We start from the raw sequence: 70414 nt of genomic DNA, 5'->3' as shown, positions 1-70414 counted from the left end.
CTAGTACATTACACGCTCCTATTTTGTACTTGCTGTATTTTTTAAATACACATAAAATCAAGTTTAAAGCTGACTGCAACACTTGCTTAGCCTGAGAAAGGAGACAAGTGTCAGGTGACCCAGAGGAGCCTCCCCAGTAGATTTAATGGTGTTAATCTGATTGTGAAGGGATAGCAATCCAACAGTTAAATACCACTAGGTAAGATATACCTTCTCCCCTTCACACTGACCTCTTTGAGCCACCACTGGTCTTCTCCAGACGTGAAGGGCTGGCTCAGGAAGCTAAGGGAGCAGAAAATTAAAGAAACATGAAGAGCTTTGCAACTAGTTCATTCCAAGGCACACACAGTTCTGATGCAGGACTAACTTTTTGGAAAAAGAAAAACAGCGCTTTTGACTACCCACATCAAATTTTGTGAAATAGAATACAAAGCCCAGTTTCTGCTATTATATTAGTAATCAGGAATGTTAATTCAGTATCAGAATTTCCCACAGCAGGTGTTCTGGAAACAACTGACAGACCCTATTCTTGGAAAAGATACAGGTTTTGGCTTTCTTTTTCAAATCAGGTCAGTTGACAATTTGTCTTTACTACCTGATGACACAACCCATTATAACCCATTCATTGTCTCCTCTAGCCTGTTATAAATTAGATGCCTCATTCCACTTCTAATCCCACAACAAATACAAACCTGATCAGTTACTTGTAGCTGGTGCATCCTCCTAATTGTTGTCTTTTCATATATCACAGTTTTAGAGGGCAAAGCATCCTACTTGCATATGTGCTGGATCTCTACAATTGTAAAAGCTTCAAACAACTTATGTGCAAAAAAAAAAAGTTAAAGAGCTTTATAAAACTAGACTGTTACACTGCTACCAGCTGTGACCAGGCTTCTATATTCTACAAATTAAAAATCAATAGTTACATAAAAGAAGCTTTAGAGATACTAGTGCCACTGCTGTACTGTTAGAAATACACAAGAATGAAGAAAAATAAATTCTGTAATTACAGGAAGATTACCAGGTATATACTAGAAGACTACCTTGGTATATCACAACAGCCAACAGCAATAATTGGGCCTCAATACAGCAAGCACAGATCCCAATCAGCTTATGAAGATTATGTTCATCATGAGATACCATCTCCAAATTGCATTCTCCACAGGTATTTTGGAAATAATAGATCCTAACGTATCTGTGTTATTTAAATCTTTTAAAATGCAATGCATTCAATTGATTTTGAACCTCAAGGAAAACACTACACATAGTACATCTAAATGGAATTACTAGGTGTTTGCTTTCTGCCAAGAGTCACGGACATTTCAGTGTTGTGCTATTTACCTGCAGACTAAAGCTTGGAAAATTCTGCAGCAATAGCAACCAAAGAGGCTTCCCACATCTGTACCTTACTTCCTACCCATGTAATTCTTTCCAAGGAATAAACACATACACTTGTATTCTTCCAAGAGTATATATACTGGGTTTAAAGGGTAACGAATAAGCAGAAGGATTTAAAAACTCTACATGAGAGTACTGGATCTTGTATTACATCTAGTTCCCAACAGGAAGTTACCTGACACCTGCGTTTTCACTTTACCTACTGAGACTTAACAAGCCAGTTAAGACAGCAGGTCCATAGTACCTTAAACCTACCTAACCCAGCTGTTAAAGCTCTACTCTCCTCTGATATCCTTTCCTGTGTCACCCTGAAAGGCAGAGAGCTGATCAACGAGCACTATGAAATCTTGAAAGAACCTGCATTGGTACAAAGTAGCCAGGAGTAACAGGATTTCTGGGACTGCTACAAGGCTTACTTGTTTCATGAAGCTGTAGAGGGGAGGGAGCAAAAACTCCACTTACTGCACAGAACAGCATCCAGAAAGGAGTTGGCAGTAGAACATCTGCTTATTCCCTAACACTGTGCAGGTATGGAACCTCCACTGCAAAAAGCCTTTCACACTTGTCAGGAGCATGGCTTTAAGTCAACCTGTACCTTTTCCCAGGGACTGCACAGATCTGGCCTCCCCAGAATAATGTTCCTCTGCTTGCAAAAAAAAAAATCACAGCAGCATGATAGAAAAAAATGGGACTGAATTAATGCATCCTCGAAAACTAAATCCTCACTGTTAGCAACACAGGAGCAGTAAATACACAATCTACCAGAGGTGGTGATGGAGCTCTGGCCTAAGCCCACGTTCTTTCTCTGCCTCATTTGGGGTGAGGATACTGAATGCACAGAATAAAAATATATCCTTCGAAGCTCCTGATCCCAAAAGTGATATAGACTTAAACTGCCTGTAACTGGGAAAAAGACATCAGTGACAAGACTTCTGAAACTAAAAATCAAATAGAGCATGAATAGGTGAAAGACGACAGAGTGGTTGCACTTTCTTTTGATAAATGGCCCTCAACAAATTTCAGAACAATAACGCTACAGCCTAACCAACAGGAGATCAAGGACTTGTCTTCTTTTGACTTAAAATTAGGGGTATGACAAGTATACAAAAAGGAAATTTTAATCCCAGTCGCTGAAGTGTTTTTACATAAAGTTATTCAGTTTATAACACAGTAACTCCTTCCTAGGTTTTGGGTTTCTCTCTTCCTCTGGTTGGTTGATTTTCCTTTAAATGAGTGCACACAGAATTTTAATTTAGTATGTGCCTTGCTAATTACATGACCACACAGTCTTGTTACATCACACACAAAAAAACACCAGCAAGCCATGCAGACAGCCCTACAAATTATAACACCTCTGCTCATCAAGACTTTTTCCTCAGTTTTAATCAGGGATGCTGACTAAATCTGACAGAAAGAAATGGACTGATTGTTTGATCCATCACCTTAAACATCAAACTTGTGAGTCAACAGATGGGTGCCTGCTACTGTAATGAAGAATAAGCAATATTTCTAATCCATTACATTGAAGGAGTAAATAAGGCAAAGAAAAATGTTACTAAGCAAAGAATGAAGCTGAAGAACTACAAAAATTAGAAAGTTCAAATTAGGTTTTTTTAAAAGCTAGACTAGCTTAGATATCAGTATAAACAAACACAATTACAATGGGTGTCACAAATTAAATGATTCCAACTGTTTAATATTTGTCCTGTGAATTAATTGTGTCCTGTCCTCAACTGTACTGGAATCACCAGTACTGGGTATTTAGGAATAAAAAGATCACTGAGACTAAAGACTCATGTCCATAATCAACACAGGAAAGCCTTCATATTTCATCTGTAACAATTCAAAAACCTCTTCCACATCTCAGGAGAACATAGATTTCAGAAGGCTATAAGGAGAGAAATGGCAGCTGTTTCTCCAGATGAAGCCAAGATCCTTACTGATCAGTTCTGCAGGTTGAGGTTAACTTTGTCTGCTGCTAATCACAGGTCAGTACCTATAAAAACAGAAAAATCTCACTAATAAAAGAAAGAACAGAAACTTGCACTAAGTGAAGAACGCTTAATTTCTGGCATTTGATTTTGCTATTATCCTGTTAGAGGGCTAAATATTTTTTTGAATATTAATATCCCAAAATCAGAATTCCAGTTCAATATCAACAACTCTACCTCCCTAAAAGAGGAAGACAACAAAGAGGTATGGAACTTCCACCCAAACCTGAAACTAGAAAAAGAGAATGAACCTGTGCAGGTCAAAGATTCAGAACCTTTGATTTATGCTCAACAGAGGCACTCCTTTGCTCTTAGAAAAGCACAGTGAGAAGCTAAATGAGGTACATAACAAAATCCAAAAGTATTTACTCTTTTGTTTCCCTTAAATTTGCATTAAGAAAAAGCAAAGACAATTACATGGCCCAGCAAACCCAGTAATAAAATATGAGTTAACTACAAATTAAAGAAGTAAGTATTTTGGTCTACCAGAATAGTCTGTACCCAGAGGGGATCAATAGTAACTCGCAAGTATTTAACAGCAGTCAAAGGAAGATTACTAAAGAACGTGCTCAAAGGCAATGACTGTTTCCAGGCAGAAGGTGACTCAAGTGCCACTGTTTTCAAACTGAAGCTGAAACTGTACAGCTCTGAATATTTAAAATTTTCCAGAGGATATAATCTAGATAGTAGACCATAACTTATTATGCCATCATTCAAAACAGTTCATTTTGCTTTGGTGGAACTTGACAAAATGAGAAGATGGAGATCAATGCCAATGAAAGCACCAATGCCTCCTGATTTCCAAAGCTGAGTACAGAATATTGGAGGCAAGATCTCTATGTAAAACTCTTTATTGCAGAACAGGGAGCAAACCAAGTGCATTTAATTGCTGACAGTTGGGAATTAGGTATATTAGATTTAGAACACAAATACATTGTGAAAAGCCAGTAACTTTCACTACACAGAGACAATCTGTGCAATCAGCAGGTTCAGTCTATGTACCAGCTCCTCAAGAGAGACACAGGAACTAAATTGCAATTATATAGCTCTGCTGTGCTCATTCAATCTCCACTCTAAACTCAGCTTACATTGTTTTACTTTTAGAGGCTTAAGTTAGATAAAGTTTACTCCAGAAGGGTACTTCTAACATGAACTTGTAAATACCCAGATCAGAAAAGAGTCAAAATGGAGGTTTAGTAGAAAATGTCAGACATTTAATATAAATTAAATTGTTTTGAAAGACACCGAAACATTTCCAATCTTTCAAAATCCTTTAAATAAACCTGAATTTAATTTCAGCTTATCTCCATGGGTATACAACTTTAAAATATGTCGCATTTTATCTATTTGTTTGTGCAAAATAAATGTTACCTAGATTTTAACCCTTTTCAAAAGCAGATATGACAGCTTTAAACACATTACCATTACTGGAGGTCTGGACCAGTCTTAGTTCAGCCACAGAAAGGAAATCAGTCAGCATACTGGAAGACAACTCTAGGGATATGCTTCTCCCTAACAGCAAATACACTACTATAAAATAATTACTCCCCTTCAGGGGAAAATAAGAGCTAAGCTACATTAGCTGGTCTGGCAGAAGTAATCTCAGCAAAGCTTAGGCAGTCCATTCCATCCTTCCTAGCCATGGAGGCAGATATTCAATTCCCCTAGTCCTGAGCATGCTATAATATAAGCAAGTGTGGATGACAGATCAGTTCACACTAGGCACCAACATACCTAACCTTTCCCTGTTTAGAGCTCTGATGGATTCAGGCCAGTGACTGACAAAGCAGCAACAAAGCCGGTAACCAATACGGAGAAATGAGACAAGGACAAAATGAATGAGAAGGGGAAAGAGAGATGCACCACGCCCCCTCCTTACCCTGAGAAGCAACTGCTAAACAGAAGGATGGTAAATTTTTTAGTTACTTTCTACCATTTACTAATGTTAGCCAGAAGTGTTGAAGTTACCATACTCCATACACGCAACATTTTCTGTGAGAAAGATTCACTGTTGCAGACTTAAATAAAAATTAAAGATTACCTTACACTGTGAATGTCATCTTAAAGACACTGCTGCTGCTAAGCCTGACCTGCATTAAATTGTCCCCACCCAAACAATAGCAGCAGAAGTGTGAATTCTGCTAAAATACAAAATGTGCTTTCAGAGGACTACAATTCCAGTCTACTGATTTCAAAAGTTAAGTGATAAAATCAAGAGAAGCATGGAAAACACCCTCAGGTGAAGTCAAAGTAATCTGACACATATTTAGGTTTTCACTCTAGCGAATCCTAAGCCGATTTCAATCCTAGCCTGATTTCAGAGCTCCCTCCCCCTTCCTTTCCTATTAGAGAAAGTTAAACACGAGATTTGGGATTTCCTCTTTCAATTGCGAGTAGAACTGAAGATGTGTCCAATAATGACACAGATTCGAAGACCTCTGGAACATATCTAGGGAATAAGCTCCCAATAACCCTGAAACTCTCAAATTCGGGGGAGTAAACTACTACCCCATCAGCCTTACCGAGCACCGCACTCCTCCCCCATTCGGACGGAGACGCCCAGCAGACCATTACTGATGCGCCCACCAGCATTTGAAAATAAAACATAAAAATCGCAAAGAAAAAATGGGTTGATACAGGGTAGGACAGGGAACAAAACGGGCCAGCACAGCACACTGTAACAAGGCTCACCAGAGCGTGGGAGCGGTCCCCGGCACCAGCACAGGCCTCCGTGTGCGGCAGCAGCACCGCGGGGCGAGGGCAGGGCAGCCCCGAGCCCCGGCGGAAGGGCCGCCACCGCCCCGGGGGCGGCACAAAAGGCGGCCGGCACTATTGTCCGAAGCCCCATCCGAGCCCCGGGCCCGGGGAAGACGGCAGGACGGGGAGGCCGCCGGGGCGGGAGCGGGGAAGAGAAGGTGCCGCATCCCGCCGGCCGTGCGCGGGCCCCGGCGAGCCGGGCCGGCGGCGAAGGGCCCCGCGGGCGGCCCGGCCGCGCCAACCCTTCCCCCCGCCGCCGCCGCCTCCGCCCCCCGCCGGCCGCGCCCGCCCGCATGACGGCGAAGAAAAAACCCCCCTCGGGCGCTCCCCCCCACCGCCTCCTCCCGCCGCGAACGCGGCCCGGCCCGGCCCCTCCTGTGGCGGCCGCCGGCGGAGGCGGGGGCCGGGCCCGGCCGGGGCCCCGCCGGCCCCACACGCACCTCCGCGTCGCGGCCCTTGTTCTTGAAGCTCTTGATGCGGTGGCTCTCCAGGCCGGTGGCGGCGGCGTTCTCGGCCATGGCGGCTCCCGGCGGCTCCTGCGAGGCGGCTCCAGCGGCTCCCGGCGGCGGCTCGCGCGAGGGGCGGAGGGAAGCGGGACGCGCTCCGTGACGAGCGCGAGGGGGGGAGAACGGGCGGGGAGAGGGCGGGGGGGGGCCCCGCTGGCGCGCGCGCGCGCCGTTGCTGAGTGACTGGGAGAGAGGTGGGGGGCGCGAGCGCACGTGATGCGCAGGGCGGGCGGACGCCGTCCAATCGCGGCGCGGCATCCCGGCTCTGGTCCCGCCCCGCGTGGCATTCTGGGGCGTGTAGTCCCTGCGGACCGCGGCTCAGCACGTGGAGCGGCGGCCCGGCCGGCAGGTTCCAGCGCGACGCAGGGCGCTCCGGGAGAACGGAGAGCCTAACGGTGCTGTGCATACAGACCCGCAGAACACGTCTGGTTGGAAGGGATTTCAGTGGGACATCTGGTTCGATCTCCCTGCCCAAGCAGGGCGAGCCTATAGCACATGGCATGAGGATTGTGTCCAAACAGTTCTTGATGTCTCCAATAAAGGAAGCTCCACAGTCTCCTCTCTGTGCAAACTGTTCAAGTGTGTGGTTACTCACACAGTAAAAAAGTCTTTTCTCATGTTCGGGGGGAACTTCTTGTACATCAGTTTCTGCCCATTGCCTCTTGTCCTGTTGTTCAGCACCACTGAGAGGATCCTGGCTCCATCCTCTTGGCACCATCCCTTCACTTGTTCATAGGTGTTGACGAGATCTCTCAGTCATGTCTTCCCAAGGCTGAACAGGCCCAGCTCCCTCAGCCTTTCCTCATAGGAGAGATGTTCCAGTCCCTCAATCATCTCTGCAGCTCTCCACTGGAGCTCCCTGTCTCTCTCGTGCTGTGGAGCCCAGAATTGGATGCAGCACTCCAGATGTGGCCTCGGCAGGGCTGAGGAGAGGGGCAGGATCATCTTTTCTGACTTGCTGGTAATGCTGTTCCCAATGTACCCCAGGATACCATTGGTCTTGTTAGCTGTGGGTTTGTCCCTCCCTCCCCCCAGATGCACTCTGGGGTGACCCACTGGCACGGCTCATGTGCAGAGTGACCACAGGCAGCTCTGCCAGCCAAGGCTGTGTCCTGGGTCTGCTCTGTACCTCCCTCTGCTCCTCATGGCTGCACTAAGGTTGCTGTATGCTGCCTGGGAATCCCCGCACAACAAGCACCTAAGAAATACAGGTGTTTAGGGGAGCCTCAAGTCCTCTTTGGTGAGTGAGTCTGCCATGCAAGCAAGCCCTGCCTGGAAAAAGCAAATCCAGTGCTTTGCCAACGCACCCTTCATACCACACGTGCACATGGCAGCTGGAGTCCTGTACCTACTGTAACACAGAGCACAAAGGGACTCTGCCAGCCCTATAAATTGTCCCCAGACTATCAAAATTATCACATCACAACTCCCCACGTGCAGCTCTGGGAGTGTTTGGACAGACTGCAGACAGACCCGGCATCTCCAGATTGATGGTGGCCTAGGCACAGCAGTTTGGGTCAAATACAGTGCCCTGAAGTCACACCTGGAATTTTCATGGTAGAAATGAGGATGTATGTGTGTGATGTAGTTGTAGACAGTGGTAAGCAGTGATCTAACCCCTTGCATAAAGCAGAGTATTATCCAAGAAAACCAAACCCCCAAAATAATAAAAACAAGTAACATTCAAATTTAGCTCATCTTATACCACATCAGGTTCCACAACAGATCCTTATAGCTATATATAAATTTTTCACAGACCTCTTTCAGAGTCTCTCCCTCAAATTGACAGCTCAGCTTTTTATTTGCCTTCTCCCAACCTCTCTTTGGATCATTCAAGTGACTGTAACTTGTACCTCACATCTCTGGCAAAACAAGGCTTGCAGCCTGATGGAGATGAGTAAAAATCTGGAAGACTAATGTTCTTCCTCACCCTCACTGAGCTGCGTGCCAAATGTTCCTATCTGACGGATCAATATAGCATTTCCATCTCTCTCGTTTCCAAGTAGTTTCGACTCCCAATACACTTTCCTCCGTGTCTTTTCCCAACAAGCTTTATCCGGGTGTGCTGCACCATTGTTGCTAGGAGTGGAAGAGAAGAAGGAGTCAGAAGCAGGCAAAGCCAAAAAGGCACAACCAATGTGGCTAACATTTGTCAGAGGTGGATTCTAGGCTCTGTCACTTGTACGTTGGAAAAAATTGTCTCCAGCTGTCTTCAGGAGAGCTCCTAAAGCAGATTCAGCAGCTGAGAACTTTGGTTTATGCCTCCCCACACTGGACAAGGTGGCTGTAGCTGCCAGCTGTGGCTGACTCAGGTCTGGTAGGACAGTGGAACAATGCTGATATGATTCCTGCTAGGCAGGATCTGCTCTCCTCTGGAGGAATTGGTCACCTTTACCATGAACAAAAGGTTATTATTCAGCACCACTCAGCATAAACTGAGAGGTAAAAGGAAAACTTGCAACTAAAGAATCAGGTGTCTCCAGGCTGGGATAACTCAATTTGCCAACCCATAAATCTATACCATTCCACTAGATAGGATTTATAGATTCATTGTTTTTTTCTTTTCCATTTCTTCCTTGATATAAGCCCTTCAGAGTTTCTATTGTGCATTTCATTAGTCCTAGTAGACACTCAGGAACTGAACACCTCTTAGACAGAGCTACATGGAAGTTTACTTGGCTTTACTGCCTGAATAAACCTTTGTGGTGGAGCTCTTGACTTGGTAATTGAAGTTGCATATACTCAGAGAAAACATTTTCATGCAGTTAAGCAAATACTACTCTTTTGGCACTGCATTTAACAGTCATAACTAAAATATAAGGAATATGTACTTTGCTTCTTTGAAAATAGAACAAACCATGTGGATCTGGGTGGTAATTCTTCATCACCATTATTTCATATCAATGTGTTCTTGTTGCCAAGACCTGCAAGATATGATGTGTCAGAGCCATGAGCACCTTTAAAGGATTCACTGACCCTGAGCAGCCTCCCTGTTCTCCATTTCCATCATTTTCTGCAGTGATGCCAGTCTCAAGCTCCACTGCAGCCCTGGCCCAAATATGAGTGCTGGGTGTCCTGGCTGGGTGATGGGAAAGGGTGGAGGGGAGCAAAAGAGGGTGGTTAGGGCCACCAAAGGCTGTGGGTGCCATCAGCACCCTTACAACATAAACTCTGTAGCTTAAAGAGCTATGAGGAGGAAAGATCTTTCATATTTCAAAGATACGGGGCAATAAGAACTTTTCAGGTGTCCCATTACTGAACAGAGTTGAGTAGTGCTTATTTCTGGGATGACCTGTTGGCTCCAGCAAAACTGGATCAGCCCAATGAATATTGCTATATTTTGGGAAGAGCACATGGTTGGCTCAGGAGTCCACCTGCAGTGTCAGAGGCCACTCACCCTGTGGTTGCCAGTCACTTGTTCTTTTGCAGTCAGTGATTTTGTCTGTCAATAGAGCTGCAAGAAAACCAGCGTGTAAAAGAAATTTAATGAGCCTGAGTCATGTTCTTGCTGGCAAACCTTCCAAGAAGGATTGGGGAGGTTTAGGTGCACTGCTTTAAGATGCAGTCCCACCCTGCTAATGGATGCTAGAAGGTGAGGCAGGAGAGACAAATGAAACAAGTCAGCTCCTCAGTCTCTGATCACAGCCATGAGCAGCTGAAGCCAAGACCTTTGGGATGGAGGAGGTATGGATGCCTCCCCAGCAGAGGAGAGGAATGGTTGGCAAGGTGGGATCATCTTGAAACACTGCTGCTCACTTGGCTACAAACCACATGTCAAGAACAGTCTGTAAAATTGTGCAACTTGTAATCACAGGAAGGTACAGGGATTGCTACTTAAATTTAAGCTGTGACCTAAAGCACCCATGGGTCTCATGCCTTGCTTGCCCACCTCAGAATGGGATACCCCAGCACCTGTGACCTGGGATGCAGGCAGCTGTAACCACATGTTGCCACTGCAGACCCTCTGTGGCTGTCCCGCTGTTTGAGTGCTCTCCAGCAACTGGCTGAGCAGCGTCCCCTTGGGTGTTCCTCTCTTGCAAAAAGGGATGAGTTATGCGTGAAGTAAATTAAAGCAATGCCTCTGACACTCATTTTCCCTTAAGGTACATGTATTGCTTTGGTGAGACCATTAATGCATGTTTATAGTTCGCTCCATCACTGAGGTAAAAAATCTGTCTTCATAGGAAAAGAGTTATGTTCTTATTTCATTGTGCAACAATGGCTTAGTAATGACAGTGAGCTAAATCCTGGTAGACATTCCAGCTTTGTCAAAGGCTGCCAGCAAATGCTGTGTGAGCTAAGAGGCAATGCCCACATGAGATAGATCCACTGAAGAGAAGCCCATGGTAAGTTGCTGTGTAGAACAATCCACAACCTGCAGGTCAGGAGATCCCTAAGCTGAAAACAGTTGAAACACTGGGGAAGTGCTGTGGAGAGCATCACTTTTTTCTTGTTCTTATGCTTTTCTTAACACATCTGTTTACTGGTCACTGTTGGAAATCCAACAGTCTTACTGGATTCTTATTCAGACATGCTTTTGGTCTGACCCACAATAGTCCTTATATTCACAGCAGAAAATCAGTGCTCAGTGGACCATGTCAGTGTGAATTTGACACCCAAGTAGTCCCAGAGTACAGCGTGGTCCTCCAGTTTCAAAGCAGTAGATTATAGGTGTTACCTGGTTGTCCTGTTGCTGCTTTGTCCCTTCTCTGCTCACCCACCCTGGAGGCAGCTTATCTTGTGCCAGACTCCAGTCTGGGGTGAAAACAGCTGCTTTTTTGCAAGAAAACTCCAGCCATAGCTTTGGCTGATACACACAAGGAAACACTCTTTGGCTGCAGTGGGGCTGTGCATCTCATGAAATTTTCTGTCTGATGTTGTTTCCCAGTCTTTCAACAGTGTCTCAGCAGACCTAGCAGTCTGAAAGTCTCTTCTCTGCAGCAGAGCACTTATCCCACTACCCATAGGCAGCATGGTCAATGGCCCCTTGTGAAAAACAAGCAGCTCCAGTGGGCTCTGGGGAGCTGTACAGGTTGGTAAAGGGCTCAGGAAAATGAGGGCCCTCCTCAGTATCTCTGTGACAGGACCAGTCCCAGAGAGCTGCCCTTTCTGCTGGAAGAAGTCACTTCTGGGGGCAGCACAAAGAGCTGGTGAGGGAGCTGGCATGAGGCTGGCTTTGGGAGAACCAGTGAACAGCCCAGGGTCAGGACTTACAAATGCCTCATTATATGCAGACGAGGAACAGAAGCATTGAGGGAGCAGCTGGATAGTCTGCTAGCATTTTTGGAATCTGGGGGACATTGTTAGTGGAGGAGGAACCATAAAACCTCTGGTTATTCATAGGTTCTCTGTGGTCTGTCTGAGCCAAGTTGCTGTCTCAGAGTCTTTGTCCATGCTTTTTAACTGAGAGAATTAGGTTCTGCTCCTTCTGGTTGAAAGTATCATTTTCCTTCTCTGCTTTCTCGGAGGAAATCCCAGAGTATGCAGTACTTCCTCATCTTCTGTTGTTTCCTGTTTTTAGGCCACTCCACAAGAGCTGGTGAGCTGCTGTTGGGGGTGACAACAAGGTCGGCATGAAATAGGGGCTTCATGAGCAAGGATCTTCTGCTATGGTGCCCAAGCAAGAAGATCTGAGGCAGGTCCCAGGTGTCCCAGGTCATGTCCAAGTCCAGACCAGGGAGCTATATGGCCAGGTAAAGGGATAGCTGCAATGTAGCTCTGGCAGAGACCAAGGGCAAAAGCCCAACTTAAAAACAGTGCCTGAGATAAGGGGAGTGAGTCCTTGCCAAGGCTCCTCACAGCTTGTTCTCAAACAGCTCTTTGATTCAAGGCCAGGCAGCTGCACTGTCAAAGCTGGCCCTGGGCCCAGGCAGCCCAAGCCCCAGGAGGAGGGGGATGTGCTGAGGACTAGGGCACCCACCTGGAGCTGAAGACATCCCTTTCTACTAATGTCTGGGCTCCAGGCAGCCACAGAAACTTGACAGGTCATGGATATTCACACCATCTTTTCCAAATTTAAGGTAGATGATGATCAGGAGCCAGAATGTCATCCTGCCCAGAGTATCCAAGCAGGGCTTCTGAAATACTGCTTGCAGAACCATGGATCTACCACCCCCTTGGCTTTGCCTTGAGATGCAGGTGCTCAAGAGGCTGGGCTGGGCTGGGCTGGGCTGGGCTGTGCCACAAACAGCAAAACCTGATGGGCTCGCTGTTTTTTTCTATAAAAAACATTTTGTAGAAATGGCTCTGGGCAGTCATACCTATAGCCCAGAACCTTTGGCACAGGCAGCCCAGAAATGCACTAGTTGAAATCTAGTTCCAGAGCCAAAAAGAGCCAGGAAATCTCTGGCACAGGTAATGTTGTAGCTGAAGGAGATATTAAAGGAATGCAATTTACAGGAAAGGTCCCTGAGGACCAGGGAGTGACTGTCCGCAGGATGACTTTTAATTAATATTTCAAGGTGGATAATTCAGTTGGCATAATTGGGAGTTTTGTCTTATTGTCATGGCCTTGCACCTGCAAGCCCTGCTATGATGTTCTCCTGTAAGACACGATGGCCACCAGTTTGACAATTACTGTCTTTTGCCATCTCTCTTCCTATTCCCTGCCTTGCTGCATCTTCTAGACAGAAGGGCTCCTCAAAGTCTTCATGCAAGCTATGGAGACTGTGGCAAGTGGAGAATGGCACCATGGTTGAGGGAAAGCCTGACTTGGAGCCATGGGACTCACATCAGCTATCCAAAGCCCCTGTACTGCATCCTGCAAGAGTCAGGGCCCAGATGAAGGTTACTGCTCTCCATCTACGAGGAGCTGGCCACAGGGATCATGGAGACAACTGTCAGCATCACTTGCAGCAGGGTGCTGGTGTTGTACATGTCTGTGTGGTCACAGTGTGTGCACAAGATGGACAGTTCAGAGCTGGGTGTGCTGGTGTTGGTGAGGTTCAGCAGGGACAGGCAGCTCTGTTATGACAGCCCATTCCTGACAGCTGGCAGGGCACATGCCCATGGCATGTGCTTCCCAGAACTATTGAAGCTTCTGCAAACCAGCCTGTACACCCACCTCAGGGCTTCAGTTGGACCATGAAACACAGGAGAGCCCTGGTTGGCTCTGGTGGGTCTCTCAAAGAGGATCCAGACAGGACAATGTCATTTTAGTGAACACCTAAAATGTCTCTGGAGTGCTGATAGACTGCAAGGTCAGATCTCAACTTGAAAACTCCCTCTTGCTGACAACCCCAAGCTATGAGAAGTTTCATAGAGCCATAGAATATCCTGAGTTGAAACAGACCCACAAGTATCATCAAGTCCAACTCTTGGCCCTACATATCAGACAAGGTCTTGTATTTTGGCAGCACAAGAAAAAAGGATGGGTTTTCTCTTGTAGCCTCTGATTTGGTGGCACTTCGGCAATAACCTAAGTGCAGGTTTGGAGCTCTGTGGTTTGTGTGACCTTTCATCAGCTACAGAACAATGATGAGAAGCCATACTGACAGCTTCCTAAACACCAGTCTGCTGGGACACTGATGTTTTGAAGAGGTGATGTGTGATACACAGTAGCTGACATGGGGATAGGAGAGAGTAGTTCGATCAACCATAGTCAGATGTGTTTAGCTAGCACAGATGTGGAGACCCAGCACATTACCATCTGTGCTGGGCTTCCATGGCAAGATTTTGGCAGCAGGGGGGCTACAGGGGTGGTTGCTGTGCAAAGCTGCCAGAAGCTTCCCCCATGTCCTACAGAGCCAATGCCAGCCGGCTCCAAGATGGACCTGACAGACAAGGGCAGGATGGGTGGAGGGTGTTCAGAGATTTGCTTTTTATTTCTCATTACTCTGCTCTGATTTGATTTACAATAAATTAATTTCTCTGAGTTGAGCCTGGTTTGCCCACGACAGTAATCAGTGAGTGATCCCTCCCTGTCCTTAATTCAACCCATGAGCATTTGTCCTGTTTTTCTCCCCATATCCTGCTGAGAAGGGAAAGTAATAAAGTGACTTAGTGGGCACTGGGGTCCAGCCAGGGTCAACCCACCACACCATCACAAAGCATGATGATCTGTTTCAGATTTTGGTACATGCTAGCAATACACTCTTCCCCCTAAACGCAGTTGCTGAGACCTGAAGGACTTATATCTGCACTGCAGAAAAAAAAGAGGCAGAAGTATCTCAAAGTGGATATGCAGTGACACCAAAGCCTTCACTTAGATTTGATCTGATTCCTTTAACTCAGACTAGGAATCTTTTTGTGTGTAAGCAAAGGCAATTTAATGACAATAATTATGACAACAAAGGCAAAGATCTGGGGGCTTCTGGTTCCACCCTGCCCCCAACCCCCCCTCCCTTGATCCCAGCATCACAACATGCATTTGTGCACTGTGTGCATGTTGTGCAACCAGTGCCCCCCTGCACCCAGCCAGAGCAGGCTGTTTCTGTCCCTGGTTAATGCAGCTCTGATTACAGCATCCTTAGAAAGGCAGATTTTCTTTCACATTCTCATATCCAAGTATTAACCTGCCCTGACATTACTTCATTTGCCAGAGCCTGATAGCACAGCTTGAGATTGCTTCACTGCAAAGATTACACAGAAGTAGAGGCAGATTCCGGTGACTTCTGCTCTGCAAAATAAGTTCTAGTTTCTGCTCCACTATAAGTTAATATAAATATTTTTACACATAGTTTGATATGTATACATATTTATATTTATTCTCTCTCTCTCTCTGTGTAATAAATTGTCTTTCTGCAGAGATAAGAAAGTCACAAGTCCAGTTCTATGTGAATCTGGAACAAGAGATACTTGCCTTTGTGTTCCGTGATGGAAGAAAATTCAGCTGGAGTTATGGTTATGGTACATAAACCCTGTACAGCTGGCTACCACCATCTCCTTCTCCTTTCAGGAAACATTCTGTATATTTAAATCCTGAAAATACATTTGGTACCGGGCTGCTATGAGCAATATAGAATATCCTTCTTGTTTCAGTCACTATGATTTGTAAGGAGTCACCAAGGTGGTGAGTCTCTGTGCTTACACATTGAAGCTGGTTTCACATGATTATTGGCAAAAGTGGCAATTTTATTTTAAAACCTCCTGTGATCTGATCTCAGGATCTATTTGGATCTTCGGTCCCCATGGCAATAGCTTCTCAAAGCCTGAAAATAACAATGTGCACAGCTATTTTGACTGAATAAACCAGATGCCATATATGCATAAGGCTAAGTGCAACAGTGTGTGCTTGTGGGGTGAGGGCTTCACTTCAGTCATGAAAGTAAACAGTAATTTTCCAAGTGCACATAAAGATATGCTGTGCTTGGTCAGATATGTTGAATGAGAGAGTGACTCTTTTACATTGTCACTTTTTAAACCAGACCTGCATTCACCCCTTTGAATGGCTTTCTAATGATACCTGATGTGACATATGTGCACTGGGAACCCATCACTCTTCCCAGAGGAAAACTGATGGAATGGTGCCAAGGAAGAGGAGAGGGAGAAAAATATATTCTAACTTAATTTTGGATAATCATATGCTCCCCCTTTGAACTGGAGCTGTTAATCAAAATGGGAAGCCTTGTGAGTTGTTTTGCTTAAGAATAGAAATCTGTTTTCATCTTTGGTGCTGCCTTAGGTGTTGGAAGATAATGTGTGATGATGGAAGAATCACAGTAAATTTCTTTACTCACTTTGAGTAAAGAGCGGCTTTCTACCATCCTGAAGGACCTTTATTTAGTCCTTTGAGGGTGTTCCAGCAGGACTGTGACTGGATTAGTCTCACCCTGCAGGCCACCAGGTAACACATGGACTTTCCCTCCTGGTTTCCCAACTCTTAATCACTTCTGGAGCCTTCCTCCTGTGTGATTCCTATGCAGGAATGCCAGGAGCTGGCAGCTACCAGTCCCTCAGGAATTTGTGCACCACTTACCATTGGTGCTCACCTGCTGGCTGGTATTCAGCTGCTTGCAGCCTCACCCAGGTTGTTGTGTGGAGGATGTTGGGATAGCTGGACCCAAACAAAGCTTAATTCACAGGGTCTGTAGCTGGCAATGTGCATTGGCTTCAGAGATAACAGCTACTCTTTGGGAAAGGTAAAAAATTGGAAGGAGAGAAGCAGAAGAGAAAGGAAAGCTCAATCCCATGACCAGCTGGGAGGAGAAGGTACAGGAGGTCTTCAGAGGAGTGTCCTCCCCTAAGCATCCTCTCTGCTGATATCTGTCACCTCCCTGCAGACAAATATCCCATGGTAAGTATATAGGGGGGTTTAGGTGGTTTGTTTTTTTGTTTTTTTTTTGGCCCACTCAAACTTACTGCTGGTTGGACTCAATGATCTTAGAGGTCTTTTCTGATCTAAATGATTTTATGATTCTCTAAATGATTATATGATTCCAAGGTTTTGTTGTGTTCTATAATGTAAGTTGGGAGAAACAGCCCAGGAATAGGAAAAGAGATGGAAAAGGAAGGTGATTCTCACGCTGGTGGCCATTACTTTTCACGTCAGACTGTCATAACAGGGCATGCAGGTGGAGGGCTATGGCAATAAGACAAAACCAACATGGGTTGTGTGGGGGTCCAAGAGATCCCAGCAGCATGACAGACAGCAGTGAGAAGCCTGCAGAGCTGCAGGCAGGAGCTTTTCATGTTGCACAGGCTGAGGCACTTCGAGCTCTGCTCAACCCAGAGCAAAGCTGTGGCATGGCTGAGAAGCACACAGCTGGGAAACGCTCCCAGTTGGAGCTGTACAACTCTAAATGGTCTCTTTTTATTACCACAACCAGCAGAGCGGGTGATGACAACTACTTGCTACGATGACATCTCGCCAGCTGCGAGTGAGCTTTCTTACAGGCAAGTGTCCTCATCCCCTTGCTTGACTCTCACAGGCCAGCTGGAACAAGGGCATCCCAAGCATCCCATGGGACTTGGATGAAGTGACTGGGGCCTCACGGCTCACGGGCCAGGATGGGGCAATGCCAGGTGCTGCACTAGACTTGCCAGGATCCTGCTGGAGGAGATTGGGGTCCATTAACTCCAAGCTTGGCATGGGGCATCTGGATGCAGTGGGGACACATCACTGCAGATGAGTGCCATTCCTGACTCCAGCATCCACCAATGGATGCTGTCATCCTGGGCAGGGACAGCTGACCCACTGGTAAAACAGATTCACCAGCTGCTGTTTTCCAGCAGCAGGGATTGAGCTAAGCCACTCCCGAGTCTGGCTTTGTCTTCAGGGTGAGCCCAGGAGGGATTTTTAAGCTTTCTTCAGCAGTGCAAGGAAAAGGGAGAAGTAAGGGGCAAGCAAGGGATGAAAGTCAAGGCAAAAGGAAAAGCAGGCAGAGGCAAGAAAGAGGAGAGGAGAGGAGAGGAGAGGAGAGGAGAGGAGAGGAGAGGAGAGGAGAGGAGAGGAGAGGAGAGGAGAGGAGAGGAGAGGAGAGGAGAGGAGAGGAGAGGAGAGGAGAGGAGAGGAGAGGAGAGGAGAGGAGAGGAGAGGAGAGGAGAGGAGAGGAGAGGAGAGGAGAGGAGAGGAGAGGAGAGGAGAGGAGAGGAGAGGAGAGGAGAGGAGAGGGCAAAAGAAAACTAATGAGTGCTGTAGTTCCTACTTCACTGCTTGTGTCAAACACTGGATTTAGAGTGCAACCTCAAGCAGTATGAATGCTGGCAGTGCTCTATCTGAGCTAAAAGATGACGATGACAACACAGCAGGAACAAAAAATGTGAGTGTGGACTAACTGAGAGGGGAGGGAGCCTTTTGTAAGCAATCGTTTGCAGATAGTTTTACAATGATTCAACGAAGTTGATGTAAAATCTGGCTCAGTTGAACTGGGTATCAGCCAGCCTGGTGTGGCTACTAAAATTTAGCTGAAATTGGTATTTTCACCAATCGTTTTAGGTGAGGAGAGGGGTGCTGCCTTTGGGACTGGCATCCCTCCTGCCAGCCCCAAGCACAAGAGCTGGTTCTGCTCCCCGAGGCCCCTGCCATGTGCCAGTATGGGTGGTTGGCAGGCTTGTCATGAGCCAGGTCAGAGAACTGATCCATGGGAAAAAGAGAAAAAAAGGCGAAGTGGTGCGTGTGGTGGTCTTTTTTCTTTTCCCAGGCTGTTTTTTCTGCCCTCAGCTAGCTACTAAGTGAGAAACCACCAGAGCCTCGCAGAAACCCTCCAGCAAACCTTCAGCAACATGGATCAGTATTTCCCCAGCTGCCAAGGTAAATACAAGCAGTGAGGGAAAACAACAGTGGTAAGCCCCAAAATGCTGCAAGCCTCCTTCATCCACTTAGAAAAATGGTAGTGACAGGGGACTCTGGGGGGAATACTGGGTGGGACCCCCTCAGGGACCCCCTTGGCAGACCCAGGTGCTCCCTCCTGCCCCTTGGCCAGAGAGCTGCTCACTTTATGAAATGTTGAGCTGCACATCACCGTGTCCCTTGTGAGCACTCAGCAAGCTCATATTAAAACGAGAGGGAGGCAAAATGGATGAGAAACTGAAAGCCTCCCTGCTGGCTATGGGGAATTCCTTCCCTGGCAGAAAATCAGTGCCAGATCTACCAAAATTTCTGCCAAATTTCTCTTCTTTCACATAAAAATGAGAGTTCAGATAATTATCCCAGTGCCACAGATTTTAATTTTTTTTAAAGTGTTGCATAGAGCATACTTGGTGAGTCCCTGGCATTGCTCTGTCAGTGGAAAAGGAATAGGGCTTCCTTGTGTTTGAAGAGATAACAGTGCCCCGGGCTACAAGAGATACTGTGCTTTTTAATTTAATCTTACAGCCATGACAGCAGTCCACGGGGTCTCTGCTGCAAATATGCTCAACCTGCATTGACTGATGGCTGTAATATCTGAAATTTGGTAGGTTGCTTTGGGGAAAATGCCAGAATAAGCATATTTTGCTTACTACAGAATCTCAGAAGACTGAGATGCAGTCAGATGTAAATACTTGGTTTGGTAGATAATACATTTGGGGTTCTTCTCAGACTTTCACTAGGTGCTGGTTGTGGTTTGCTAATAATTACAGTTACATTTTTGAGTGGTATTAAATACTGGGAGGTACATTTGGCTCCTAAAGCTGGAGGGGAAATCCTTGCAGATTATGAGGAGGAAAGAAGACTATTCACTCTTCATCATCCTTTTACATTTAACTTTTACATTTAACAGTTAAGGCGGAAATTTTAAGATTTCTGTGCAGATCATTAGAAACCTGTATTGGTAGGGACCATAGTAAAACATGATTATATTTTTAAAATATAGTAGAAATGCAATGCAGGACAACAAATGCAGCTAATAAAACTTCACCTCTTGAACGTATTTGACCAATATACATGTTATTTGGAGCTATAATTTTTGGATGTTACTTATACCATTAAAAAAGTAATAAATCCCTCATAGTCAGTATTATTCAGCCTCTATATTTCAGTTCACTCTGCAAAAGGCTGCCAAGAAGTGATACAATGAATTAGAGGGCAGATGCTTTTCATCAAGTGTCCTTAATTGCTACCCAGGTTGCATTTCTGGCAGATCAGCAGGAGACCCCTGCACAGGGCAGTCATGGTGATGAAAGCTGTCACAGTGATGGGCATGTAAATCACCAGCAGCAGCCTGGATAACTGTCACCAGCACAGGTCCAAACTAGTTTATTGCAGCAGTGGCTTTTCAAAGTGCCAGCTGTGCCCATGGCCCAAGGAACAGCTTTTTTAACTCACTTGTGAGAAGTTAAAAAACGGGGAGGAGAACCACAGTAGATGCCTGCTGCTAATGAAGCAGGGGCCACAAGTTGGACTGCTTCAGACCTAAATTGGCTGCCACCTTTCCTTTCCTACATACCCTTCAAAATAATGGGTAATGCTGTGTCAGTCCCTTTTTCTTAATGCTGCCCCATGGGTTTTAATTACAGTTTGTCTCTGAAGGCACAGTGTCTGCTCTGCCCCTTGATCTGCTGTGAACTTGGTACCACGAGGGACCCTTTTTTGTCACCTTGGCTGACCCCACACACTCACCATTTTCATCTACAGTGGAGTTTTTTGCAGGATTCAGCAAAGTTGTCCCACAAATTGGTTCTCAAGGAGCAGGGACCCAACAAAGGGAAGTGCAAAGATCCCAATTAGAGAACAAGTAATTAATTTTCCAAACATCTTCTTTTGTCTTTGGATTTACCAGGCCTTTTAAAGGGCATGAGCAACCTGTTTAGTTGTACTTGGGTTTCTTCATGGTGAGTTTAGCTGGTGTGAGGTTTATTATGGACTGCTGTGATAAGTCCCCACAGCAATTTTCCCCAGGAAATACAGGAATGGCTTTGTCACTACTGGATTACTGCTTTTCCTTTGCATACCTTTCTCCAATTTCTCCTTGAAATGATTGGGGCTATATGTAAGAAATCACATGCTTTTGCATAAAAACACCTGATCTCAACTCAGCTTACCCAGATCAGAAGCAGATTTAAGCCAAATTACAAGAGTATTGTGATACTCTGTTTTAGTATTGATTTAAACTAGGAGAAAGTAGGAAGATTAAAGATTAAATGGTCTCTTTTAGCCACTGCCAGCCTGCCTGAGCAAGGACCGTGGGTGTTATGGGTAGCACCCATCATCTTCAGGCTCTTAACATGGACACACACACTCTGGAGTCAAAGACTTTTTAAATATCCTCAGCCCAGCAAAAAAGCACACATAAACCACGAAATTATTGGCCATGAATCACAAATTCATTATTTGAAAGACAAGTGTCCTTGGAAATTGCTGGGGGATGCGAGTCATACTGTTAAAATTCTCGTGGCTCTTGGTGCAACACACAATGAAAAGGTGAAGTGAGCTGAATTATGCAGCAAAGCAGCTTTGCAACAGCGCCACTGCCTCCTGGGTCAAATTTGAGGTGTGCTCACAGAGTTATGGAATCACAGAATATTCTGAGCTGGAAGGGGCCCACAAGGATCATCGAGTCTGCCTCTTAAGAGAGTGACCCACATAGGGGTAAAACCCACAGCCTTGGAGTTATCAGTGCCATGCTTCAACCTGCTGAGCTAATCTTAGGGGAGACACTGGAAAGCAGGTCTTGTTTCTGGTGCACAGCAAACATCTGTGTGTCTGGGATAGAAAGCAGGAAAAGCTATGTTATGTTTGCACCTCTTCTTCGGGTGACAAAACACGATGCTATACAGAAATCACTTCAGTTTACCCTAATTTGATAACCATGTGCAATGTCTTATCTTCAATAAGCTGAGAACTTGTGGTTCATCCAAAAAAAAAAGTATCTTCTCCAGGTTTCCACATTGCCATGGATTAACATCCTTCTTCAGATGCTGCCCTAGAAAGTGTTACCTTCTCCTCTCAAGTTTTCTCCCCATGAGCACCGGTGCCTCTGCCCAGGCAATGGCTCCAACTTCCCAGGTCACCAGGCAGAACATGGATCATAGAGCTCATCCCAGGTCCCCAGCAAAGTCACCCTGCATCAGAAGGGGGGACATGGCCTGGGCTGTGTCTCTGCATGCATGTATCTCTCAGCTGCCTGGATAAACCTACCAGCTCAGAGTTGTGTAATGTGTTTCCTTAATGGATCACTATAAAATCACCAAGAGATTCTGAGGCAGCCTGACACCTGTAATCAGCTGGAGGAGCAGATGCTGTTTTGGAAGGTGACTTGGCAGGGGAAGGCCGGGTATTTTTCCCTCACACTTTTTCTCTCTGCCTGGTCACAGCAGATTATTTGACAGTTGTTTAAACTGGCTAGAGTGTAATTGTTTTTCTTTTGAGTAGACCCAAGCTGAAATGAAAGAAAACTGTATGATGTTAAGGCTGTGGTGTAGAAAGGAGGAGGAGGGGGCAAGGCTGTGTAAAATTACACTGTCCAAGAAAGTCACAGGGATTTAACTGCTTACAATCCCATTAGGCTTGTGCTGAAGGAGGTGAATCTGGTTTAAGCTGAAGGAGGGTTTCCAAAGCCTCTGCCATCACAGGAAGCCTGGAGCAATTCCTGTCTGGCTGATATTAACAGCAGACACCCAGTATTTGCTGGGGTGACACCTACTGCCCTGCACTGCCTTGCTTGTTCCCATGGCCAATCTCCCCATCCTGTCCCAATCACAGGTATTTGGATGTGGTAGAGCATTGCCCCAGAGCTGGCAACCTCCACCCCAAGGATTTACAATGCTGTCTTGTCCTCTCCAGTGTGCCAGGGGAAAGGGCCAACCCTCTGGGGCAGACAGTTTTGGGCTAACATGGTAGCCTGGGCTGTGTCATGTGCCATACAGCTGTCCCCAAAGGGCACTGCTGTGGCCTGCTGCAAAGGGAGATGGTGGGCAGAGCTTGAGTCTTATTGGAAAACATGGATTCTTGAAATGATGTGATGGGTCATGCCAGGTCCCGAGACGTCAGGTTGGGTGCGCTCTGACAGGTTTGTGCAGGTATGAGGAACATTGCTGCTCATGTAGGGCTGTGGGTTTCATGCTAAGAGCCAGCTCCAAGCAAGATGTTGAGCTGTGGAGTGGCAGGTTAATCCCCTGTGGGAGCTGAGATTGCACATGTTATTTGAGAAGCTGAAAGCTAAACTCAGATGGAATCAGTAGTGCCAAAGGAACTGTAGCCAGTCCTCATTTCAGCAACACCACACTGCAGTGCTCATTTCATCTAAGGAAGAAAAATTTCTTTGGGCCTGGATAACCTAACATCAATCAGTACTGGAGGGTTTGATTTAATATCTGTTTACTATTTTACTTTTAATATTTTTAAATAACTAGCTAGGAAGTTATTTGTATATTTTTCACATCCAAATTGCAAGAACACAACATTTTTGCACTGATGGAATTGTAATTTAAACTGTTAGTTAATTCTTTCTCAACATTCCAAGAAGCAAAACAAGTTTCAAAACAAAACAAAACAAAACAAAAGCAAAAGTCTGAGTGAAGAATATTTACACTATCATTTCTCATATGTTAGTCTTCAAATGGCCATCACCATCCTCATTATTGTGCATGTTATGATTAATCATTAGGTGTTCAATGTTCATCTTCAGGAATGCCCTGATCTTATTTCTCAGGCTTCCCTTACACATTTGATACGTCCTGAGGAATTAATTGCTATTAAATTCAGTTGCAGAATTCATGCCCAGTTCATGCCAGTTCACGCCCAGAAATTTCAGAAAATATGGAAAATAACTTCAAAATTAACAAGGGATAAAGATATGAAAATGTAGAGTGGGCAAATCAACGTTTGGTGATGATAAGACACTTTTGTTAGTATTTTATAGTGACTTTCCATTCTGGACAAAGTACAGACTTTAGATGTCCTTATTAGAATGTCTGCATGTTTCAGAAAGCAGAAACTGAGAAACACTCTGATCTGATTATTACGCTTTCCTCTCTCACTTTGTTTAGGGGCTTCATCTGCCTGTACTATCTTGAGCAGCCTTAGGACAGGAAGGTTAGTTTGGCACAGCTCACTGCCCTCTCAAGGCTCAAACAGAAGGTAAAACCCCTTCTTAGATACTTGGATTTAGTCTTGCTTCTTACAGCTCAGCATTTTTGCTGATTTAGCACAGGTGAGCACAGAGAGTCACAGAACTGTTTGTCTTGGAAAAGACCTCTAAGATCAACTGTTAATCCAGTTCTAACTAAACCATGTCCTTTTCACTTGCCTTTCCACTTGCCATATCTACACATCTTTTAAATACCTCCAGAAATGGGGGCCCACCAGTTCCCTAGGCATCCTGTTCCAATGTCTGACAATGTTTCTGGGAAAGAAATTTTTCCTAGTCTCCAGTGTAAACTTCCCCTGGTAAAACTTGAGGCCATTTCCTCTTTGTCTTTCACTAGTTGCTTGGGAGAAGAGGCTGGTCCGGCTGGTCCCCACCTGCCTACCCCCTCCTTTTAGGCAGTTGTAGAGAGTGATAAGGTCCCCCCCTGAGCTTCCTTTTCTCCAGGTGCCATGCCATACACAGTCCCAGGTCCCTTCAGCATCCCAAAGCAGCCAGTCATTGTTTTGCAGTGGAAAGGTACATTTTAGGCTGCACCACACCAAGGTGCAGATCCAGAAGGGGATTTAGTGGCTATGGTTAGCTCAGCCCACAGTTCCTGAGCCTAAATGCAGAAATGGGAACCTCAAAATCCTGTTTGAACTGCTGCTGAAGCTTGGAGAGGGTTCAGACTTGGGGACGTGGCCTCAATGCACATCACACCTAGAAAGCAGAGGAAGCCAGCCACCTGCAGCCCAGCCAAGCCCTCCCTGCTGCTGGAGACCTGCTTTGGGTGGTGGTTCACTGTGCTGAGCATAGCTTCTTGTCCCACTGAATGTGGTCGTCCCCCTGTCACAGCCAGGCCTGGGTTACCAGAGGGTTACCCTAAACTGCAGAGGAACAGCTTCAGATAGGAGCAAGGGGGGTAAGCTAAGGGAGAATCTTCTCCCCTCACATAAGGGCTGCAATTTAAAGCAAAGCCCTGAGTCTGAGTTTGCTAAAGGTCTCCTGGCTCTTTGCACAGAAGTTTCTCTGAGACGCCTTCTCCATCCCCATCTGTAGTACCTGAACCACAGGCACAGTCTCTGGGCACAGACTTTTCTTTTTGGACGTATGTGAAAATGTTAGTCTAAAAAATGTCTTATTGAGCTAAAACCAGTGGCTCAAGTATATTTTATAGCCACAATATATCTTTATAAATGTAAATGAATGCACAGTGTAGAAATACAGATTTGTGTTCATTATGTAGTATTGATATCTGTTTCATAAATAAATGCTCTGCCTGTGTATATATAGATTTATATAATCTTTATAAATTTTGTTTATATGGACACATTATATGCAAAACATGTGCTTGTCTACAGTACCTTTTGCATTTTATGTACCTAGGGCTGCACTTTCCCTTCAGTTGTGGGTGGAGAGGCTTTGATGTTGTGCTGGGTGCATCTTTGAAACACAGCATGCAGAAGGGGAAACACAGCCCAGTTCCGATTGGATTAATCCACCCTGAGTGAAGGTCCAAATTCCTCCTGTAAACTTCACTTTGACATTTCGATAGGAGAAAGGCAGAGGCTTGTGGAACAGGGGGCCACTTTCTTACAGAAGGGACTGGTGGGTTTGCAATGTGCTCCTGGCACAAGGAGAGAAGGGAGCCATGGTGAGTCTGCGTGTCCATATGGTGGGGTCCTGGATGCTGGATGTGCTCAACTCACACTGGGAGTCACAGATACTCATAGGAGGAGAAAGGGTGAGGGAAGATGCCTAGGGAGGTTTGAGCATGCCGAGGCTTGGGCAGGGATGGATTCCTGGTGCTATATCTCATCTGCCACAGGACACCGTGCACACTGGGGACTTGCCATGGGGAAAGTGACTCTGCAAAGTTTGGGGCTCCTTGGAGATGACCAGGCTGCTCCCCCTGGCTTCTAGGAAGCAAGATTCCTCCTCAGTCTGGTCAATACTTTTAAAGCAACAAAAAGGTGTTGGTTTTGTTCTAGATCAGAACAGAGGAAGGAAAAAAATTAAAAACCTGGAAATATTTGTGACAAGCCCCATGTTCTCACAAGGGAGGTGATTCCCTTCCCAGCAGAAAGCATGTAGTGGTGGTGCCTGTGCAAGAGGCACACTCAGCAGCATGTCCTTGTCCACTCAGCTTCACACCCCAGATGGGGTTGGCTCCTGGGCACAGCATGGCCAGGAAGAGCCAGAACTGGTCCTGGATAGCCCACCTGAGCTGTGCTGCTGTGAGCAGATGGAAGCCATCTGGCTAGGATGGAGGGAGAGAGCCTGTGGCTGCTGTGCCACGTGCGAGATTCCTGTCTGCCATGCTGAAGCTCGGCTGTGCAGAACTGTTTAGGAGGGCTCTGCTATGCTTGGAGGGAAAGAGCAATTATCTGCCTGCCAGTGAGTTCTCAGGTTTATGTATAGCCCCACGATTTCCCCTAAACAAGCTTCAATGCAGAAATTGCAAAGCTGAAGCGATCCTCTGCAATTAGGGGAGAAGACATCCCTCTTTCAGCTAACAGGAGAGAAAGAGCTGAATGAAGCCCTGCATTGTTAATGTGCTCCAGCTTAGTCAGTGGGGAGGGTAATAAACAAGGCAGACTTGGTTGGGATAAAAAAAGCGTCGAGTATGGCGAGATTATGAAACAATAGGTACTGATAGAGAGGCAGCACAGAGCCAGCCACAGAGCAGAAGCTTTACTGAATGCCTGGGTTTGAATGAATCCTAATGATAATCATGGGCTACATGGCAATTTGTTTAAATAACGTGCCTGCTGCTTCCTCCCAGCCTGGCAGAATGAGTCCGTACATGTTAATTGCTTCATTTTGAAGAGAAAGCTCCTCTCTGTGTGGCAATACTATATATTTAATTTTTACTGTTTATTTACTCTGCCCTTCTCCAAGCCTTTTGCTGTCTATGAAGGCATCTGCTGCTGTCATTTTGTATTTCAAACAAAGGTGTTTGCATCGAAGCTCCGAAGAAGTAACAGGGAATCTCTCAAGGAAAAATGGAAAGGATGGATCTGATGAATGAGATTTTAGGAAGGATGAGGAGTTGTTGAGCCAACCTATATGTCACTGGTAAGCATCTCTGCACCACAAGTCCTCTGAGCTTCGTGACGAGTTGGGACAGGCTGCAGCTTGACCCTCTCTAAAGCACCCAGCTCCTTTCCTAGCAAAGTGCTGGTGGGGAGGCTGAAGCACACCCAGGAATCTATCACTTAAGATTAACATCAACTGCATTCACTGGGCTTGCTCACTGGAGAGCCTGGCATGTTTATGGTTTATCAGTGAGTAATAATAATAATAATAATAATAATAATAATAATCTGGAGTTTTAGCAAGAGTCCTCTCTGCTCACTTCCTCAAATGTTCAATTTCATCACTGGAGTAGAAGCAGACTCTGCCACTACCAGCAGCTGCACTACCATAGTACTGGTGGGAGCAGAAACAGAGGCAGCAGCACCTTTCTGGGCATCTATAGCCAGACTTCTTGGTGCTGCTGCTGACCTTAAGCCTGACTCTCCTATTCTCTCCCTGCCCCCATTCAGTTTCCCCAAGGGCCTTTCTTGATGGGTGATAAAACCATTATTGCTACAAATTTTTTGTCAGGTCCAAAGAGGAGCAGGGAATTCAATCCCAACTGCTTTTGTGCACAGTAGTTTATAGGTGTGAATTAGCATCCTCCAACTTGAATTTCCTCTCATGTGGCCTTTGTTCCCATCTGACTGTAAGTCCATCGTCTCCTGCAGACTGCTACATTAGCTCATTTAATTTACACAGGTTTTAAAAATGCTTTTCACAAGGGTCATCTAAAAATGTGGTTGTGAAGGTCACCCTGCTCCAAAACAGCCTATTCCCCAGAATACCTCCCACCAAAGCTTGCTGACTAAGATGCCACTACCACGCTGTGGGATACTTACGAAAGGGTTACAATTATTTAAAAAATCACTAGAATATAATGGGGGGAAAAAAAGCAGGAATGCCTTTTGCAAATGCAAAGAGTGTTGCTAGTAGCTAATTTTGCAGGTAGTACAACCTACCTGAAAGCAGCAGGATTGCTATTTGTTTTCTGCAATTAAAAAGCAAAATGAGAGGTTTTTTCTTCATTAATATATTTAAAGGCATTAGATAATATTTCAACAGTAACAAATCCAAATGGCACAAAGTACCCATATGCAATAACATTTATGACTACCAAATATTATTTAGAATAATGTCTTTATTATGGGCAGGGCATGTTGCTGTGGCCCCACAAGGAGATGCCACAGAGGAAGGTGTGCCAGGGAGGAGCATAGCCTAGAGAAAGATGAACCTTGGGCCTCTTGCTATTTGGCTGCTGCAGCCTCATGTAATAGCAAAGTGCTGGAGAAAAGGCAAGTCCCTGCTTGTTGTTGTCACTCACCATCCCCTTGTGAAGTTGGTATGAAGAATCATACTTTCAGATAACTCCCAAGCTGGCCTCTGCCTGCACTGCAGGAAAAAGGTTTGGTGTCATTGTAGAGGTGACTTTTGACTCCAGAAAACCTTCATCAAGATCAGCTTCTTTCTAGCCACAGGACTGAAGATTGTCCACAGAGCTCAATCATCACATATCCTGCATAGCCCCAGTGTCCAGATTGTACTGAAAAATGTATAATCAGTTTTGGTTCCAAGTTTTACCAAGCTTTTAGCTACAACTAATAATCATAGAATCACAGATTATGGAGTTGGAAGGGATCCACAAGGATCACCGAGCCCTGCACAGGACACCCCAAGAGTCACACCACGTGCCTAAGAGCACTGTCCAAATGCTTCTTGAACTCTGTCAGGATTGGTGCTGTGACCACTTCCCTGCGGAGCTGTTCCAGTGCCCAGCCACCATCTGAGTGAAGAACCTTGTCCTGATATCAAACTTAAACCTCCCCGGCACAACTTCAAGCCTTTGCCTTGGGTCCTGTCACTGGTGACCACAGAGAAGAGATCAGCGTCTGCCTCTCCGTTTCCCCTCATGAGGAAGTTGCAACTGCAGTGAGGGCTCCCCTCAGTCTCCTCCAGGCTGAACAGACCAAGTGCCCTCAGCTCCTCATCCAGCTTCCCCTCAAGGCCCTTCACCACATTCATAGACCTCTTTTGGACACTCTCTAATGTCTGTCCTACATTGTGGCACCCCAAACTGCCCCCAGCACTGGAAGCGAGGCTGCCCCAGCTCAGAGCAGATCAGGACAATCCCCTCCCTTGCCCAGCTGTGATGCTGTGCCTGATGCACCCCAGGACAGGGCTGGCCCTCCTGGCTGCCAGGGCACTGGTGGCTCATGTCCAACTTGTCATTGAGCAGGACCTCCAGGTCCTTTCCTCAGTGCTGCTCTCCAGCCTCTCAATTCTCCGTCTGTCTATACATCCAGGGTTGCCCCATCCCAGGTGCAGAATCCAGCATTTTCGCTTGTTGAATTTCACATGATTGGTGACTGCCCAGACTTCTAATTTGTCAAGGTCTCTCTGCGGGGCCTCTAAATCCTCAAGACAGTCAACAGCTCCTCCCAATTTAGTGTTGTCAGCAAACTTAGTATCCCTTCCAGTCCTGCGTCTGAGTAATTAATGAAGATAGTGAAGAGCACAGGGTGAAGGACAGAGCCCTGTGGAACCCCATTAGTGACAGGTTCCTACTCTGATGACACCCCATTCACTATAATCCTGTGTATGTGACACATGAGCCAGCTGCTTGCCCATTGCATGGTGTTTATCCAGTTGTGTGTCAGATATTTTATCCTGAAGGATACTGGGAGACACAGTATCAAAAGCTTTGCTAAAGTCCAAGATTACATCCACTGGCTTTTCAAGACCACCTGGGTGGGTTACCCTGTTGTAGAAGGACATTAGGTTTGATAAGCAGGATTTGCCCCTCATGAAGCCATGCTGGCTATGACCAATATCTGTCATCCAGGTGTTTTTCAATATCTCCCATAATAATATTTTCCATGATTTTACTGTACGTCTTTGTAGATGGCCAAAGCAACTTGGTCAAAGGTCAGGATTTATGCTTATTCCTCTCCTCAGAGGATAAAGAAAACAGAGTAATGTGAAAGCAAGCACTGGGCCTAGGTAGGGCATCCAGCTAACTAAGGGAATGTGTTTTGTGGAGCACATGGAGACAAGTGTAGTCTGGCTGTAGGCCAGCACAACACCATACGAGGACAAGATCATGCAGCCCAAGAGAGGAACTGGGCAGCAATCACTGAAGCTTAACTTAGTTGAGTTGCAGAATGACTCCAGGCTCTAGGAGGAGTCCAAGCCACTGAACAATTCACCAGTCAAGCTAACACCAGCAGCTGCAGATCCTTCCACATCAATGCAACAGAGGTTGCACTGGTATAAACCCATGTGCATTGCTAGATTCAGACACAGGAAAATGAGAATGGAAGAGAAACAAAAGGCAGAAACAGAGATGGGAACTCTCTTACAGACCAATCCTGAAAGCAACAACCAGGCACTGACAATAAGGCACAGCTACGCAGTTCATTGCTACACAAGGTCACAGTTTACCTTCCCCCACAACCGCCTGCAGTGGGAGGCTCATCGTGGAGCGACGGATGCAGAGCTGAATTGACAGCCAAACCTGGGGGATCTGGCTGTTTCCCCAGGATGGATCTGACATCCCTGGCTCTTAGGATGAAGACAAAGGGTGAAATATTATGACTGTCATTCCACAGAGGAGAATGAATAGCAGCATCTGCAAGGCTATCTGCATGACAGGGTGGCCTTATCAGCTCTGGAAGAGCAGTGTGCTATCCTGAAAAGCACTGTCTAGTGAGGACAGAGCTATTTCAGTAAAACTGGGGGGGGGGGGGGGGGGTGTTGGTGGTTTTTTGTTTGTTTGCTTGTTTTTAGCAGTGTAACACCCTCCTGAATGCAGTGAGCAGTGATGCAGCTAAAACCAATGTTTTTGACAGTTTAACACTCACTAGCTCAGAAGCTTCTTCCCACTTGCAGGGCTGTGTTAGCTGGGGATATCAGCATTTCCTTCTCCTCACTGAGAGAGCTGGTCTGCTTCACCTGATTGAGAGTTTCTGTGTGACTCGGGAAAAAATATTTAGGGTAGAATTTTACCAGAGACTTGCTGGCCTGGGCAGGGTGTGCTTTCACACCAGCTATAGTCATCACCTCCTTCTTTCCCACCCCATTGTGACAGCAGCAACAGCAGCAGCAGCCAACACAGGAAATGCAGAGGATTTTGGTTTTGTCCTCACCATTTGGTCCAGCTCTGTCTCCTCTCCCCAGCGTCCCAACTTTCAATGTGCTTATACTGTTGGGAAGCCTCGAGGCAGCTCTGTTTGCTTCCTTATCCCAACCAGCATGGCTCTGCAAGGCAAACCTCCAGCGATACATGGAGAGTAAGAAAAAAGGCCATCTGTCACTACTCTGTCTGAGGAAATAATTCAAGCAGCATCAGCAGAGATCTTCTGCTGTGTGACATGCATCTCCCACAGGGAGTTTAGCTGACAGGATTATGTTGACCATCGCTTTTTGAATAGAGACAAAGTTTCCCAGAATTTGGGAACTGTCAACCTGTAAAAAATAAATAACTGGTGTTATCACTTATTTTAATATTAGTGGGAAAATGGTCTTTTGGAATAGATTAAAAGATTATGAATTGAGAGAGAACTGAAGAAATGGACTACAAGCAACCCAATCCTTTCCTAAAGAAATCTCTGGGAAAGTACGGACTCTTAAGATAATTAGATGGCTCTCCCTTTACTGTAACATCTGAAGGTGTGTTCACACTCCCTACTCAGGGAGCTTAATTTAGGAGTTATAACTACTACATTCAAATTAGTCATGAGTGACTCAGACTGCTCAGACTTGATTCCTCAGACAATGAAGAGATGGAGTTGTGACAGGCATTAGGGTGCAAGCAGTCTGAACATGGCCTTGGCTGCCTCACCTTCCTTCAATGTGTTCTCCTGACATCCCTCTGAAGAGGGAAATGCTATTTGCATCCTACACACAGGAAAATATTACTCTGTCTGGAGCAAGCTACCAACTTGCATGAAAAATGCCTCTTCCACCAGCTTATCTCAATTTTGCCAGCATTTACTTTGGCCAAGTGAAGCATTTTTCCCCACACAAAATCCTCACTGAACTACAGCAACCATTATTCAGTATAATACTTGTTCGCTTATGAAAAGGTCATAAGCTCTCCTATACTGAGTAAAGACATTTTAAGGGAAAAGGGAATTTAGATTTCTCAACAATGGGGATTTTAGCATGTACTGCTTGCCAATATAATGAGCACATCCAAGAAAAATGACTCAAGTTTTCATACTTGAAGCTAGGAAGTATCTTGTCTACTAAACATGCCAGAGTTTTCTATGGATGTGACTTGGCTTCAATTTTTGCTCTGCCTATATTATCTTGAATTAAATTGCAGGCACAATGCAACCTACATACATATACACAAGATATAAACTCTTTTCTTGGCATACTCTGGAATTAAGAAATAGTGACCTTAGTTTTATTTACACACTTCACACTGAATTTCTGGCATTTTAGCATTGACTCCTCATGAGAATGTTCTTTCAATCTAATTTAATCCCCAGCCCACCTCTCTTGACTTCAGCAAAGGAAATTCCAGTGTCTAAGAAATTATTCCTCTTCCCAGGAAGTGTCAGACTTTAGGACTGTGTGGAAGGCCAAAGAGCTCTTCTGCTGACTCATCTTGGCAGCCAGATCAGGTCAGCTTTCTTAGCTCCAACACAGAGCTAGAAAATGAGCTAGGAAAAGCCAAAATGTCTGGATGGGGAAACTAGAATAAAGAAAATATTAAAGGTATCTTGCACAAGCCAGGTGAGGTGGGAAATGGTTCGACAAACAAAAATTCAATAGTCAAGCCACCAAGATCTGCCTCAACAGAGAGCTTACAAATGAAGCATTCAAGGAAAGCAAAGGTACAAAGCACTGTCCACCTGAGAGCTCTCCCTAATCCTTTGCACTTTTGTCTAGAAATCTGTACCATTGAAGTGCTGGAGTGTATCCAAAGAAGGGGAAGGTAGCTGTAGAAGGGTCTCAAGCATAAGTCTTTTGAGCAGTGTCTGAGGCAGCTGGAGGTATTTAGCTGAGAAAAGGGGGCTCAGGGGGGACCTTATCACTCTACAACTGCCTGAAAGGAGGGTGGAGCCAGGTGGGGGTCAGTCTCTTCTCCCAGGTAACAAGTGATAGGAGAAGAGGATATGTCCTCCAGTTGTACCAAGAGAGGCTTAGATTGGAGACTAGGAAAAATTTCTTCCCTGAAAAGGTTGTCAACCTTTGGAACAAACTGCCTAAGGAAGTGGTGGAGTACCCATTCCTGCAGGTAGAACATGTAGATGTGGCACATGGGGGCAAAGTTTAGTGGTGGACTTGGCAGTGCTGGGTTAATGGTAGGACTTGAGTATCTTAGAACTCTCTTCCAACCTAAGTGATTCTTTAATTCTATGAAGTCCAAGATATTGATACTAAAAACTATTTTATTGCAGAACTGGGGAAGGAAAGGAACAGTGACGAGGAGTGAAGAGGCACTTAAATTTGTTCCAAATCTTCTGTCACAGGGCTCCTGTAAGTACCTTAGTGGCTTAGTTTTGTACACATTTATGCAAGCACTTCTTCACTAAAGCAAAAGGTATTCCATTGCTAGAAGCAACAGTGGTTTTGAACACCTTAGGTTATTTAGGGGGCTGGATCCTTGGGCCTTAAAGCCTGGATTCAGAGAGAAAAGTATGAAACAAGGTTTTACTGATTTACTTGTGGACCTTTGTGGAACATTATCTCAGCCATGAGCTCGACTGGTTGCCAGTATTCAAGGCAACATCAACACATACTGATAAGAAAGATGAGTGAGTACACAAAAATAATCTAATAACTCAGATGAAGCAAAGAAATTCCCACTATAGACCCTGTTTCCTTTTGATGTCTTTGCACACAGCTGTACAAATGGCAGTGCACTCCCAAGAAAGCCTGAGGAAAGGAAAAGCTGCCTGAATATTCATGGAGGTCTGTATTCTCATGAACATTTGCACCTGAATACCATGTCCTGCCATCTCTGAATGCTCTTTTAAAGCAGGGGATTAGAACTGTGCTGAATGGCATTTAAGAGAGCCAAAGCACAGCATGAAGTTTGCAGAGAATCAATCCAGGGCACTGGATCCTGATCTTTTGTGGAAGAGCACCTTTTCAGGAAATCCTTGACAGGAGTTTCTAACCTTCTAGTATCAAATTAGGATTCTAATCTTGTTGGAATAGTACTACTTGATTTCATCTACCCCCGAAGCACCACAGGCAGTTCCAGTATTATAAAAATAACAACTCTGATCTATATGTAACCTGTATTATGTGTCCTGTGACTTCTATTGATTTGTGGATGCGAAAATAAAGTCGTCTTCAGACTTCATATCTTGCTGCCACAGTATAACGTCGAGAGGACTCAGGAAACATTAGTTAATACAAAGTTTTGTACTCAAAGAGACGAGGCGTCAAAATTGTAGCATTCAAAGATTATGAAAACATTTTGGGTATAAACAATTAGTGGAAATACCTCAACCATTTCACTGGGAAGTATGATTCATTCTTGTTAAAATAAATTTGCTTCTAGTAAATATATTGCTAAATCTTAACTGAAATTTACTTTATACTGAGATGCAACTTTTAGAAATGGGTATTTCATCCCATTTATTTGGGCAAAGCTGGGACAGGGAACAGTTCTGGGAAAACATCTGGATTCATGGTCAAGTGCTAAAATGACAGGCTGAGACACAGGGTTAACTCACATTCTATTTCTGTGGCCAATGGAGTTAAATCTAGCCTTGCTTCTTTTAAGAACTTGCATCACAAAACTTTTCAGGTGAAAATTAGTCTTTCTTTCCATTTTGATGAATAGATTATAATAAGATTTTATTAACCTTTTTTCTCGAGGAGTTTTCCCATGTCACCAATTATAAAACAATAAGTTTTCTGACTTTCATCTCAAAAGAGAAGCAGTTACATTGTGCTGTATTATAAATGCATCTTATTCAGTTTAAGATGAGAAATGAGCAAATTTGAGCCAAAAAGTAGGCTCTTTCCATATTTTTGGTGAATGTAGCAGCTATTTTGAGTATTTTATACTTACCAAAATGTTTTCCCTTTCAAATACCAGCTTTGATGAAGGCAGCCTCCTCTCTATTTCAAAGCAAGCCTACATTAAGCTCAAGGCAGCAGCTTCTTCTGTTATGTATTCTTAACCGCAGCAGTCTTGAGAGAGAGTTGTTTGCTGGATGCAGTTAGATACAGTGATCAGAATTTCTTTAAATACTTTGTCCTTCACCCATGAACATGAGAAATATAATTCCAGGTGAAGCATTTGAATAAACACAGAATGGATGAACTAGGAAGGAATCTCCAGATGTCATCTGGTCCAATCCTCCTGCTCACACAGGGCCACCCAGAACCAGTTACCCAGGACCATGTCCAGTTGGCTTTTGAGTATCTCCATGGACAATGACTTCACGACCAGTCTGGCCAAGCTATGCCAGTACTCAGTCATCCTGAGTAAAAAAATGTTTCCTGATGTTCAGAGGGAGCCTCCTGCATATGTTTCTGCCCATTGCCTTTAGTCCTGTCACTGTGATGCACTGCAAAGAGCCTGGCTCCGCACTCCTTTCACTCTCCCTTCAGGTGTCTTATATTCACTGACCAAATCCCCCTGAGCCTTCTCTTCTCCAGGCTGAACAGTCTGAGCTTTCCCAGCCTTGCCTCACAGGGAAGATGTTTCACCCTTAATCATCTTTGTGGCCCTTCTTCAGCCTCTCTCCAGTGTGTCTCTCTTTTGTACCAAGGAGTACAGGACTGGACACAGCAGTCCAAGTGTGACCCCACCAAGGCTGAGTAAAGGCCAAGGTTCATCTCCATTAACCTGCTGGCAATATTTTGGCTAATGCCGACACAGATTCACTTTCTTTGCTGCAAGGGAACATTGTTGGCTCAGTTCACCTTGTTGTCCAAGGTGAACTGAGCCAGCACCCACAGGTTCCTTTCTGCCAAGCTGCTTCTCAGACAGATAGCCCTCAGCCTGCTCAGATAAGATGAGGTTGTTTCTTCCCGACTGCAGGACTTCGCATTTCTCCTTGTTGAACTTCCCAAGTTTCCTATCAGCCCATTTCTCCAACTCATTGTGGTCGCTCTGGATGGCAGCACAGCCCTCTGGCGTATCAGCCAATCCTTTCAAGTTTGTGCCAGCTTTGTGTCGCTAAAGGTACACTCTGCACCATCATCCAGAATGTTAATGAGGATGTTAAAGAGGATCAGAGTATTGACCCTGGAGTACAGTGCTGGTTATTGGCCTCCAACTAACTTTGTGCCACTGACCTCCCTCTGGATCTGGCCATTCATCCACCTCACCGTCTGCTCTCACCACAACCTGTCTATTAGGAGCTTATGGGATGTTCCCAACACTAGATCTACAGTTAATTACTGACTTGTCCTGTTAGTGCCTTCTCACTCCCTCTTCTCTCACCAGCAAAGAATAGTGTACCACCTGGGCCCCCCATGCTTATCTAGCTTCCCTTCAACTAAGAGGGCAATGAAGCTGTTTTGCAGCTGTAAACCCATAGGTGTGGCAAGAACATTCCTCTTGGTGCCAGAAGTCATCAGCTGCCATCCATCCTTTTCTCCAGAGGTTTTGCTTACCTTGACAGTGCAAGGCAGACACTGCCGTCTTCCCTGTTACAGCAGGGATCTGAGGCTCTTCAAGCTGTTAAGGCTCAGAGAAGATCCTGTCTGTCTCCCTTTCATGTTCTCTGATGTGCCACCTGCTCACTGCCTCCTCAACTCATCCAGTTGCCAGCACACCTCTGGAAGTACAGAGGGCTATTTTTCTTGGCCTCAGATGAAGGTCACAGGCAATCCCTGCAACCTGGGACTTCGAGAGCTGCATCTGACATCTGAAGCCCAGGCTGTGTGGAAGCTGTAATTGGTTTGCATGGCAAGGTTCTGGTAACAGGGGGCTACAGGAATGGCTTCCATGGGAAGACACCAGAAGCTTCCCCCATTTCTGACAGATCCAATGCCAGCTGGGTTCAAGATGGATTCACTGCTGGCCAAGAAAGATCAAGCCCAGAGTGACAGTGATAGAGCCCCTGGAATAACAGATTAAGAAGGGGTGGGGGGGAAAAACTGCACCATTTCAGCCAGCGGGAGGGATGAGAACATAAGAGAAACAGCTCCACAGACACCGAGGTCAACTGAGGGGCAGGAGGTGCTCCTGACACCAGAGCAGAGACAGACACCCCTGCAGTCCCTGAGGCAGCCCATGGTGAGGTAGCTTTGCCCCTGCAGTATGTGGGGATCCATGGGGGAGCAGAGATCCACCTGCAGTGTGTGAAGGACCCCTCCCAGAGCAGGTGGATGCCCAAAGGAGGCTGTGACCCAGAAGAGGTCCCATGGGGACTCATGCTGGAGCTGTCTGTTCCTGAAGGACTGCACCCAGTGTAAGGGATCCATGCTGGAGCAGGTCATGAAGAATTGCAGCCTAAGAAAAGGACTCATGGTGGAAAAGTTCTGGAGAACTGTCTCCCAAGGGAGGGATCCATGCTGGAGCAGGGCAAGAATGTGAGGACTCTTTTCTCTGAGGAAAAAGGAGCAGCAGAGACAACATGTGAGGAACTGATGACAGCCCTCACACCTCATCCCTCTATGCTGCTGGGGGAATGAGGTAGAGCAAATCGGGAAAAAATTTAAGCCCAGAAAGAAGGGAGGGGTGAGGGGAAGGTGATTTAGGGGTATTTTCTTATTACCCTACTCTGATTTGAGCAGATTTCAAAGGAAAATTATAAAATTGCACTCTAATCTCCTGAAGTTTACACCATAACGCTAACAAAGTTGAAAAGTTCTACCTAATACTGTCACATGACAGCAAGGCTAAAAGGAAGGAAAATATGGGCCACAAAATTAAGACAGATACAGTAAATCCTAAGGTGAAAGGCTTTGAGAAAGCTGTTTGTATTTGAAAATTTCAAAATAAAGTAATCTCTAAAAATATTTAAATAAAATAATTTATGCAAACATATTAACCCAGGAAAAGCCAAAAACAAAACACAAACTTTCAGTAAGAAGTTGTTTGTTTTTTTTTTTTTACAATAAAAATTCTTCTAGGAAGTATATTAAATATGACAAGAGGGGAAAAAATAGCATCTCACAATGTATACTCAAGGGCATCACATTTTAGAACAATGTCTTAGCCATTTATAAATGATTCACGAAGAAATTAAATACGCTATTCCATAAGAGAATAATTTAATTTACAGTTTAGATGTAAGGCTTCACCATAACATCTCAAACCCTTCACCTGGATCTTTGCTTACCCAAGCTGTCACCGGAGTAACAGAGCATGGTGGTCCTCAAACACACAGGTAGTGTTCAGGTTTACTTTTTAAGGTTCAACAAAAAAGTATTACTAGAAAATATTCTAATTTTTTTTGGTCACAATAAAAGCAAATGAAAATCTAGAAGAAACAGGTAAGTTGTATTTGCTGGTCTAAGATTGAGGGAACGGATTAACCTACACCTTGCCAAAAAATCGTAGCTGCTAGTTATGCCATTGCATTATTAGTCATTGTGCACACCTGGGACACTACAACTCCAAATCACAGACTAGAAACACAGTGGATCCTTTAAAGAAATTACATAACTTTTGTGAGAAAAAGGCTGGGGGAAAAAACTACCCATCTCCATAGCTATCATATATGTAAGAACTATTTGCCTTACAGAACTCCAGTTTATTCAAAATACTGAATGTAATACTGACAACAGCAATATTCCTTAGTATCCTTTTGCATCAAGTACAAATCAGAGAAAAGCCCTGCCCCAAAATACTCATTTTCAACCACAAAACAATGCCAGAAAACTCTTATTTGCAACATTTACCTCGTGTTGCAGTTAACATATTTATTCTGCAGACAACAGTCACAAGTACTTACTAAAAATACAGATATGTTTCCTAAAAGTAAAGTGAGACTTCAGGATGACAAAGCTTTTGTAACAGTGCAGGGTGCAAATTCTCAGTATGAAGACATTCAGAAGATTTGCTGCTCAAAGAGGATCTTTTCAAACCCAGGTGGAGGTGTATGATAAAATTCACTGAACTGACAATCCAGAATGGCACTGTCATCAACTGCAGAAGAGAACCAAAAAGAAGGAATTAGAGAAGGAACACTTAAAGTTTGATCCTCTTTTATACCATCTTAGTAGACTGTGCTCACACCACAAAGAATTTCTTCAATACATTGGTTACACAGACATAGTTAAAAGAAATCTCTTTAATTAATTTGGTAAGGCCTTATGCCAGGAGAGCAAACTATCTCTCTTTTCTGCTGAGAGTCTAATGAGAATGTCTAATTTCACTGGGAGTGTTAGCAGAACTTCAGGCTATTGATTCCAAATTTTCTATTCAATTTCTCCAGAAATCTATACATTAAGGATGCTACCAGATAAACACTGCAGGGATGTCATCTCTTCATGCGCATATTTTTCTGTTCCTAATTCTGCTGGAGTTTCAGCTGTCTACAGTGGATTTTTGGAGGTTTACAAGGTTTCACATGTCTGTGGTGGTTGGTATCAAACCACCAGTTTTAGCAAAGAAGCAAAGAGCTTCTTTGACTTCTTGAAGTTGGAAGTTAATGTGTTTTTTTTACAGAACTTCTCCTGGTTTTTGACCCCTGCAAAATCTACCTATCTGCAACACTACTTTCAGTGTAGAATATAAAAAAAAGAAACTGCTGAGTATTTTCACAGCAATGCTTTTGTGTACTTCACTAGCAAACTGAAAAACTCACCTAGACAGAAAAGCAAGCTTTCTTTCAAAGACAGCTTCGGAGATGAACCTGGAAGACTATCAACATTAGTTCAAACAAGAAAAGCTTCATCTCCATACTTTGGAATTTAGCAATCTCAGAGACAAGGTCAGAATCTTTCCCTCCTAGGCTTTGTGAAAACTCCTATCAGTGTGTTTGTACAGTTCTCTAGTACTTACGCAGTGTTTATGTCTTGCTTCCATTAAAGTGCCTGAGTACAGCTACTGTAGGGAATAACATTTAAGTCCGTTTTTTTGTTTTATCTTCTCAAGCTTGACACTGTGTTTGCCTGACCTATCATGTTCCTTTTAAAAAGGTATCTATAGTTCTAGTCTGAATGGAGTAAACGTTTGAGAAACTCTCTTCCGTATGGCCAAATCCTTCCACAGGACTAGAAGTTCACATTAAATTAAGGACACTTATAGTTGAAGTTTATACCAAGTAAGTAGTGTACAAAAACAACCCGCAGGCTTCAAGTTATAGCTATATGTAGGAGACATGATAATTATGATGAAATTATGCCCACTTGTGGAGGAAGAAAAAAAGAGCCTGGCAATAAAAGGTCACTGCATTCCCCAAGCATGGAACTTCTTTAGTCAGAGAAAAAAGATTAACAGTAGAATAACATGCCACCAAGTATTTTCTGAAAGCAACCTTCGTTCTTCATGCTGTGTAAGACCCCTTCCAAAATGTAAGATGCAGTTACCACACAGTAACTCTTCTGCAGCTGCTCATGAAGATTTTGTGCGAGGAGATCCCGCGGAGCTGCCACCGCACTTTAGCGGCGCCATCACGTGGCTGAAGGACACATCACAACTTGGCCATATAAAACGATTCAACCCTTAGGGGCTGGAAGCAAGTAATTCACCAGCTACATTTATAGACTTCAAAGACTCTACAACACACCTGGAGTATTTTCTTCCGGCTCATAAAATTCCGTATCGATCAAAATGTATCAAGGTATAAATGGGAATACGCCAACAGCTCGTTAGGAACTCACCAGTGATTCTAAATTATCCCCATCACATAGCTAAGGGTATCCTTAAGACCAAAATTATTTTGACTGCTACTTAGATGAGGCTCAGATAAACTGAAGATGGAGCTCCTGAAGCAGGTCCAGAGGAGGGTGACAAAGATGATGAGGGGACTGGAGCACCTTTTCTATGAGAAAAGGCTGACTGCTCAGTCTTGAGAAGAGACCTCATCAATATGTATGATTATCTGAAGGGAGGGTGCCTAGAGGGTGCATCCAGGCACTGCTTGGTGGTGCTGAGCAACAGGACAAGCAGCAATGGAGAGAAACTGCACAGGAAGTTCAAGAAAATACAATCAACAATTCTATTGCTATGCAACACTGAAGGCATTTATGAAGTATGTGAAATTAAAAGGCACAAGTATCAAGTTTCATAGATAAATCAGATTAACCCACAAGTCTGCCATCTGCTTCATATTTTTTTTACCTGGCAACTTTTAGACTGAGTGCAGCAACTCCCCAGCTTGCTGGAGGTGGACACTGTAAGCAGTGCTTTTTTTCTAATTAAGCAGGATTTAAAAATGAGGCGAAAATATTCTTTTGCAATTTCCTAGGTTTGCTTTTTAATGCAATTAATTGCTGTAGTTGCCAAGAACAAATGGAACACACATCAATCATCTAAGTGAGAAGAACACACAGTTTGAAAACAGAACTAGAATGAAAATATTCTCCATAATGTAAAACAGTTTGAAAATCTCTGACTTACCATAGACCACTGGATAGACAGTCCCCCTGATTCCTGAAGCTGGACAATGCATGTTCTTGCCATTTAAATATACATTTAATTCTACATGGTCATATGTAATGCCCTACAAAGTACAGAAAATTAACAAAAAAAAGCATCAACAAGTTTATACGCATAAGACTGCTACTTAGCTTTCTTAGCCACAGGCAGATTTTAGCACCATTATGCAAACCACAGCATTCTAGAAGATCCCACTTGACACATTCCTGCCAAGGACTAGAAGTTAGTAAATGACCAGTAATACCTGTATTTTCAAATACTCAGGTTTCCTTAATGCCCATCAACTGGGATGCAGCACAGTACTGCACAATACACTTTGCATCTTACTGAGTTTACAGAACAAATTTCCAAACTTCATTGCCTTAAAGGAACACAAGATGTTCAACGATTTTGAGTATGAGGTAGTTTGCAATCTTCTTGTTTGTATCTTCTCACAGAAATAACTTTAATAAATAACGATGCTATGAATCAAGTTCACCCTTCCATACCTCCATATGGAAACCTCTCTCAGTCCATTTACTCTGCTGGCAGCAACAGACCGTGGTTTCACACACAACACTATAAATATGCTGACCACAGAGCAGAAAGCAAACATTAACAAGATAGTAATTTACTTATCTGTTAGCTAAAGGACTTTTCTCACTGCTTTGGTATGCCTGAATGTGACAACTTGTGTGCTCATGCAAGACTTCAAAAATTTGTTTCCATGACAGAACAAAGTAACTTGGTATTTATGGAAATGGGGGAGTTAGCAGTAACACATCAGGGGTTTTTTTGTGATTAACCAAAGCTGTTCAGACCACACTTGTTCACCAAAACCCTGAAACAGTCTGCAACCCTTCAAAAAACAATTTCAGAAGGCGATAAAAAGAACAGTATTGTATCTGAGGGTAAAGGGTGGAGACGCCACCCTTAGTTGTTTGGGACTTACAAAGATGGCATTTCTAACCACAGCTATACAGAGGCAAGTTACCCAGCACGAAAAAGTAGGGGAGATAAATGGTCTCAATTCCATTGCATTGCTCTCGTGTCTTTTTGAAAGGACATGGAGAAAATGACAGTACTAAAAAACAACACTTTGAACAAAGTCACTTAAGGGTGTTTTTAGAAACCTGAAATGGTAAGGTAGAAAAAAATACATTTTTCTCTCAGTCGTTTTTCCAGTGAACATTACTGCCCTCCCCCAGTTAATATCCCCACAAACTACAAAATACAATTAATTTATCACTCAGGACCCATCTCTGCTCCCCCCTGTCTTTCTAATCATTAACCACTTAGCTAAGGGATCTTGAGTTCAGCTGGGCATGGTACATAGCCATGCAATGCATTCCAGCATGTTATTTGCTCAGGCAGGCCCCAATTCAAACAATGCAAGATCCTTGTGATGGGAGTTATCAGTCAGGTAGATACTGCAATACAGCATCAGAAACTATTTCTCAAACTCTGGTCAAGTCCATCCCTCATTAGGAACCTATCAATACCAAGAATGAAGTCCACCCATATCCAGCCTGTTGTATGTATATATCCATTCAAAGACAACCGGAATTTATATCCCAGCACTTTTCAAACTGGGAGATGCAAACTGAACAATTTGACTTAAAACAGTCAGTTTGACCACAGAGCTGTAAATAAGAGGCATTTGGGAATAGGGGAGGAAGTAAGAAAGCCTTAAGAAACTGACCACCACATCGCCCTCCTGAGGAAGGTTGTTTGCTGGTAGCCTATTTTTCTCCTCATTGTTATAGTAGAGAGCTCCATCATTTCTCATCACCAGACTGTGGACATCTCGACCAAGTGGAATTTGATTCAGGTTTGCTTTCTGGGTTGCAACTCCAATACCCCAAATACCTAAAATGTGACATTAACACGGTAAGGGAAAAAACACACATGTTATTTTGAAGACTGGTTGAAGCAGGACATCATGAAGAATTTGGTTTTTAACTAATGCCATGATGGTACTACCAGTAAGCATCTCCTGGAAATACCAGAACTACTGTAGGTTAGCTCTGATAGCTAAGCACCATTCAGCCAGTCATTCTCTTCCCCCTGTCCCCCCAGCCCCCATGGAATAGAGGAAGAGGAAAGGAAGAGTAAAACAAAGAAAACCTGCACCTAAATATAAAAACTGTTTAGTAAGCAAAGCAGAAGAGAAAGAGACAACAAAACAAAGTGCTGCAATGGCAAATACTCACCATCTCCCATGGGTAGACCGATGCCCAGCCAATTCCCAAGCAAAAGATAGTTAATCTCCCTAACTCCCCTCCTCTCCCATTTATTCTTGAACAAGACAGGTGGTATGGGTATGGAATATCTCTTTGGCTAGTTTGGGTCATCCACCTGGTTATGTCCCCTCACAAGCTCTTATGCAACCCTGATCATACTCACTGGAGGGGGAGAGTGAGAAACAGAGGAGGTTTTGATGCAGTGCAAGCCCTGCTCAGCAATAGGTAAAATATTGGTGTGTTGTCACTATTGTTTTGTTATGAATATTGCTTTGGTCACAAATCTAAAACACAGAACCACAGCAGCTCCTATGAATATAATTAACTTCATTCTGATTAGACCCAGCACAGGTAGCCACAGGAGACTGAAGACAAACAGCATGTATCTTGAGAAAGAAGGATCTTTGAAAAAGACAATTGCAACCACTCAACTTTTATTCCCAGAAAAATACTGAAAACAAACGCTGAGATTGTAGGAGGATACAAAAACTAAATCCAACTATCATGGACTTTTAACCAACAGATTTTCCTTTTTCAGCTAGTCAGGCTAGTCTTGTGGAAAAAAAAGAAAGTGTTAATATTATAAACCTTGATTTGGTAATATTGTTGAAACTCATACAACACTGAAATAGTCAGATGATTAAAACATGGTCTAGACAGTTACAGCAATACAAAGGCACGAGTGGTTAGAAAACTATTCCAGGATTACTCATCAGTAGCACTCTGTCAAATCAAAAAAGATGACTCAAGGGGGGGTTGAGATTTTACATTGAATGCACAAGATCAGATACAGTTCTGTATTTCCATCAATTACTCGAGTAACATGATGATGAGTTGATTAAACATGCTGCCAATCCCAACCTGACAGGTCTGCAAGCTCTACAGAGGCCCCTCAAGTTTAAGGTGATCCTAACTGGTTAGAAATAAAACAAGTGCATCTGTTTTACTAAATTATGAAAAAGAGCAGGTAAGCAGGAACAGTAAGTGGCACAAATAGTAGTGGCTTGGTAACCAGTTCACAGACCACTTGCTGAGTGTGAGTGTGCCCTACTGCTGTGAAAAACTTCTAGATGCGTGGCATGCATAAAACAGATTAAGTCATCCACTGCTGCTGCAGCTGAAGCAGAGCATCCATTTAAAGCACTGTACCTCGACAAATTAGACTGACTAGAGATCTGTAAGGAGACAATGAAAAAAAAAAACCCAACAATTCGGGACTGTTGAGTCTAGAAAACACTAAAGCGAGGCAAAAATGTAAGAAACTTATTTTCAAAAGATGAAACTGTAGAATAATTTTTTCTAACGCCAAAAATGAAAAGGACAAGAGTGTGATTCGACTTCAGAAAACTTTACAATAGTCAGGGTGACCCCACAGATAACCTCTAATTGACTGTGCAGGGACAATTCTGGAAATCAAAGATTTACTTTAAGTCTTCTATAGTTCTCCTGCCTTGGGGCACAGGAATAAAGAAAAAAAGGCTCACAGGGACCAGGAGAGTTTATTTCCCGTGTTTCTCAAGCGTAAGAACATGGACACACTACCCGTGTGAATAATGACCACGTATGAACAACACCTGCAATGGATTCTTCCCAATGTAACGGATAATAAAATTGTCAAGTTAAGATGGATATGGGCGTACACGAACCTTAAAACTAACCAGCTAGTTGGACAGCAAGGTGTTGTGGGCAGATTTGTGTTCATGCTGCCTGCTTTCGGACACACCTGAAGGCAAACAACCCTTACACAGGAAGTTTCAGCATCAAACTCCAGCTGGTATGTAAGGCCTGCCTCTGGACTAACACTTCCCTTCTACTTCCCACACACACTTAGGGAAAGCACAACTTCATTTTCAGAGCGTTTGCTAGCAGCTTTTAAAAATACAGGTTGATTTTTCATGCTACAATACAGGCAAGCCTGGAGTGTTCTTTGTAGTAGTGAAGCTGATGGCAATTGTAGGAGAAAATAATGGAACAAGGTGCTTAAAGGCTCCTGTGGATAAGGCAGTGTCAGAATAAGTGCTACCCACTTGATCTGAAGAGCAAAGCACAGGGAGTGTTACCCTTGTTTGGGCAAAGAGTGCCTTAGAGCAAATGAGGGTAGACAAATAGATACAAATACCACTGGATAAACTGCACTCCTTAAAAAATACTTCACAGCTACAGTGTTTTATGTGATCATAAGCATTTATTGAGCAAAAAAATAATTTCTAAAATACGCCACTTGAAAAACATGCCTGTAACAGCATACAAAACTTTGTCAGGGCTTAGTATTTGCACTCCTTTAGTAATACACTTACTATTATTTTAAATATTTTAGAGTCAAAACCTAAAAAAGAAAATAAGCATTTCATTTCACAGAGTAACTTATAAATCTCTCTCATGTTCACAAATTCAAGGATGCAATTAGAAAGATGCATACGCTGAGCATTTGAGATATTGCCAGCAGCAGTCAATGCAACATATCTCCCAAGTTTAAAGTTGTGTATTTTTTGCTGACTAACCTGTGGACTGGATTTTAAACTCGAAATAGCTCTTGTTCTGATGCAAAGGCGCATTGGCTAAGCAGCCTCCTGTGCCACATATTCTTCTGCCATTTTTAACAATTACGACATCCGTTCCTGCAAGAAGAAAAAAAACCCCACAGAACTTCAAAACATTTTTAGAAATCTGAAAGCAGCCCTCAAAAGCCCTAAACACTGAGACCAGTTTTTGTTTCTTCTGCCCCAAACAAAAGCTTCATTAGTCTGTGAGAAATATCATGATGGGCCATGCTTTGAAGCAAGAGAAGGAAGGTTATTTACAGGCTAGTTCATCTTTCCATTGAGGTTTATTTGTTTAAAATCTGTAAGCTGATCTAATTTTCACCTCTTGGGCTTTATGGCACCATGCTGATTACAACCTTTGCTTAGCCACATCAGAAGCATAACTTACAATTTAGTCAGAAAGGGTTCACTGTGAGACCAAAGCCCTGTACTCTGTTCTCTAACATCGGAGAAAAAGCATTCTGCAACAAGAAGGAAAAGCATATCGGGTAGAAATGATTGATGGAATTGCAAGATGTTTAGTTAGTCTCTCAAATATCCTTCTATTAGAAATGTGCCTGCCAATATAGAGAGAAAAAAAAGAAATCCTTTGCTAAGTTTTCCTTCTCCATTGGACGAGTTCACCTTCAGGCACTGTTGCTATGGCCAAGCACGTGGGAGGGAGGCTGTGGCTAACAACTGTGCCCGAGCACCGGACCGCACCTATTCCTCCCCAGCTCTCACCCCTGCTCTGCTGCTGGCCCAGATCCCTTCTCTCCTCAGAGCCCGGGTATGGCTCTGTGGATAGCTCACGCTAAGGGTGATCCTCAAAAGAGCAGCAGGGACCAGACTCTGCACGGCCTGGCTCCCTCTTAACCTCCATTGCCGTAACTTGAGGTGGAGTCTCCGTCGCCCCTGGAGATGTTGAAGGAAAGGCTGGACGTGGCATTAATTGCCCTGGCCTGGCTGACACGGCGGTGTTGGGTCACAGGTCGGACTCGATGACCTCAGAAGTCTTTTCCAGCCTCAGAGATTGTGTGGTTCCGTGAGCTCAGCCCCTCGGCTCGGACCCACCCTGCCCCCGCCGGGCAGCCCACGCCCCTCGGCCACCTCACGATCGACTGCCGATCAACTCCACTTCAACCCAAACCGCTTTAAAATACTTTTTAAACAAAACTTCCTGATATTCCCCCCCCCCCGACTGAAAACTGCCAATTCCTGCTAAGGAATAACCCCTATTCCTGCTAAAGTAGACCCAGAGCGACTTTCCCAGGGGTTACCCCGTGCCGCTCCCGGGGGCTGCGGCCCTGCCCGCCGGGGAGCCGCCCGCCTGCGGCAGCGGCCCTGCCCCGCTCACCCATGCGCTGCGTGTCCAGGTGCACGGCCGGCATCTCCTTGAGCGGGATGTGCCCGGCGCCGCCATCCCGGCACCAGGAGAAGCAGCAGAACACGGAGGCGGCCATGGCCGGCCGCACCCCCGCACCGCGCAGGCGCAACGGCCGCCGCACGGCCCCGCCCCGCCCGGCCGCGACATGGCGGGCGGGGAGCGCCGGCTGGAGTGAAATCAGGTGAAACTTAAAATAATAATAATAATATCGAGAACAACGCCCCGTCTTTCCTCTGGAAATTAAAATCTAGTGGACGACGAGTGCAGTTCCTGCTGCTGTTCTTCCGCAGTTGTGGCCGTGGCGTGAGGCGACTGGCGCAGCCTCCTAAGGGACGTGTTGTACGTATGTACATGCATAAAAAGGATAATTCGTGTATATATGCGTATGTACGTATATAAAAAAAGAGGACACTGATTATGATGGGCAGGTGGTAAGGTATGGTATCAACGAACTTCGCACGTGAAAAGGGACTCCATGGAAATTTACTGCTCAGTTATTCCTGGTGCCAAGTAACAAGAACCTCGTTTATTTTTTCTCCTTCTTTTAATTATTGGAAAGCTCAGACGTGGTTGAAACGAAAGGTTCACACAGCCGCGTCAGCCAGGTGCACCTGTGAGTTGCTCTTTCACTTTATTTTCCAGTCCTGTGAGTTGCTCTTTCTCTTTATTTTCCAGACCTGTCTATCTCTGAGTCTTTACCCTGAGTGTCCCTTTCACAGAGGCGGAGTACCACGTAATTAAAAAAGCTGTAACGTGACTTGTGGTCTTTGAGTTACACGAGCATTTCTATGTCTATCTCTCATTCCTACAGCACATACAGCATCCAGAGCAGGACCCACAAACTGGGCTCCAACAAATGCAGTGAATATTGATGACTATAGAAGCCTACCTGTGCCCACTCCACATTTTTATTTATCTACAGAAAAAAATCAAATTAATGTTGCGCCATGAGCTGCTGATATAGAATGTTTTGCAGACAGCAGGTAATGTGATTACTTGCCTCTGAAAGTTTATTTATCTCCAAACTAGTTTGGGATGAAACTGTTGTTTCTCATTATTTTAGTTGGTGGCGTTATTTTGTGGCATTTCACCTAGAAGGCTCGCTTTACATTTTATTACAGTATGAAGTATGATGTAAGTAATATATCCCATGTTGCACTATGTTATCTCTCGTGGGGCCACTGTGTTGATACAGATTTTCAGAAATCCTTGTTAAAAGAAACTTTCATAGCCACAAATATTGTACTGGTCTGGATGGGCTGTATCAGTCACACTTACCCCCTTTTACTTGAAACATGAGGTGAAATGATGTCTTTCTCAAAATTGTGCCTAAAACCAATCTGATTTTAAGAGCAGCTTTAAATGTGCTTCCTTTTTTATTGGACTTACTGTTACAGCCCATAAACATTTGGGGTCAAGAGCTCACTTCCTTAAAATATGCCAAATGGGATTAGTCTTGAAGTTCCAAGAAGTAAATCTTAGGTGGAAACTGGTGTTTATTTATTTCATATGGAGGGCATTGGGGTTCTTATTGGTAGCTTGTTCACAAATTTAGTCTCATTTAAGTCATTGTGGGATCTTTATTGCCTGTGGGTTTTTTACAGTAAATGGTAGGAGATAAATGTTAATATAGTTTTAAAAAGAAAAAAAAGGAAAAGAAAACTTAGATAGAGACTTAAGCTCTAAATGACACCCTGTCCCATGTTTTTCTCTGTTCCACTATGTCGTTGTCCTTTCTTCTCCAAAATGAGCACTGGGAATACAAACACATCTCACCACATGAAGTCAGCATTGCCAAATCTGTGGGACTCAAGGGGATGAGTCTTTGGGGAGCAGTGCCTGGCCGTGCCTTCCTGCCGTATTCCTGCTCCACTACTCTGTTAACTGGAGAGGCTGGTTTTACAGGCCAGCAGACTGCAGCCCTCGTGTGGCAAAGCACACACCGCAGCTTGGAAAAGTTGCTGGTGCTGCTTTGGAGCACGTTGATTCCAGCGCCTGTGTGCTTAGCAGGCAGGAAGCCTCGGGCACCAATTCATCCTTGCCATCCTGTCTCCCTACAGATGCAGAGCCCAGCTCCTGAGCACTCTGGCAGTGGCTGGTGGCAGATTAGTGTCACGATGAACAGGAATGGTGGCAGAGATGTTTGTGTACCCTGAGTGAGGGCTCTGGCACTGGACACAGTCAAGCAGAATATTCGCTGGTGTGGTGGAAGTAAGGCAAAAGTCAGCTGGTAAGAAATGTGGCTTACTCTATGCCCTTCTTGAAGGATGAAGTGAACAACTGCAGCAGGGTAGCACTTTGTAGTATATGGTATTTGTGAATGTGCTTGTCAGCCTGTTTATAGAGTGTGTGAACACCAAAAGCTTTACCGTATACAAAGAACTTCCCCAAAGAAACAAAGATCTTGCCTTCAATATTTAGAAGCATATTTGTGCTTGGTAATCAAGGGTTAATTCAGCTTCTGCCTTACTGAATGTTCATTTCTTTCACTTGGGGAGGCCAAGTATTTTGGACCCTCCCACACTGGATGCAAAATTATGCTTAGCATGCCTAGACATGTTTGCTGCTTGCAGCATTTTAACTTTATTTCTTTGAACAGAAGCAGCAGACACATTTTGTCTCACGACCACTCCCATCCATTTCACAAATGCAGATTTATTTGAAGGACCTGCTGAAGGAACATGATGGTCATTGACTTGTTTCATTCTCTGGCTTAGAGCTTCACAAAATTCAACTGTCTCTCATTAGCCCTGCAAAGTACATCTTCTGGCTTCAGACAAGTAAGTTTCAGAAAGTTTCCTTGATACGTCAAATTTGCAGGAGAGGGCAGCTCTCTCCTGTTGTGGCAGCACACATTACAACAATGTAATACATGAATAATCCATTCTCAGAAAAATAATTCCTCTTTGTCCTGCAAATCAAAACCAATCGGACTTGCTTCTCCCCTGCCACATGCTCTGTGGAGGCATTTACACCTATGAAAACCAATGAAGAAAAGTAGTTACTATGTATGTTGGAATGGATTTAGTAATGTCTCTATGCAACTTGTACAGAAGTAAATGATGGTGCAGGACTGGAAAATCAAGGTTTGTTTATTGAAAGCAGTCCTTCCACTCCCAGGGTCAGGCCTGTGGTTTGGAAGATGATACAGACAAGGTCTCAGATGAAAAACAGGTTGTGCTTGTACTTTTGAAATCTTCAGCATAATGTAGTTCTTGTGAGGACTAACATTCTGTAGGAAGTCCTCTGTTTTAGACAGTTAATCTGGCACTTGCCAAATCACAGAAGAAATTACATATGGAAATTAATTTTGTTCTTTGTTGTTCTCTTTGCTTTGGAGTCACTTCTCTTTTCCTCTTTATGCAATACTGGAGCAGAACTTTGATCTGTAGGCAATCCCAAACCTCATTAAAACTGACAGGCACGCTGGCCATGCTTTGTTCAGGAAGGAGCAATTAAGTTCTTTTATGGCATAAGATAGCTAAAAATGAGAAACTGCTGCCCACGGTGCAGGGGTGCATGGCCAAGTGCTGAGATGAGCTAACTTGCATGAACAAGCACTAATTTGGGGAAAGTCAGGGAGACTTTTCTAGGGACTGCTTGGGAACACAGCAGCAAGAGCACAGATTGGTTGCAGCTGTGTTTGCCTGTGTGCATGTCCAGGACCGGAAACACCACACAAGAGCCAGCAGACAGTGGGAGAAGCAGTGGTGTACAGCCCTGAGAAAAAGCCAAGGGACAGCTTCTTCTGGGCAAGCATCCTGGCTGGAGCAGCAAACTTGGACTGATGTACAGTTCTCCCTCCCATTTGCTTCCTCTGCGTGCAAGGAAATGGGACGTGGCTGTACATTCTTTGTAAATAAATAGGATTTCACTAAGGAGCTGACTGAATTCATCATCAATCCCCCCTCCCCATGTCCCGCCACAGAAAAATCTGGCAAAGTGCTGAATATTAGTTAACTCTGTGGGTCAAAGTTCTGTATGCAAAACTACAGAGCTTTTCAGTATTGCTAAAATAGTCACCAGAGACCCTGCAGATATTAAAGCAGTTTCTGAAATTCAGACCTCAAAACAGGAGTTGATCATTTCAGTCGCTGACGATCCTTCATGGATTCTTAATGCCTGGTATTTCTACAATTCATATTAAAAGTAGCTTTTATGGAACAATAATAAGAAACTGCTTTCTCTGATCCCTTGTTTGGAATGTTTAATATAGTCCAGCTGTATCTGTTGAAAAGAAATGTAGTCAAATACAATATAGTTGTGAAAGATTTATACATCAGTAGGGTGTTTGGTACATGGAGCTGTTTTGAATTTATTTATTTATTTGTGTTATCTTACAGTGTCTTCTTATCAAGCTGCTCTAAACTCTTGCGGATTTATGTCCATATTTAGGTCCCCACAGCGACCACATTATCCACCTCAGATTGAGAGTGTGCTCACCCCAGCACAGCTGAATAAAGCAGAGTCCTTCAAGAAGTGTCTGTCCTGAAGTGTACTCTGTGTGTGCTCTGACACCTCTGTAACAGGATGGGAAGCCTTAGCCTTAGTGGGAAGGCAGGTTTGCAGCCAAGGATAAGACTGTAAAATGCCCTCAACTCACCTCTTTTCCTCAGAGCTTTGCCCCAGGAGACAATTACGATCCAACAGGTCTTTGTTTTAGAGGTGCTTTACTGATATGGAATACAAATCTGTGAGGGGAAAAAAAAATGCTGCTTTTAACTCCTGCTATATTTACCAATCAGTTCTTCTCCAGCAAAGCACAGTGGGTGCCTGGAGCCTGGAATGAGCAGCTGGTGTGGCTGAGGGCAAGGCTGTGTTACTTTTGGCAGCAGTACTGGCAATAGCTGGCTGGAAGCATTTGTGAAATTATGGCCTGTGGGGGCACTTCTGGTTTATGCTGACGTGTGTGCAGGCTGCCACCAAAACAGGCCCTCTCACTGGCTTATCCTGGCAGTGGTATTTGTTCGGCTGCAGGATCAGCTGGCTGCCAAAATTGATCCTGCTGGAAACTTTTTTTTTTTTTTGTAAACTGGATTAGCTTTCAGCTCTGTTGGCAAGCTGATCTTGTTCAACGTGTGGCTGCACGAAGTGTCGAGCCAGCAGAGAGGAGGCATCAGGAAAGCATGACTAAGGAAAGGGGAAAGGATGGAATGATGACTTTTGCCAGTAGCACAGTCTCATCTTGGCTTAGCCCCCCGAGAATCTGCCTCTCAGGGTAGAGTTACCTGTTACAGCTTGAGTCACGTTAATGGCTTGCTTCCACCGAATGAGAAAAATCTTGTTCCTCTTTTCCTCGCTCTTCTGATGTTAGACCTGGTGATTATCTAATCTTGCATTGGACTGATCTAACTTGTTGAATCAGCACAAATCTCACCTCAAGAAAGAAAAGGGAATAGCGTTCTGCTGGCTGAGTGGGCGGAATCAGCTTGGAAAAACATCTGCAGAGGCAGGCAGAGCTGGGACAGGCAAGGGGAGTAGTAGCTGTCAGCTCTGAGGTTGCTGACTGAACCACAACACAAGGCTTCAGTCTCAGAAATCTCCTGGCATAGTGCTTCTTAGAAGAGCCATGATCTGGGTTGTCTCTGTAGTTTAAAGATGACAGTAGATTATTGCCCTTTGTTGTACAACAGATACGGAGCTTGTCTTGAAAATCTGGAAATTGCTACTATCGTATAATTCCTTCCAAATTCCTACCCCTGTATTTTCAACCTTCCCGTAAGTAAGTGTCATTTATCCTAATACTTCCTTTCAAGCTAGGCCTCTCCTTTGAGGCTAGATTTCCCTTGGCTTTGTTCATCTATTACTACACAGATCTACAAATGTTCATTTCCATCAGCCAGAGCTTTTCTCTGAAGCTTCCACTGCCGGCCTTTGATGCTGCCTTGGGAAGACACTGTGCTCTCAGATGCAGGAATGCAAGCTCATAAACAAACTGCTACTGAAAGTGCTGCTATTGAACCAGGGTCAAAAAGTATAGAAAGATGGACTTGAATGTGTGCAAAATGGTTGTATGCAGCTCTGTCAGTCAGATAAGAAGTAGAAGAATGCCCAAATTCTATTTGATCATGGTCAGGACAGCCGTGGGACACTTAAGTAGGGTGCTGGCCAGGCAGTGTTTCTATGCACCAAGCACAGAAATGCTGCTGTGTGTTTGCCTAGAAGTTTAAGCTTTCCTCTTTGACAGAAGAAATCAAAGGCAAGGAGGGACAAGAACATTTTCAGGTGGACCTAACAAAGAGGCATTATCCCAGGTGGGCAGGCAACCACTCTTCCACTCATTCAGCTTATTCTTCATTTATAAGGAGACAGAGTTGAACCAGCCCAAAGAATTAATAGAGAATAAAACATACTCCAAAAATATATCAGGGAAAAATGTTACATGAGAAATCTAAAATGCCATGTTGTTGTTAATCTTTAACCATCAAACTATAGAGAAGATCAGAAGGACGCAGAAATTCTTGATATAAAAGTGGCTGTTAGCAAAGTGTAGACAAGGAGTACTCAGCAAATGTAAATTCACAAGCATTGGGATATCACTTGATAGCAGTTTAGGTAGCTGAGGGAGACTACCTGGAATTACTTGTTTTTAATAAACAGAAAACAAGATGCTGGACAATTAAGAAGAAACAAGCAGGATGTTGAAATACATCTGAAGGTCTCAGTTGCTTTCGTGCAGCAACTCTACCTCCTAGGGTTGGTCTCCAGTGGATAGTGGAAGAAATGCCTCAGTGTGTAGGTACTCTGAAAGGGATTTTCAAAAATGCTGGTCCTTGGTCAAATTGTTCCCATTGAGTTCAGCTGAGCAGGCGGGCCAACTTGAGTGGGGCAGCAAGGAGAGAAGGTGAGGAGTAACTGACTGCAGTAAATTGGGGAAGCATAACCTTGGCATGTTATTGAGTGGCTTTTAAGATCCAGATTCCTGAATAATAATAACAAATATGTCAGATGTGGGAGGAAGCTTCATTTGATAAAAATATGGTCTGATTTGTGAGGTTCCTTGTGTAGGTAGTCTGGAGGTGTAGAGTCTCCCCTGTGCTGAGGAGTGATGTAACTGCAGTGGGTGCAGAGCAGGGGAGTAAAGGGATGCAGGAGTGAAGGGATGTAAATGTACAGAGTATGTACATTTGGGAACAGCTTTTGATGTAGTATTTCACAAAGTCTAACTTGAAAATAAGTTCAGTTTGATGTGAGACTTGTTCTGTTGACTGAGAGCTAACAGCTGCAAAAGAGGTACCCAACACAAAGGTCCTCTGACGTCTCAGCACTTTCAGACTCGGTTTCATAGACCTGTAACTTGAATGTTCTTTCAAGTGGACATTGGATCTCTTCTGCTCCATCACCCTGGGACTAGTCAGTGTTACTGTGGAAAACCTGCACAGGTTTTACAGGCCACGTTAACTCTCCAAGAGATTCACCAGCTAGAAACTGTATAAGCAGTGTGTTCGAGCAAATAAGAATGAGTCGCTATCCTTTTATCCTTTTATGAAGCACACAAGGCAATCTATCTCAAATTATGGGGTTTTTTTGTTTGTTTGTTTGTTTTTAATAAGTGCTTTCGGAAGGTGGCAGATGCCCAGCAGGACTGCCACCCAGCAGCGCCCCTCCTTAGGCTGTGCAACGTGTGCCTGTGAGCTGCAGGCTCAAGTGTAATTTAACGGAGTTAACAAACAACAGAAACCCCCATATATATCTCGGCGGAGGCACAGTCTGCGGCCTCGGCCGCCGCCTTAGGCAAGCAGCATCCACCGCCCGCCCTCTCTCCCTGCAGCTCCGGAGGCTTTCCTGGCCGCTCACAGGCAAGCGGAGGAAGAGCCGCAGTAGCTCCTGCCCTGGGGCTGGATCGGGGGCCGCGGGCCAAGGTGGGTGGGACGGCGGGGCAGCAGCTCCCGGCCGATCGCTCCGGCGGGCCGGGGCCGGGGTCGGGTGGCGGGCCCGGAAGGCGGGCGGCGGCCGGGGCGGGAGCGGCGGCGAACCGTGCGAGTGACCGAGGCGGCGGGTCCCCGTCTGCCCCGGGCTCCCCGCGGCCCCGGCCTGCCATGGTAAGTAGCGGGGGCCCGGGGCCGGCAGAACGGGCGGGCTGGGCCGGGCGAGCGCTGGCCGAGGCTTTGTGAGAGGCGGCGGCGGCGGCGGCAGCGCCCGGCCCGGGATACGCGCGGCCGGAGGCGCCGGTTCCGCTGGCAGCCGCCATCCGCCATGAGCCCCGCTGTGCTTGGCCGGGCGCGGGCGGACCAGCACGGCCTCCCTGCCCCGGGCTGAGCTGCCCGCCGCAGCGCCGTGACACCCGCGGAGGCCAGGGCCGGCGGCTGGCTGCAGCGCCATCGTTTAGGGGCGGTTCCCCGCTGGAATTGTAACCGGGAGCAGCAAGGGAACCTCTGCCATGTAAAGGGACAATGTGGGTGAGCGCGGGGGCCCGCGTTGGGGCAGCCCCTGTGCCCGACAGACCGTCTGGGGGTGAAACGGTGTACGTGGGGCTGTGAATGCGCTGAGCACAAATTGCTTATTTCTACAGGCCTTCCTGCCTTTCTAGTGTCTGAACGGGTTGGATCTGCCTGGTGCTCCTGGAAAAACTTCTGGCCATGAAATACCAGGTTTAAAGCATGGGCAATTTACCCAGGTCTTTAGTTGTTTGGATAGCAATCCTTCCAGTAGCTGAAAGGGGCCTACAGGGAAGCCAGAGAGGGACTCTTCATCACGAGGTCTAGTGACAGGACAAGGAGTAATGGGTACAAAGTGAAAGGGGGGAAATTTTGTTTAGATATTGGGAGGAAATTCTTTACTGTGAGGGTGGTGAGGTTGCCCAGGGAGGTTGTGGATGCCTGAATCCTGGTAGTGTTCAAGGCCAGGTTAGGTAGGGCCTTGGGCAGCCCAGCCCGGTCTAGTGGTTGGTGTCCCTCCCCATGGTAGGGGGAGCTGGGACAACATAATCTTCAAAGTCATTTTCAACTCCTTAACATTCTATGATCCTATGTTACCTACTGCTCATGGAGGTCGGTTGTTCCACATTAAAATGTGTACAATTCCATTAGATTAGAGTTTCTCACAGTGGGATGAACAGGGTGGTGAACAGGGTTAAGATCACTGCTGCTGGAAGGAGGGTCTTCCTTCTTGCTTCCCCTCTGTGTGGGACTCGTTTTAGGGCTGATTCACACACCAGCCCAACAGAAGGCTAGTGAAATTGCTCATAGGGGGTCTTGACACAGACTGGGGTCCTTGCCAAGGAAGGGAGATGAGACCACTCCTGACTAGCTCAACTACTTGTAGAAATGTAACTTGACTTAGTCAAGTCTCATTTAGAACAGTTACATGCCTTTGCAGGAAACTTGCAGTTCAGGAGTTACCTTTTTGTTTTGTTTGAAGCCTGGTGAAATTCTGGTTTTGCTTTCAGCATGCTGCTGGCTGTTAAACCCAACTTCTATGCTGAGAAGCATGCTAAATTAATTTCTCTCTGGAGTGTGGGAAAAAACTAGTGTGGTTGTTTTTGCTTTTATGATTTGATGTTGTTTGCCATTCTTCTTCCTAATGATAAAACTGTGCAAGTTGCTATTGCTGATGGGTGACATCTGTTGGGTTTGTACCCAGAGATGCTTTTGCTCTGTGTGCTAGAAGTAGGGAATTCCAGAGCCACCCAAACGTGGGTCAGAAGTTATGGCAGAGAAATTCCTAGTGGAAAAGTTGAAATGTCACTGTATTTCATCACTCAAATACCAGGTTGCTAAGGAGTGTTTCAATCCACAGATTTATTGTCTGAAATTAATATCCTAAAGAAAATAGAAATTAATCTGTCCAACCAGTTATACAAGTCTTCAGTATTTTTGATTTGGCACATCTGGTGTTGTAAGACGGGGAGGGAGGAAGTTTGTAGACCTGCCCATTTATTTTTTTTAAATCCAGTATTTTTAATGGTGTTGTACAAACGTTTTGTAATTCAGTTACATTTATAAAGCATAATTTTGTAATTCTGTGAGTGGGGTTGAAATGCAACAGGACAGTTTTAGTTGGACCATGAAGCCTTTTTGTCTATATTTTTTGTATTTTTAGGAGTGTGAAAATCTTCAGTGTTTGTCCTGCAGTTTTGATGGAAAGTGTTATAGAGAGCATTTTCTGCATTGGCTTGCAGTTCTTGCTGTCAGGCATGCAGAGCTGTTTTTCCAGGTCCCTAAATGGGAACTAAAATCCTCTCTGGTAAAGGAGAAGGACCAGAGCAAATATTTTTCTGCCCTGTGCATTTCCATTTACTAAGAGATGGAAAACTGTAATTTTAATTTTGTAGTTATTATCCTCTTAATACATGAGCAAAACTGATCTTTGTGCTGCTACTGTGGCTAAATGCTATGAGTACAAGTTGGAAAGAGAGAGCTGCTCACAAAAAGGAAGACTTGAGTGGAGGGATGAAATTATCATCTTCCTGTCATCCCATTGGTTTTAGCACTAGGAAAAAGATGGAATAGAAACGTTGCTTTGAGAGCATGAGAGGTGCTTGAAAACTACATTCTCCTCGCAGAAAATTTAGAGGTTTCTGAATGGAATCTGTGGGCGTATGGGAAACCCATTAGTTAAAGAATTATTAGGCCTTTTCTCTGGGACTTTATCCCCAGTTGTAGTGGTGGCTTCTTCTGCCTCCTGACTTTGTTTCTGAATAAAAAAGCTGGCAACTTTCCCCAAGTCTCTTTTTTCCAACAGGCACAGAGAATATGTGGAGGAGCATAAGCACATAAGCATGGTTGTCTCAAACATTCTGCTGTGATAGGAAAGTTGGGATTGGGAGGGCGGGTCCTGCTGGGGCAGGGCAGTGCTGTTGTGAGCCAGCTTCCCTTTCGTTGCTGGGCTTGTAAGTCAGCCTGGAGGCTCGCGTTTAGTGTGCCTGCGGCAAGAGAAGGGCCCTCCCGGGCACCTCACTGAAGGGGGCCACCAGCCCACCACAGGCCCCAGCCCCCCCACTCATTTCCTGAAGGGCTCTAAGGGCTCACTGCATGTGTGCCAGCAGCAGCAAAGGGTGTGAAAAATGAGGGGATATGCACTAGGGAAACTGTAAAAGGGAGGGGATCTGGCCCGGGCTTTTGTTGATCTCTGATATTGACCATACACAGTAGCAGGACTGATGCAGAATCTAAGGACTGGTGGTCTTTTTCCTTCACTTTCTCTATTTTTCCATCTTTACTGTCTCCTCTCTTGTTCTATCCCAGCAAGTGCAGCAATCGGATTTTACCCCTTGCTCTGTGGTGAAGTTTGCTGGGAGAGTTGAGAACTTGGTAAAGTTCATTGTAGAAGTTAAGAGCTTGTTAGCCAACACTTCTACAACTAAATAGTGGGATAGCTGATGGAGTTAAGGTGGCTATATGATAAAGGATAGGAGTTCCCTGACACTGAACTGCTGTCTTTGTTCAGCCCACTGACAATTCCTACTGAATTTCTGGGTTGTGACAGCCCCTCCTCCTCACTTGGAAAGCATGGGAGGTTTGCTTACACTTCCCAAGAATGACTTTTACTGTGAAGTCTCACTGGGACCATTGGTCCTTATCTGAAGTAAAGTCAGGACTGACCTCACCTTTCTTCCTGATTGTGAACTTTGCTTTCCTTGGATCGGTGGTATTGATTTTATTGCTCTTCTTGTCCTGTGCAGTGTGGATCTTCCCTTGCAGCTCTCTTCTTGGCTCCCACGTTTTCCATTCTTATTTCTTCGAGGGGACAGAAACCCTAGAAATTACATCAAAACTAATTAAGAGCTCATTCACATGCCTTGATGTCCCAACAGTACTTTGATGTACTTTTCTGTGATGTCTTTCAATTTATAAAAGGAATTTTATTACATATATATGAATGTATGTTATATGATTTGGAAGCAATTTATGCATGAGAAGCATCTTTCTAACTACAGCTCAAAACTAAGTGTTTGAGAGCTTTGGATGATACAGACTGTCACCTATTTTGGTCTTTATTAGCTATTTGTTTTCTTAGAGCATGCTGTAAGTTACAAGGTGTCTGCATTTGAGAACTTGGCTTTAGTTAGAGGCAGGGGGAGGATAGTGCACTGGGTCCCTTCACTGAGACTTTCCGGTAGGAAGGATTACACAGCAAACATTTTCCCTGTAGGTTCTCTCCACAGAAAGAAATTACTGAGGCATGAATGCTGTGAGAATGAAATTGGAAATAGAGGCTGCAGATGAGTAGAAATGTTTAACAGTTTTGTTTCATGATGAATTATCAAGGATTATGGGTAGTTGTTATTTGAAGTAGTTTAACTTTGTGCTGAATAGCTCAATAGTAACACATTCGGTTGGTTATTTAAAAATTTGCTGGAGCAGGAGAAAAGATAATTCTTAAAGTGAGTGGTGACTCTCCTTTGGCCTTGCATGTAGAACAAAAAAACACATCATGTATTCTGTAGCAGCAGAAATACTGCAGCTGGGCTTTTTCAGTCATTTTTAGTACTGTCTACAGTACCAGTGTGTGGGGTTTGAAACTGGAAGCTTTGGATGAGTGGAGCAAGTAGAAAGTAATCAAATCTTAGCAGGGTGTATTGGCTAGGTATCTTCTGTGCAAATCCCACTTCTGTGTATTGCATCAGCAAAGAAAGATGTAAGTCTTCCACTGTTATTATGAGTACATGAGTTATTTTCTTTCAGAATCCTTGCTGGGATTGGCAAGCATTCTTTTCCATCATTTCTAGTTGAGAGTCCAAAAAAGTAGTTCTGCCTGAGCATTGCACCATTCTTGTGCCTGCCATTTGCTGGCCAGATACCACAGCCAAGGGGAACTGGCTGCACAAACCCAGCTGAGGTTCTGTCTTAAGGATACTGGAGGAAAAAAGACATCCTTTTCTCACTGAGACATGTCTGAGATGGAGATTGGCTTTTGTATGGTCTCCTTGAGGGAGAAATAAGTTTTGTAAGTTCTGTTACCATATTTTTTCTCTTTCCTAGGATATGATGGAGCTCCTGGAGGAAGATCTGACCTGTCCCATTTGCTGTAGCCTGTTTGATGATCCTCGTGTCCTGCCCTGTTCACACAATTTCTGCAGAAAGTGTCTGGAAGGAATTCTCGAGGGAAATGTGCGGAATGTGCTTTGGAGACCATCCCCTTTCAAGTGCCCCACATGCAGGAAGGAGACTCCGGTCACTGGAGTCAACAGCTTGCAGGTCAACTATTCCCTGAAAGGTATCGTGGAGAAGTACAACAAAATCAAAGTAACTCCAAAAATGCCTGTGTGCAAAGTGCACAGTGGGCAGCCCCTTAACATTTTTTGCCGGACAGATATGCAGCTGATCTGTGGGGTTTGTGCCACCCGTGGTGACCACACAAAGCATGTTTTCTGTTCCATTGAAGAAGCTTATTCCCAGGAGAAGCGGGCTTTTGAAACCTTATTTCAAGGTTTTGAAACTTGGCGTTGTGGAGATGCCCTCTCACGGCTGGATACCTTAGAGACCAGTAAGAGGAAAGCTCTGCAGATGCTGACAAAAGATTCTGACAAAGTGAAAGAGTTCTTTGAGAAGCTGCAGCACACACTGGAGCAGAAGCGAAATGAGATTCTGTCTGACTTTGAGACCATGAAGCTTGCAGTGATGCAGGCCTACGATCCAGAAATCAATAAACTGAATACAATTCTGCAAGAGCAGAGGATGGCTTTTAACATTGCAGAAGCTTTCAAAGATGTGTCCGAACCCATTATATTTCTGCAACAGATGCAGGAGTTCAGGGAAAAAATCAAGGTCCTCAAAGAAACGCCTTTACCTTGTTCCACAGTGGACATCAGTCCCACAATGAAGAGCTTTGATACCAGCCAGTGGAATGGAATAAAACTTGTCGATGTGGATAAACTTTCCTTGCCTCAGGAAAGCAACACTTTCAAATTCAAGATTCCCTCAGTCTTTTCACGCAGATTTATTGTGAACTCTCTTATTGTCTTGCTCATTCTTGCTGTTACCAGAATGTCCTTAGTGGAGTCAGTCTTTGACAATCTCCAGTGCTGGAAATCTCAGTTCCTTGCAATTAGCTTGTCCTATTTGGCAGATACTGTGGAGATAGCAGATCATGCAGTCTTTTACTGGGAACAGATGACAGATGGAGCTTCACTTTTACGAGAAAAGTGTAAAAACTATACTTTGGTTGTACTGGATAACGTCGCACAGTTTGTGTGCAAATATAAACTGTTGTGAAGCATCTGCTGGAAAATAAGAACTAAGAGAAATCTGGAGAAGAAAACATGGAACTTCTTAAATTAATTGGTCTTTTCAGACTTCCAGTGAAAACATTCAAAGATTCAAAATGATTCCAAAACATTCATAATGTTCACATTGTTTGAGCACTGCTAAACCAGAAAACGAAATGGAGCTTTGAAAAACACTTTGTGGATTCTTCTTTCAGTGGCAATTATGGGAATATTACTCACTGTAAATAATTTTTCTTACCAAAATATAGGGCAAAACTATAATTTGATGTTAATGTAATTGTAGAATAAGGTAAAAGATTGTAGTTTAAAAGAGAATTCTAACTGGGACATTGTTTGGAAAGAGGAAGAAGTGTTGTGATTGAGGTGAGCACTGTGCTGACAGGTTTGCTGAGGACTGCCCTTCCACTACAGAATGCAGTGTTCATCATTCACATTCTGGAACGTGCTTCTATCTGATAATCTTACTTCTCTCTGAAGTAGCTATATGGTTTGGTTTGGTTTTGTGGCTTTTTTTTTGTTTATAACCAAATGTTGTAATTACCCTGTGCGTTCAGATTATGTGTTCTATACAAAAATGTATCTTCAGGGCAAGCATAAGTTCTAGAGGTAATGATAAGAACAAGCTGCAAGACGGTATGTGCTTTGCAGATAGTTCATACTTTGCAGTTTACTTTTCCAACATCAAATTGTTGGGGTAGCTCAGCTGTTTCGTTAGATCTGTGTTTCTCTGAAGCCATACTTTCTTAAAAACTGGCTTTATCATAAAGAACTTAGTGCAAGGTGTGCAAGAGTCTGCCACAGGAAGGCAGCCTGGGCTCTAGTCCTGCAGAGGTGGCAGGTACAACAGCTACTCTCCTGTCCCTCTCTGCCTGTGCAGATTGCAATTCCAAAAGCCAGGAAAAATGGTTGGCTGATTCCTGGAACAGGTTGTGTGATGCAGCAGCTATATGGATGTTGGTGGTGTTTGAAGAACCTCGTAGAGGTTCTTCTGCTGTTACTGTATTTTTGTGTATCTCATTGCAGGAGCTAGTTGAATTTTCTGTTTGTATTGACTTGGCTTTAGGTAACAGTGATTTAAAGGCAACCTTAAGCTTGAGTTCTCTGAACTGCCCTTCTTTTGGAGCATATGGTACTGAAATGTCTTGCCTGAAGCACATCTAACCTCTTTTTGCAGTGGTCCTGTGAACAGGAGTGTATGGAATTGAAACGTTGAACTGACATTTCTAGAAAACAAGCATAACATGTGCCATACTTTGGGAATATTCGTTGGCCTCTCTCAAGGTTTCATAAGTTGTGACAGTCAATTCACTCTATTCCAGTAGTCCTTGCAAGCTGTTCATTTCAAAAATAAAATACTAAATTCCAAGAATCAAAGTTTCCAAGCAACCAAACCCAGCAAACAAAACTATTGTACATGATATTTACATCTTTGTTGCCTGGGAATCCTGTTGCTGCTCCACACCTCGCTCCAAACACTTGCTAAAAGCACGCAATGGTTCTTGCAGCTGCCTTGCAGTTTAGGAAAGATCAAGTCACAGACATGTAGATCAGAGAGCTATGATTCCTAAGGGGCTGAGGTAGACATGAGTAGTCAGGAGTTGGTTGTTCTGAGTGTGGGAGGTGTGAGGTTTGTAACCCGGGCTTCTACCTTGCAGCAGTTCCCCGAGTCCAGGCTGGCACGGATGGTGAATGACAATGACCGGGAATTTAAACTTGTGAATGGAGAGTTTTTTGTGGACAGAGATGGAACTTTGTTTACTTACATCATGGACTTCTTGAGGACTCTCCAGGTATCCTTACCAACTGATTTCTCAGACTATCAGAGGCTGCAGAGAGAAGCAGAATACTATGGACTTTATCCCCTGGCTGACCTCCTAAGCCAAGAACATTTGCTGAAGCCAAGGCTGGAGATCTTGGAAGTGCATTTTTCTCTCCAAGAAATGCAGGCCTTTTTCCGGATCTTTGGTTCCTGCAGTACCACCATTGAGGCACTAGCTGAGCAGATCACGGTGTTTACAGGGCAGCAGTCAGGACAGGGCTGGAACAGCCCCTTTTCTTCTCAGAAACGACTTGTTCCACTTCCTTTGGAAAGACCCTCTCATCATGACATGGTTTTTCTGTGTGGTACTGAGTATTCTGCTGGTGACCAAGTCGTGGCCAGGTACTGTCCATAGAGTGACTTCTCATCTCACATGTCTGTGACTTCCAGGTCATGAAGTGCATGCTATGTGCTAGCAAAGCTCATTTTAAAGAAACTGAAAGAAATGTTTCCTTCTTTCTGTTCAATGTTATCTTTTTGTAGTTCTGAAACACACAATTTAATTTGTTACACTGATGTGCCTGTTCTTCAGCTTTCTAAATTACTGTTCTTGATGTTTATGAGCTCTATTGGGTTTTTCTCTCTCTCTGCCATTTTTTCCTCACTCACTTTAGAATTTGACAGTATAACCTTCTAGAGAACATGAAAAACACAGTAAAAGGAAGCAAAGGAAACAAAGTAAAGTACTGGGGGGAAGCCCTAAAATCTCCACTAGCTTATGTTGAAAAGGCATTCATATGGAAAACAGGAAACAGAGAATGGCAAGAAGGGTTTAAAACTCCAGTGGAACTGAGACAGCATTTCAGGGGCTGGAAATCTGTTGTAGAGCTTTTTACTAGGGGGAGGGAGAAGAGACATTATTAACTATATGCTTCACAGTGGGTTTTCTTTGAATTCAGAGCCATGTTCTGTTTTTATTAAGGTAACTGTGTATCAGTAATCTTTGTGATACCAGTATCATATTCTAATGACTACTTAGGTTTTTTAAACTAACTTTTGCTGGATGTCTCTTATTGTATGGAGACATGTTCTTACTATATAAGAAAATGTTAACCTAATTTGTCCTCTGTGGTTGTTAGAGCATCTGGAATTTTATGGAAATTTCACTGAAATATTTCCAAAAGGGTTATTCTATTTGAATATAAGAAACAACACAGCAGTCTTTTGGTTATTTTTTAAAGAAAATAAAGTTTATCTTTCTTCCAGCTTTCTTTGGCTAGGCAAGTGAATAAAAACTACTTTGCATTTGTGAAGCAATATATATGTTTGTGTGCCAAACCTTAACTTTGTAATATATTACTGATTTTAATGGACTAGCAATTTGTTGAGTAGGTTATGGCAACTTAAGTAGTGGGGAAAATATTTCTGATTTTTTGCATTTATTTCTTCAGACTTGGTAAAAATTTTCCCCTGCAGATCAATAGAAAAGCTTATCTTGAGTAATGAAACAAGTCAGATTTGATTATGTTGCCTTGCTGAATTTCTATCTCCTTAATATTTGTGGTGACATGGACTTCTTTGCCTTTCTTGTACTTTCCATAAACGTTTGATGTACTTGCCTGTGAACTGTGGAACAGTTACACCCATCAGTTTATACATTTTGTAATAGTATTTTTACCTGACTTCTGCTCCTGAGAATGTCTGGTATAGACATCTGGATAGATTCTTACACTGTACTTTATATCAAGTAAAATCTTCTGAGGCCATGTGAAAATGATTTTCATATTTGTTACCACACGACCTGCTGTACAAGGTAACTTTGTAATAAATATCACTATTTGGAGAGAGAGATCCTCTGTGTTGGAGAGTGATGTTCTTGGGGTCAAAGTGTCTCTGCTGTCCATCATTTACTCCCACTTGAAAAACTGTTGCAGCATTGCCGAGCCTTCTGTTCCCTTCTCCTCTGTTAAGTGAGACAAGATGGGGGATTGTCACAGATATTTCTTAAGAAAGTAAGCTTTGTGGCAGGGGAGGGTGTGAAAGAGAAGCGCTTCTTCCCCAGCACATAACTGGATGAACCGAGAGTTACTCTTAATGAAGGAAAGAGTCCAGTTGTCCTTAAAGGAGGAAAAAATAGCCGGAGCCAGCCTTGGTTGCTGTAAACACAGAGCAGCTGTGCTGATCTACGCTTTCAAGAAGTAGTTAAAGTGTGTTGTAACTGCTTTTTTTTTTGTTTTGTTTTTGTTTTTTTCCTGATTTTAGGTATGTTTCCATAAAGCCTGATAATAGAAAGCTGATTAATGGTACTAATGTGCTAGGCCTGCTGCTCGACACTTTACTCAAAGATGGATTTCGCCTCATAAGCACCAGGACAGTCGCCAGTGAAGAAAAGGTTGAATGCTACACTTTTGAAAGGATGAAGAGGGCAGCAGGCCTTGCCATCATGGTGAACCAAACTGCAGGGAGCTCTGGGGTAGCACAGGCAAGGAGAAGCCAAGTGCAGAAAAGGAAATAAAGGCTTTTCCTTCTGTCTTATGAATGTAGAAGAGGGATGTGTCAGCACTAGTGTTTTTTTGTTGTTGTTGTTGTTTTGGCTTGTTTGAAACTGCAGCTATTGAGGGATGTAACAAACGTTATCTTTCAAGTATTTAGGGGAAAAATTGCTTTCTTGCCTTTTACTGCTCCACCCTCTTTAAGTAAAAGAAGCCCACCAGATTTCAGCATCTCCAAGAGTTGTTTTTGTTTTTTTCTCTCTGGCTAAAATTTACATGAGGACTCACAATGCATCTGCCATCCCTTCTAGAAAAGGGATGTTTTTCTGTTCTGTGCTAATCTGCAAATAGATTTTAAAAGCATGGTAATACATGAAGAAATAACATCTTGATGCAACTATCATCCCAACAGTTTGGAGAAGTGTCTGGAGGAGAACTGCAAACTCCAATGATTGCATAGTGCTTCCACTTACTGACTCTTGCAGTTGGCTGAGAGCAGTGTAAGGGGAACATCCCAAGCTGTGCTGCTGTGTTGCTTTGAGGAAGCTGTTGCTGAGGTCTGTGAAATAACATGTGACTGACTCTTGCAGAACACTCCTCTGTCCTCTCCTCCCACTCTGGTGGCATTAAGATGCTCTTTGGTTCTGAGAATTGAATGATAAAGATCTTTGTGAACAGAAGGTCAGTTAATTTTTAGTGCTTTCACCATAAAAAGGATGAAAATGTGATAAACAGTCCTTCAGATGAAAGAATTTGTACAGTGTCGAACAAAATAGTGCAAAGGATTTTTTAGCACTTGTTAAAGTACAACACAGTTCGAAGGCTTAGCAGAAGTGGCTTTAAGAGCCTTGGGAATGTTAGTCCTGTACAAAGCTTTGTAAAGATTCCAAAATTAGCTCAGGTACTGAGACAGGTAAGTTAATGAAGCTTTATAAATTAAGAATCTTCTGTTCTTCCATCAAGGCAGGGAAAGAAGATAGCAATAACTTCAGGGATTCATTAGTTGCATCTCTGTTTTGTTGCTGGTAAAACACCATCCTCCCAAGGCTTCAAACAGCCCAGGAGAACCACTTTGGGCTTTCTTGGCTGACCGTTTAGATCTGGATTTTCATTAATTTTAAAATATGAATGCATTACTCTATTTTCAGTACTTCATAATGGGGATAGGGACTCAGCCATCAGTTTCTTGCCCTGAGTTTCAGTGAAATAGATCTTCCCAGACTGGTGATGCCACTATCGGATACCTTTTCTTTGGCTACTGTTCTGGGGCATTTCAGCTTGACCCAGGTTCAGAAGCTCAGCAGAAACAGTGAGGTCCTCTTTGCTTGTTCTATAGCTATTCAGGTTGAGAATAATGTGATTATGGGACTACATCTCCTAAGCTTCTTACAGGTTATGTAATGTAATAAATGGGAATGTGAATGGTTTCACTTCAAATGAGTTTTTTTTTTTGGTCAATAATGTCAATATGTTCATATTTGTCAAGAAGTAAGATATTTCTTACAGTGAAAACCATCATCCAGTGAACAACCTCCCTACAGCTGTGGGAGTCTCCTTTGTTAGAAGTTTTGAACAGGATGCTAAATTATTTAATGGAGGCTCTGTTTCATATGAAGGGCTGAACCAGATGATCATTTGAGTTTGCTTCCAGCCTGGCCTGTTCCTTGATTCTGTGGACATCTTCTGTGAAGGTGTGTGCCAGAAAGCCTATCACGGTGGGCTTTGAGGTCAGACAGACCTTTGTTGGGTGACAGAGCAGACAAGCTGTGTGGGATGACTGTCCCCACAAGTTGCTGTGCTGAAGACAATGCTCCTTGTTTGGAAACTGTAACGTTGATTATTGGGTGAGTCATTAACTGTGGATATTGTAGGTAGAGGTACTAGCCAATAATAACGTAAAGCACGAGACAAAAAAAAAAGGGGCAACTTCTTACACAAGGGAAGTTAAAAAAATAGACTTGAGGCTGTATTTAGATATGATGCCCTAAAATGATCACCAATAGCAGTGATGTAAGCTGAGACAAGTTTCAGAACCCCCCATAGTAACAATTACCTTGTTTCACCTGCCACAAAAGTAGGGACTTGATTTTCCTTGCTGCAGCAATGACTTTGAAAATTGAAGTTTGTATTCCATTTTTTTTTTAATAAAGTGAAAAAAAAGACAAAATACTTCAATTTTTAAAGAGCCCTGAAGTTTTAGCCTATGCCATCACCCATGTTCCATGTCTTTGGCAAAGTGAATGTTTGATACAACCCTTCCAGTAACATTTTATGATGGGCTGAATACTTTCTGGTTCCCCTCATGGGTTAATTTTTATTTAGCACCAGCATCATTTAATGAATGAAATGTTTGGCTCTGGAAAATATACTGGTGCAAGTTGCTGTCATGTAAAGAGCCATTTGTGCTTTACCTCGCCCTTGGGTAACAGTGTGCTGTGACTCGGTGCTTCTTTTGGAAGCAAAGCACACGACCATCAACAAGCTTGGGTTCCAGAGTTCTTCTAGCATTTATTCTTACTTAACTCTGAGCTGAGAAGTCTCACCTTCTGTCATTTTGTGCTCCTGCAGAGAACATGACTAGGCTCTCACACAATGCTTTCACTTCAGTTTTTGTTTGTTTGTTTTTTTTTTTAACTGCTAGTTTCTTAAATAAGTTTGACAGCATGTGTTTGAACAACCTGATAGAAATCTGTTAAAAGTGTCTGACTGCTACCAGTAAGATACCCATGACTTTAATGGAAGATTGAATAAATTAATTTAATTGAAGCTGGTTCTTCAAGGAAAGCACCTTACTGGATTTCTTTATGCAGAAAAAGGAAACAGTGATGGTAGAGCTACAGGTATAGCTCCAAGCTACAACTAAATAGGAGTAATTATGGAGGAACAGGTGAAATTATGTTCATTTGCAGCCATATTAATATAAAAATAGCACTGATTTACTAGGAGAATCTTTGGCTGGCCTCTGCCTTGTGAGGTTATTTATACTACTGTAAAGTGTTGCTGAGCCAGGATGGCAATTTTTATGTGTGATATGCAGTGTAACCTGCAGGCACCAAGGCAGGATTTTAGAAGTAGTGGCAAGTGTTTTCACTGCACCTTCCCTTCTGAAGCCCCAAACAAGCAGTGATGCAGCAGAGAGTAGACTGTGTGGTGTGTGCTCAGCAGAGTTGTTCACACAGAAGAGAACAGCAGTACAAGTGAATTTGGCTGATAGGAACTACGAGTCTGAATGATTTTAAAAGCTGCTTTGTCAAAACCAGATTATGTGCTAAACCGAGTGCTTCCACCCAAACCTTGGCAGGCAATTCAACTCTGATATCTCACAACACAATCTCTGCTAGACTAGCAATGTGTTGTAGGTGACTTGGTTTATAATTTGACATGTGACAGAATCAAAAGCTCTGATTGCTCACATCTAGCTCTATTTTTGATGAAATGGGAATGGGATTTTGAGACATTTAGACTTCTATCTTCCAATAAAGTAATTTGTTATCCCTGATATAATCCACTTCTTCAAGTCATTGCCAGCTTTCTCAAGAGAATTCCTATTTTTCCTGTGAAAATGCGAAATTTGCTTATTTCAGTAAACTTCACTGCTGTATTCACCTTTTTATTCTTCACTAGATTCAGCAGAAATGTGCAAACTGTTCTGCCTGCAATGCTAGAAAGGGACTGCCACAGGTGCTGGGGCAGCCCCCTCACTTACTCACAGTGAGCTCTCTGTGGCTTTGTAACAGGCAAGGAGAAAGAGCCCTAAGGGAATAAGAAACTGAATGGTGAGGTAGCACCATCATCCTGTCCCACTCATGGGCACTGCACTTTACATGGCAGAAGGAGATCATCCAAAATGAGGTGCTAACTTGGAGGATTTGCAAAAGGCAGATAATTCAGAAAAAATGCCTTGTTTGCTTTACACTTTATCATTTTAATAATTTTTCCCTCCTTTACAGGTGGGTTTCATCCAGTGTTTCTATATTCAAGACTCTCAAGGGCTTTGCTGGTACAATATTGTGGTGCCTGCTGGGCATCCCAGAGGGCTAGAGGTACCACACACTTTTTCCATTCCCCTGTTCTTGCACCGTGTTGACTTCCTTTTCTAGTGATTGGTGATATTTTTTGTGCTTTTAAGTAACTTTGCCTGGTTTTACACACACTGGGAAGTCTCGCTTGATC

General features: G+C 44.0%; 4 protein-coding genes and 1 long non-coding RNA gene across 21 annotated transcripts in view; 2 read left to right on the top strand and 3 right to left on the bottom strand.

The window, feature by feature from the left end:
- Window positions 1-6664, bottom strand: part of KPNA3 (karyopherin subunit alpha 3) — a 45307-nt gene extending 38643 nt beyond the window's left edge. Inside the window, exon 1 of the mRNA XM_062487689.1 lies at window positions 6587-6664. Within this exon, the coding sequence (XP_062343673.1) occupies window positions 6587-6664 (78 nt within the window). The remainder of the gene's footprint in view (window positions 1-6586) is intronic.
- Window positions 6665-38188: 31524 nt separating this feature from the next.
- Window positions 38189-47896, bottom strand: SPRYD7 (SPRY domain containing 7). 2 transcript variants are annotated; one of them, XM_062514745.1, is made up of 5 exons: window positions 47791-47896; window positions 46413-46529; window positions 43371-43537; window positions 41651-41753; window positions 38189-39232 (listed from the first exon to the last, which is right to left on the bottom strand). In XM_062514745.1, exons 1-5 carry the CDS (start codon window positions 47894-47896, stop codon window positions 39135-39137), a joined length of 591 nt encoding a protein of 196 aa, XP_062370729.1. In that variant the 3' UTR covers window positions 38189-39134. The 2 variants fall into 2 exon arrangements, with proteins under 2 accessions (XP_062370729.1, XP_062370730.1); XM_062514746.1 differs by lacking the exon at window positions 46413-46529.
- Window positions 47897-47960: 64 nt separating this feature from the next.
- TRIM13 (tripartite motif containing 13) lies at window positions 47961-61989 on the top strand. 16 transcript variants are annotated; one of them, XM_062487683.1, is made up of 4 exons: window positions 47961-48159; window positions 49881-50050; window positions 50420-50600; window positions 60744-61989. In XM_062487683.1, the coding sequence occupies exon 4, from the start codon at window positions 60747-60749 to the stop codon at window positions 61974-61976; it is 1230 nt and encodes a 409-aa protein (XP_062343667.1). In that variant the 5' UTR covers window positions 47961-48159; window positions 49881-50050; window positions 50420-50600; window positions 60744-60746; the 3' UTR covers window positions 61977-61989. The 16 variants fall into 16 exon arrangements, 14 of the variants coding, with proteins under 14 accessions (XP_062343667.1, XP_062343664.1, XP_062343662.1 ...); XM_062487680.1 differs by having other exon boundaries at window positions 48632-50050; XM_062487678.1 differs by having other exon boundaries at window positions 47961-48163; window positions 48496-50050.
- LOC134041238 (uncharacterized) lies at window positions 52251-59513 on the bottom strand. The gene is made up of 3 exons (XR_009932968.1): window positions 59369-59513; window positions 52424-52511; window positions 52251-52340 (listed from the first exon to the last, which is right to left on the bottom strand). It is a non-coding gene; the product is annotated as an uncharacterized LOC134041238 (long non-coding RNA).
- A 1583-nt stretch (window positions 61990-63572) lies between the features above and the next one.
- Window positions 63573-67523, top strand: KCNRG (potassium channel regulator). Its single transcript, XM_062487687.1, has 2 exons — window positions 63573-64151; window positions 66012-67523. The coding sequence occupies exons 1-2, from the start codon at window positions 63574-63576 to the stop codon at window positions 66262-66264; spliced, it is 831 nt and encodes a 276-aa protein (XP_062343671.1). The 5' UTR covers window position 63573; the 3' UTR covers window positions 66265-67523.
- The last annotated feature ends 2891 nt before the right edge of the window (window positions 67524-70414 follow it).

The sequence above is a fragment of the Cinclus cinclus genome, chromosome 2 (assembly GCF_963662255.1).
Source record: "Cinclus cinclus chromosome 2, bCinCin1.1, whole genome shotgun sequence".
In the NCBI taxonomy this organism is placed as follows: Eukaryota; Metazoa; Chordata; class Aves; order Passeriformes; family Cinclidae; genus Cinclus; species Cinclus cinclus.
This window is presented reverse-complemented; position numbering and strand designations above follow the sequence as displayed.

What these genes read in the sequence shown, in the direction of transcription:
- SPRYD7 (XM_062514745.1), bottom strand. Translation starts at nt 47,896, where the DNA reads ATGGCCGCCTCCGTGTTCTGCTGCTTCTCCTGGTGCCGGGATGGCGGC. An exon ending in GTTTAAAATCCAGTCCACAG is followed by an intron (nt 43,538 to 46,412) that starts GTTAGTCAGCAA and finishes GTCACATTTTAG; the next exon opens with GTATTTGGGGTATTGGAGTT. An exon ending in TGTCTATCCAGTGGTCTATG is followed by an intron (nt 39,233 to 41,650) that starts GTAAGTCAGAGA and finishes TCTCTTCTGCAG; the next exon opens with TTGATGACAGTGCCATTCTG.
- TRIM13 (XM_062487684.1), top strand. Translation starts at nt 60,747, where the DNA reads ATGATGGAGCTCCTGGAGGAAGATCTGACCTGTCCCATTTGCTGTAGC.
- KCNRG (XM_062487687.1), top strand. Translation starts at nt 63,574, where the DNA reads ATGAGTAGTCAGGAGTTGGTTGTTCTGAGTGTGGGAGGTGTGAGGTTT. An exon ending in GGTGACCAAGTCGTGGCCAG is followed by an intron (nt 64,152 to 66,011) that starts GTACTGTCCATA and finishes TCCTGATTTTAG; the next exon opens with GTATGTTTCCATAAAGCCTG.